The following is a 72,089-nucleotide window of genomic DNA, read 5'->3' as shown; positions in this document are numbered from 1 at the left end:
AGTCCTCAAAACAGTATGGTACTGACACACAGATAGCAATATAGATTAATGGAACAAAGCTACAGTCCTCAAAACAGTATGGTACTGGCACACAGATAGAAATATAGATTAATGGAACAAAATAGAAACCCCAGAGATAAATCCACAAACCTATGGACATTTTATCTTTGACAAAGGAGGCAAGAACATACAATGGAGAAAAGACAATCTCTTTAACAAGTGGTTCTGGGAAAACTGGTCAACCACCTGTAAAAGAATAAAACTAGAACACTTTCTAACACCATACACAAAAATAAACTCAAAATGGATTAAAGATCTAAACGTAAGACCAGAAACTATAAAACTCCTAGAGGAAAACATAGGCAAAGCACTCTCTGACATAAATCACAGCAGGATCCTCTATGACCCACCTCCCAGAGTAATGGAAATAAAAACAAAAACAAACAAATGGGACCTGCTAAGTCATGTCAGTCATGTCCAACTCTGTACAACCCCATAGATGGTAGCCCACCAGGCTCCCATCCCTAGGACCCTCCAGGCAAGAATACTGGAGTGGGTTGCCATTTCCTTCTCCTAATTAAACTTAAAATATTTTGCACAGCGAAGGAAACTATAAGCAAGGTGAAAAGACAGCCTTCAAAATGGAAAAAAATGATAGCAAATGAAGCAACTGACAAAGAATTAATCTCAAAAATATACAAACAGCTCATGCAGCTCAATTCCAGAAAAATAAATGACCCATTCAAAAAATGGGCCATAGAACTAAACAGACATTTCTCCAAAGAAGACATACAGATGGCTAATAAACACATGAAAAGAGCTCAACATCACTCATTTTCAGAGAAATACAAATCAAAACCACAGTCAGGATGACTGCTATCCAAAAGTCTACAAGCAATAAATGCTGGAGAGGGTGTGGAGAAAAAGGAACCCTCTTGCACTGTTGGTAGAAATGCAAACTAGTACAGCCACTATGGAGAACAGTGTGGAGATTCCTTAAAAAAAAAACTGTAAATAGAACTGCCATATGACCCAGGAATCCCACTCCTGGGCATACACACTGAGGAAACCAGAACTGAAAGAGACGTATACCCCAATGTTCTTCACAGCATTGTTTATAATAGCCAGGACATGGAAGCAACCTTGATGTCCATCAGCAGAGGAATGGATAAGAAAGCAGTGGTATATATACACAATGGAATATCACTCAGCTATTAAAAAGAACACGTTTGAATCAGTTCTAATGAGGTGGATGAAACTGGAGCCTATTACACAGAGTGAAGTAAGTCAGAAAGAAAAACACCAGTACAGTATATTAATGAATATATATGGAATTTAGAAAGATGGTAACAATGACCCTATATACAAGACAGCTAAAGAGACACAGCTATAAAGAACAGACTTTTGGACTCTGTGGGAGAAGGCAAGGGTGGGATGATTTGAGAGAATAGCATTGAAACATGTATATTACCATATGTGAAATAGATAGCCAGTCCAGGTTTGATGCATGAGACAGGGTGCTCAGGGCCAGTACACTGGGATGATCATGAGGGATTGGATGGGGAGGGAGGTGGGAGGGGATTTCAGGATGGGGAACACATGTGCACCCATGGCTGATTCATGCCAATGTATGGCAAAAACCACTACAATACTGTAAAGTAATTAGCCTCCAATTAAAATAAATAAATTAATTTAAAATTTTATTTATAAGGTAATATATTGTAATAATGTCTCCTAGTCTTATGCTTGTGTCATCACCAAAGAATTAATAAGAGTTATTACTATTATCTTTCTTAGGGGCTCTGCAATGAAAAATAATTTTCTTTCAGTTTGACTGGGACAGGGAATGGCCAAAAAAACCATTATTCTGTACACTTGTGAGAGCGTTTCTGGAAGATTAACATCTGAATAGGCAAGACTCAGAAAGCAACTTTCCCTTCCTTTGTGTGTGTGTAGGGAGAGGGGTAAGTGGGTGGCGGGAGGGTTCTCATCTAATGTTTTGAGAGGTCTGAATAGAACAAAAGGTGCTCTCTCTATACAAGTGTTTTCATAATAAGACTTTGATGTTCCCTTGAACTCAGACTGGAACTTACACATTCAGCTCTCCTGGTTCCCTGGCCTTTGAACATGAACAGGAATTATACCATAGGCTCTTCTGGTTCTCCAGCTGGTATATAGCAGATTGTGGGACTTCACAGCCTCTATAATCACATAAGATAAATTATTACAATAAATCTATATCTATATCTATCTATCTATAGGCATTTGTGGTTCAGTTGGTAAGATTTATCCAACTCTTTGTGATCCCATGGACTGCAGAACATCAGGCTTCCCTGTCCTTCACTCTCTCCAGAAGTTTGCTCAAACTCATGCCCATTGAGTCGATGATGCCATCAAACCATCTCATCTTCTGTCACCTCCTTCTCCTCTTGCCCTATCTTTCCTAGCATGAGGGTCTTTTCCAATGAGTCGGCTCTTTACATCAAGTGACTATAAGTATTGGAGCTTCAGCTTCAGCATCAGTCCTTCCAATGATTATTCAAGGCTGCTTTTCTTTAGGATTGATTGGTTTGAATTCCTTGCCATCCAAGGGACTCTCAAAAGACTTCAGCACCATTGGTCAAAAGCATCAATTCTTTAGCATTCAGCCTTCTTTATGGTCCAACTCTCATTTCTGTACATGACTACTGGAAAAACCATAGCTTTGACTATATGGACCTTTGTTGGCAAAGTGATGTCTCTTTTTGTCGGAATTTTTCTTCCAAGGAGCAAACGTCTTTTGATTTCTTGGCTGCAGTCACCATCTGCCATGATTCTGGAGCCCTGTGCTGTGTACTTAGTTGCTCAGTCATGTCTGCCTCTTTGCGACTCCATGGACTGCAGCCCACCAGGCTCCTCTGTCCATGGGGATTCTCCAGGCAAGAACAGTGGAGTGGGTTGCCATGCCCTCCTCCAAGGGATCTTCCCAACCCAGGGATCAAACTTTGGTCTCCCAAATTGCAGGTGGAATCTTTACCAACTGAGCCACTGGGGAAGCCCAAGAATACTGGAGTGGGTAGCTGATCCCTTCTCCAGAGGATCTTTCTGACCAGGAATCAAACTGGGGTCTCCTGAACTGCAGGCAGGCTCTTAACCAGCTGAGCTATCAGGGAAGCCCTTTTGGAGCCCCCAAAATATAAAATTTATCACTGTTTCCATTTTCCTCCATCTATTTCCCATGAAGTGATGGGACCAAATTGACATGGTATTCGTTTTTTGAATGTTGAGTTTAAGCCAACTTATTCATTCTCCTCTTTTACCTTCAGCAAGAGGCTTTTTAATTCCTCTTCACTTTTTGCCATTAAAGTGGTGTCACCTGAATCTGAGGTTGTTGATATTTCTCCTGGCAATCTTGATTATATATATCAAGAAATATATATGTAGGTATATATATATATATATGTGTGTGTGTGTGTGTGTGTGTGTGTGTATGTGTGTGTATCCATATTGACATGATGTATGTGCTAAGTTGCTTCTGTCATGTCAAACTCTTTGTGACCCCATGGACTGTGGCCTTTCCAGTCTTCTCTGTCCATGGGATTCTTCAGGCAAGAATTCTGGAGAGGGTTGCCATGCTCTCCTCCAGGGAATCTTCCCGACCTAGGGATTAAGCCCGAATCTTTTATGCCTCCTGTATTGGCAGGAGGGTTCTTTACCACTAGTGCCACCTGGGGAGCCCATACATTGACATAGACATTATGACATAAGTAAATTAGTAAGATGGGAGGAGGGTAGGGCAACCCACTCCAGTGTTCTTGCCTGGAGAGTCCCCATGGACAGAGTAGCCTAGGGGGCTATAGTCCATGGGGTGGAAAAGAGTCAGACACAACTGAGTGACAAAGCACAGCACAGCATAAACATAACTGTATCTTCTATTCTTTTCCTTGGAGAAACTTGGCAATTCAGTTTCCATCTTGTCCTTTTGTCAAGCAAGATTTATAGCACCCCCATACATTCTACATTGTCTTTGAGAAACCAGGTAATTGAGTTTTATGTCCTAGAAATACTTTCAAGACATGAAGAAGTGAAAAGTTGTTGCTGAACAATAAGACGCTGGGATTCTTGGCCACCGGAGGAGACGAATTCAATCCGGGGCCAGAGACGAGGCTGGATAGCTCAGAGCTTTTGTGTAATAAAGTTTTATTAAAGTATCAAGGAGATAGAGAAAGCTTCTGACATAGGCATCAGAAGGAGGCTGAAAGAGTACCCACCTCCTAGTCTTTGGCTGTAAGTTATATAGTCACTCACAGTCTGTTAATGAAAAGAAAGGAATGTCTTAGAATTTAGAATGGCACCAGATAATTCATCATTGGCCATAAAACGATTGACTTGAATCTTGTAGAAGGGTAGATTACCAACAAATAGTTTCATTTACATAGATTAGGGGAACAATATATGAGTAAGTAGGTTGGGCCATTTGGCGGAACCTGGGGTAAATTAACATAGCTTAAGACAAACATTTCCATAAGAAAAAGAAATGTATTGGTTAACTCAAGGTTTGAGAATAGTTAGCTTCAGGTGAAACCAGGTGTCAAGGCAACACAGCATTTTAAGAGAAACCTCCTTTTAAATTTGTATAGAGAAGAAAAAAAGAAAAAAAAAATATATATATATATATATCACTGGTTTGTTTCCTCCTGCCACTTAAGAGAGATAAAAATGTCTGGCACTTGCAGCCTATGTCCTCCATTTGGAGACCCCTGGCCTTCCTGCCTGTTACCCTCTCAGAAGATAGTGCTTTTCTAAAGGAAAAATTGGAGCAAATGAAGTAAAATATGAAGGCTATAATGCAGTTATGTGGCCATTCATGCCTGATATGTTCTGAGTTGTGAAAAAGAATGAGAGAAACTAATAGAATAAAATGTTCCTGAAATCTTGGCTTGTTTATACCTCTTATGAGCTATTATTTTACCCTACTTCAACATACTCTGAGAAAGCATGATCAAGCATTTCTCTATAACAGAGAAAGTGTATAGATTCAAAATTAGTTATAAAATTATAATTCATAGTGCATTTTTAAAGGTTGAACTATAACACTTGGCATATTAATGCCAATGATTAATGTGATTTTCTATTTCCACTAATAATTTTTATTATTAACTAATAATAAACTAATGATTTTTAATTTAATATAAATAAAATTTTATATCATTGTAGTTTTGACTTACATTTCTCTGATAATTAATGATGTTGAGCATCTTTCATATGTTTTTTGGACATCTGTATCTCTCCTTTGCAGAAATGGCTATCTAGATCTTTTATTCATTTTTTGATTAGATTTTGTTTGTACTGAGCTGCATGAGATGTTTTTATGTTTTGGAGATTAATCTCTTGATTAATCTCTTCTCAGTGGTTTTGTTTGGGAATATTTTCTGAGGGTTGTATTTTTTGTCTTGTTTATGGTTTCCATTGATATGCAAAAGCTTTTAGTTTTAATTAGATCCAATTAGTTTATTTTTATTTTAATTACTCTAAGAAGTGGATCAAAAAAGATCTTGCTGCAATTTATGTCAAAGGCTGTTCTGCCTATGTTTTTGTATAAGAATTTTATAGTATGGAGACTTACATTTACCATTTTGAGGTTGTATGTGTGTGTATGGTATTAGGGATCTAAAAAAATGTATACAAATAAACTTAGTTAAAAAACAGAAATGGAGTCACAAGTGCAACCAGCAAACTTATGGTTATCAGGGGATAAGGGGATGGAGGGACAAACTTGGAGATTGAGATTGACATGTATACACTACTATAAATTAAAATAGATAGTTAATAAGAGCCTACTGTATTACACAGGGAACTCAGTACTCTGTAATGGCCTATATGGGAAAAGAATCATAGAAAAGAGTGGATATATGTATATATACATATAACCCATTTAACTTGCTGCACATTGGAAACTAACATAACAACTATACTATAATAAAATTATACATAAGCATATATATATATATATATATATATATATATATATCCATATATATACTGTGAAGATGTGTATCATAATTCCTTGAAGACAAATCAATAAGAACTTTACAAATGAAGGCACAGAATTTAAAAAAGAAAAAGAATGAAACATTAATGAAAACATGGGACAATATTAGGTTTAATAACAATTAAAAAAATGTTGAAACAGTAAATCTTCAGATGCAAATAGCTCAGGGTACACTAAAGGAAAATAAGATAATCAAGGCAACTTACAAATTTCTAGAAACCAGGGAAAACTAGAAATAGAAATTAAGAGGAGAGGGAAATATTACATACTATGTGCACAGCAACAAAGAGACAACAATACAATTTTCATCACAAACTATATAATAAAGGAAAGGAACAACATCTTTGAAGTTCTAAAAGAGAGAAAAAAAAAAATCTCACAATCTAGAATTTTACTACCAGAAAAGATATCCTTCAAAAATTAATGTAAAATTTAAAAAAAAAAAAAAATTCAGGGATAAAAAAATGAGAAAATCATTTCCAGTGTCCTATACTATAAGAAATGATAAAACACTTTCTTTAGGAAGAATATCAGATAGAAATTTAACACAAAAGAAATTTATACAAAGGAATCAGGAACATTAAAAAAGATAAATATAAATAACATAAAATATATTTTCTCTTCTTTGAAATTTTCTCAACATATATTGACCTTTAAGGAAAATATTATTATAATACTATTTTAATGAAAAGTGAGTTTATTATATATAATATACCTATATATACATATATTTAAATATCAGAGAAATAGCATAAAGGAAGGAAAGAATTTTGAAATGTACCATTCTAATAGCCTAAGATTATATGTGACATTGCAAACTTTATTTTAATTGTAAATAAGCATGCATATTTGAAGCAGTAAAATGAAAAATAAATTTTAAAAATTAAAATATATCTCATAAACTTATAAAGAACTAAAATGAAATCTTTAAAATACTTAACTCATTCAAAGGGAAGAAAAAATTAGAAAAATAAAGTGGAAAAATTTTCAAAAGTACAAAGAGATGATGATAGATTTAAGCCAAATTGCATAAAAACTTACATTATACTTACTGTTCTAAATCCCCCAATTATGAAGCAGAGATGACTTTACTTTATCCTGTTTACAAACTTCTGCTTGATACATTATAAAATTTTTTTAATTAAAAATTGTATTATGCAAACATTAGTCATTAAAGCTGTCACAACTATATTCTTATCCAGCAAAATTGTCTCCAGTGTAATTAAAATCACCAAAAATAGTTATTTCAAATTAATAATGTATTTTTCTTTGTCTTAGAGATAAGGCAGTATTAAATGTCTATGTACATGTGTCTAATGCCATAAAATAGGCTGAAAATATAATAGACAAATTCACCTCTATAGATGGAGAAGTAAAAAACTCTTCTCTCAGTAATGAAATCAAGGGTAGGCAGAAAGTAAGATGGGCTATAGAGTATTTTAAGAAACAAATACTCTACATAGTAACAGTAGAAAGAACTTTTTGAATTGTGCAGAGTACTTTTACTAAAGTAAAAGTACTTGAAGATCTGAACTAATTTAAAAATATTAAATAATACAGTGAATGTTATTTTTATCATAAAAGAAGTAAATCTGAAATAAGTTAGAGCTGAATGGGGAGATATTTTGAAATCAATAACAAAACTAAAAGAAAAAGCTCACTAGAAACTTTATTATTTCTTTTAAACTGAAGAGACATAGAAAAATGAAACATATCCAAAGGCATTAGGATGTGATTATAGAAATATTTATAGGGAAATGCATAATATTCATGCCTGTATTAGAAAGAAGAAAGTTCTTATAAATGATGTGCATTTCTACATTTATTATCTAGGACAGTCCATGGAATTCTACAGGCCAGAATACTGGAATGGGTAGCCTTTCCCTTCTCCAGGGGCTCTTGGGAACCCAGGGATGGGACCCATGTCTCCCGTGTTGCAGGCAGATCCTTCACCAGCTGAGCCGCAAGAGAAGCCCAAGAGTACTGGAGTGGGTAGCCTATCCCTTCTTCAGTGGATCTTTCCAACCCAGGAATCGAACTAGGATTTCCTGCATTGCAGGCAGATTCTTTACCAACTGAGTTATGAAGGAAGCCCATTATCTAGGACAGAGGAGTAAATTAAATCCAAACTAAGTAGATAAAAAAGAATTTTAAAAAGATGAAAATCAGACTCAAATAAAAAGGGAAGCAAACAAAAATTAGAGAAAGTCTATTTTTCTTCAAATACATCATTAACATTTTTAGTATAAATAAATATTACTAGATAACACCTCACTAAATATGACAAGGGGATATTAAGAACAACATTTTCCAATAAATTTGACAACATTAGATGAAATAGATATATTTAAAGTCACCGAATTACCAAAACTAAGTAAAAGATAATGTCAAAACCTATATATTCACCACTTAATGGAACTATTCAATCCCCTATTTAGAATCTTTCCACAAAGGAAACTTCAATTCTATATAGCTCCAGTGATAAATTGTATCAAACATTTAAGAAAATGCTAACATCAATTTATCAAAACTCATAGATAATAGAAGAGGAAAGAATATGTACAAACCAGCTTTATTGTACATTGCCTAACTTTTTAAAAAAACAACAAGGACATGACAAAACAAAACCTCTAAACCTATATCTTTAATAAGTACAAAAATAATTAACAAATGCTTTTCAGGTTGAATTCAGGCCATGATAAAAAAGAAAAAAATTTGTAATAAATCAGTATCTTACTTTATCTCTGTATTCAGAGAAAACTTTTTCTTTTAGTTATCTTTATGCTTAACTTGAAAACCATTCTCTCTGATTAACTTTAGAAGGGGTTACCTAAACACTTGGCTTCTAGGAGGTAATCCTGCTTCCTGCTATACTGGGTGCATCTACCAAGACCAAAACTGTAGTTTGCTGAATTGTGATGCAAGGACTGCAAATGATCAAACAAGGACTACAAATGATCAAAAATGAACTGCAAGGATATCAAACCAGTCAATCCTAAAGGAAATCAATCCTGAATATTCATTAGAAGGACTGATGCTGAAGCTGAAGCTCCAATACTTTTGCCACATGATGTGAAGAACTAACACATTGGAAAAGACCCTGATGCTGGGAAAGATTGAAGGCAGGAGGAAGTGGGGATGACAGAGGATGAGATGGTTGGATGGCATCACCCACTCAATGAACAAGAGTTTGAGCAAGCTCTGAGAGTTGGTGATGGATAGGGAAGCCTGGCATGCTGCAGCCCATAGAATCACAAAGAGTCAGACATGACTGAGTGAATGAACTGAAATGAATTGAAAATCAGGATCAGGTAGAATTTATCTCAGTAAGATAACATTACTTAGTATTTAAAGATCAATATATTTTACCATATTGAAAACACAATAAAAACAAAATCATATAGTCATCTCAATAACTGAAGATAAGCATTTGACAAAGTTGACACTTTTCTCAGGATGGACATTTCTAGCAAGGGATAGAATGATATGCCCTTAAGCTGATAAAGTTCATCTACAAAATATATATTATATATACAGTATATATATATACTGTATACATACACACACATATACACACACACACATATATATACACATATATACACACAACATATATATACAGTTAACATCATATTTAATGTAAAAGACTGAATTTTTTCCCCAAAATAAAAACAAGACAGTGATGCTTACTCTTACAACTTCTATTCAACACCAAACTGGAGGTCTTATCTAGTGCAATGAGACAAAACAAATAATTAAGACAAATAAACATTATGCAGTTTAGAAAGAAAGAGATAAAACTCTCTTTACTCTCGGTTGACAAGAAAGGATAGGATAACTCTACTCTTGGACAAGTGGAGTCCGGATTATGATCAGGACTGCCTTTATCTACAAAGCTTCTAACATCTCAGCCTTGAAAGAAAAAGGTAAACACCAGTTGCCAGTCTATTAGTTGTACAAGAAGTTCTGGACACTTTGAGCACTTTTACTGGGATGGTTTCATTGATATTTGTCCCTGAAGTCAGGAAGTTCAATACCTTGCCAGTAAAGGACTGCTTTTCAAAGTTCTTTTAATATTGGACAATACCCTTGGCCATCCAGAAACCCATATGTTCAAACCAATGGCATGGAAGCTGTCAATTCACACCCCAAACTTTTCAGATTCTAGATCAGGGGGTCATAAGGATATTTGAGGCTCATTGCACATGGTGTTTAATGAAAAGGATTGCCAACACTATGGAAGAGAACCCTGATAAAGAACATCACAAACAGACTGGAATGATTATATCATTGAAGATGCCACTGTTGTTACAGAAAAAGATGTGAAAACCATCAAGCCTGAAACAATACATTCCTGCTGAAGAAAACTGTGCCCAGATGTTGTGCATGATTTCACAGTTTGTGACAGAGCCAATCAAGGAAACAGTGAAAGAGCTGTTTGGAAAGTGGACATGGCAAAAGCGGGATGCGGGGAGGTGGGCGACTGAAGGATTTCAAGATAGGCATTTGAGAAATTCAAGAACCAATGGACACTATACCAGAGGAATTAAGAGAAGACAGCTTGATGGAAATGGGTGTTTTTAAACCAGTGCCAGATGATGAAGAAAAGTAACATCAGGAAACAAATTAACATTAGACAATCTGGCCCAAGACTTTTAATTATTCAAGACTGCTTTTTGACTTCTGTTATAACATGAACCTTTCTATGATATGAGCGCTGAAACTTGAACAAACAATGGAAAAAGGACTGGTGCTGTATAGAAACATTTGTACAGAAATGACAAGGCAAAAATGTCAGAAGGCAATTACAGACTATTTCTTAAAGTTACACTAAGTATGCCTGCCTCCCCTTCCACTTCCTCCACCTTGTATTCCTCTGCCACCCCTGAAGTATTAAGACCCAACCCTTCTCTTCCTTTTCCTCAGTTTACTCATTGTGAAGATGATGAGAATGAAGAGTTTTATGATGATCCTCTTCTATTTAATGATTGGTAAATAATCATCATGCTGTATACTTAATAAACTTATCTATTATGTATGTGTGTGAGCATCTTCAAGTGAAAATCTAATAGTTCTATCACAAGAACTGTATGAGATTTTTTTGTGTCATTATCATCGTCATTGCCAAAGATTTCATCTTGTAGAACATTCTTTGCAAAGCATGTATTGAAGTGGACAGCTTGTCCTTACATAGGCATAATGTGAATAATATTTAATATAAAATTAACAATATGTTAGTTTTTACTGCTTTATGCTTTACTTTCAAAGAATTACATTGCCATACTGTATGCCTCTCTCTCTTGCAATTGGAGAAATTGCATATTAGCCTATGATCACAAGTAAGTGGTTTAAAAAATGTTGCAATGTTTCCCATGCTGTATTATGAAAATGACTGTAATGCTGTATGATATAAAAATTTTATAAAGATTCCTTCATTAGTGTATAGGCTAGGCTACCTTAAAGCTATCTAATAAATTACACTAGACTACCATAAACAATCATATTGCTGTTTCCTCATTATCAATGCATGAATTCTTGTACCTGTAAATAAATATGAATTTGTTTTTCACAGTAGATTTTCATTTCTGATGTTTAGTGCTAGCAATGCTTGAAACATCTATAGTGTTTTGTATCATATAACACAATAACAATACAGGTGCTGACAGACCATGTAAACGTATGGTATTGTTTATAAGCAGACCATGTAAACTTAATGGTATAGATAAGTGCAATGCTGTGCTGTGTTTAGTTGCTCAGTCGTGTCTGACTCTTTGAGACCTCATGAACTACAGCTCTCCTGGCTCCTCTGTTTGTGGGGATTCTCCAGGCAAGAATACTGGAAAGGGTTGCCAAGCCTTCCTCCAGGGAATCTTTCCAGCCCAGGGATTGAACCAGGGTTTCTTGAATTGCAGGTGAATTCTTCACCATCTGAGCCACCAGAGAAGTGTGTTAAGAGCATTACACTACTGTAAATATATTTTCTCTTCCTTATGGTATTCTTAACACCGTTTTCTCTAGCTTACTTTAAGAGTACAGAATATAATACATATAACATACAAAACATGATTTTTTTTTTTTGGCTGCACTACTTGAAGGATCTTAATTCCCTGACCAGGGATCAAACTCAGGCCCCCTGCAGTGGCAGTGCAGAGCCGTTAACCACTGGACCACAGGGACTTTCCAAAACACATATTATTCAACTGCTTATTTATTGGTTAGGTTTACAGTCAAAATAGGCTACTAGTAGTTAAGAATTTGGGGAGTTACAAGCTATACATGTATTTTCAACTGCATGGAGGGTCAGTGCCCCTAACTCCTGTATTGGTCAAGGATGCAAAACTCTGTAGCAAACCAATAGCAAGATAAATTAAATAAAATTATATAGTATGACCAAGTGGAATTTATCTACAGGATCAAGCGTGGATCAATATACAAAAAATCAATAAATGTGATATATCACATTAATAAAATGAAGGACAAAAATAATATGATCATCTTAATAGAAGTAGTAAAATTTGACAAATTCAACGCCCTTTCATGATAAAAACTGTCAACAGGTGGTGGCTCAGTCAGTAAAGAATCCGCCTGCAGTGCAAGAGACCCAAATTCAATCCCTGGGTTGGGAAGATCCTCTGGAGAAGGTCATGGAAACCCACTGCAGTATTCTTGCATGGAGAATCCTCACAGACAGAGGAGCCTGGCAGGCTACAGTCCATAGGGTGGCAAAGAGTTGGACACGACTGAAGCAACTGAGCACTCATGTACCTCAACATAATAAAGGTCATATGTGAAAAGACCACAGCTAATATAATACTCGATAATTTTTCCTAGAAAATAGGAACAAGGCAAGTATTTCCATTCTTCTCACTTTTAATCAGCATAGTCCTGGAAGTCTTAGAGCAATTAAAGCATAAAAAAAACCTTCTAAATTTCCGGTAGTCATGTATGGATGTGAGAGTTGGACTATAAAGAAAGCTGAGTGCAAAAGAATTGATGCTTTTGAACTGTGGTGTTGGAGAAGACTCTTGAGAGTCCCTTGGACTGCAAGGAGATCCAACCAGTCCATCCTAAAGGAGATCAGTACTGGGTGTTCATTGGAAGGATAGATGTTGAAGCTGAAGCTCCAATATTTTGGCCATCTGATGCAAAGAGCTGACTCATTTGAAAAGACCCTGATGTTGGGAAAGATTGAAGGGAGGAGGAGAAGGGGATGACAGAGGATGAGATGGTTAGATGGCAGCACCGACTCAATGGGCTTGAGTTTGGGTAAACTCTGGGAGTTGGTGATGGACAAGGCTGCCTGGAGTGCTGCAGTTCATGGGGTCGCAAAGAGTTGGACACGACTGAGCAACTGAACTGAATCAGAAAAAATGTATAATTATTTCTGTTTACACAGTATATAGTCTGATATGTAAAAATCCTTAGGTTTTCACAAAAAAGTGTTATATACAATAAATGAATTCAACAAAGTTTCAGCATACAAAATCACATACAAAATTCAGTTGTGCCTTTATGTACTAACAATGAGCTACACAGAAAGAAAATCAAGAAAATAATCACATTTACTATAGCGTCAAATATAAATAATAGTTAATCACAGCAGTATGTATATGTCAAGCCCACAAGGACCTATGGTATAGCACAGGAAATGCAGTTTAATATTCTGTAACAACCTAAATGGGAAAAGAATTTGAAAAAAGAATATATATATAAAACTGAAACATTTTGCTGTACACCTGAAACTACATAACATTGTTACAACTATGCTCCAATATAAAATAAAAATTTTTAAAAAAATTAAAAAACTAAGTGAAGGGACACTTATGTTCACTCAGGAAAGGAGCTGTCAAGTTTATGCTTTATTTCTTTGTTTTTAACAGGCTTCCCAGGTGGTAAAGAACTTCTCTGCCAATGCAGGTGACATAAGAGACTTCTGTTTGATCCCTGCATCAGGAAGATCCCCTGAAGGAGGGCATGATAAACCACCATAGTATTCCTACTTGGAGAATCCCATGGACAGAGAAGCCTGGCAGGCTCCAGCCCATGGGGTGGCATGGACACAACTGAAGTGCCTTAGCATGTGCACATATATCACATTCCCTGGTGGCTCAGACAGTAAAGAATATTCCTGCAGTGTGGGAGACCTGAGTTTGATCCCTGGTCAGAAAGATGCCTGGGGAAAGGAATGGCAACCCACTCCAGTATTCTTCCCTGAAGAATCCCATTAACAGGGGAGCCTGGCAGGTTGGAGTCCATGAGATCACAGAGTTGAACCTGACTGAGTGACTAAATACATACATCTTAATCAGACCAGCTTCTTTGAATGGAAAATTGTATGTTAATAGATCTTATATCTATCTATCTAGTTACCTACCAATTCAGATCTATTAATTTTAGAACATTGATTAGGTATCAAAGTGTTATTCCTTTGTCTAAAACCCTTTTATGACTTCTCCACTAAGGTCCTGAGTACAGTATAAAGGTCCTTCTTTCCTCTGGCTTTGGCCTTCTATTCCTGCACCATTTCCTCCTATTCCCCTATGGAATCTCCATGCTGCCTCTGGTTCTAGTCTTTACATACACCAGATGGTCTCCTGACTTACTTTCCTTTGTCAACTAGGCACATGAACTGTTTGGGTTCCAAGTCTTTGCTCAAGCCTTTCTTCCCCCATAAGACCTGTCCCTACCCTCTTTTAGTCCCTCAAGCACAGAGCTGACCAGTTTCTTCTCTGTTCCCCATTTTGTACATTGCACTTTGCTTGTCATTATACCTGTTGCAGCCTAAAGTTAATCCATGTTTGCTTGTATCTGTCTGCCTCATAACATTCACAGTTCCTAGCCAATACTTTGAAATATAGCAAATATTAAATAAATGCTTATGAAATAAACAAATGAAACATTAAAAAAAGACATAACACTTAAAATAAATTTAACTGAGGTAGTGAAATATATGTACACTGAAAACTGTAAATATTGCAAATATGGATGACAAAACTAAAACTGACAAGAAATTACATGTTGAGGAATTGAAAGAATTGATATTGTTAAAATGTTCATATCATCCAAGCTGATCTACAGATTCAATGGAATATATATAGAAATCTCATTGGCATTTTTTTTACAAAAATAGACAAATATCCTATTTCTCATATGGGACCACAAAGAACCATAAATAGCCAAAGTAATCTTGAGAAAGAACAAAACTGGAGTCCTCATTTTTCTGGACTTCAAAACATATTATGAAAGCCCATTATGTAGCCTACATATTACATAATTTTAGATCTTACATAAACATATTATGTACATAATAAAAACAGTGGGATCCTGGCATAAAGTCAGATATACAGACCAATGAAATAGTATAGAGAACTTAGAAACAAACCCACATGTATGGTCTGATGATATTCAATAAGGATGCCAAGAATACATAATGTGAAAAGGATATTTTCATTAACAAATGGTAGTGGGAAACTGGATAGGCACATACAAAATAATGATGTGGGACCCTTGCCTTACACTGTTCACAAAAATAAACTTAAAGTGGGTTTAAAACTTAAATGTGAGACCTTAAACTATAAAACTTATAGAAGAAAAAATAAAGGAAAAGCTTCTAGACATTTGTCATGGCAATGGCTTCTAGGATTTCATACCAAAAAAAAAAAAAAAAAAAAGCAAAAATAAATAAATTGAACTATATCAAACTTAAAAGCTTCTGGGCAGAAAGAAAAAAAAAAAAAAAACAGGCAGAAAAGAGAACCTACAGAATCAGAGAAAATATTTTCAAACCATCTATCTGACACAAGGTTAATATCTAAAATAAACAACAAACTCCTACAGCTCAATAACAGTTGATAACCCCAGAATCAATAACTCAATAAAAAAATGTACAAAGACCTTGACTAGACATTTCTTTAAAGAAGACATACAAATGAACATCAGCTATCAGAGAAACTCTTGACTATTAATGATCAAGGAAATTAAAATCAAAGTCACAATGAGATATCACTTCATACCTGTAGGATGGTCATCATTAAAAAAAGTAACAAATGCTGGTGAAGATGTGAAAAAAAATGGAATCATTGTTCTTGGGACTCTAAAATGCTGTAGCTGTTAAAGAAAATAAAATGGTGTTCCCCAGAAAATTAGAAATAAAACTGCCATATATAATCCAGTGATCCCACTTCTAGGTATTTATCCAAAATAATTGAAAGTAGGATCTTGAAATGATGTTTACAGTACCATGCTCACTACAGTGCTATCCACAATAGCAAAAGGTAGAAGCAATCTAAATGTTCCCCAGTGGGTACATTGATATAGAAAATGTGGTATATACATGTAGTGTTATAAAAGTCAGTCTTGAGAAGAAGGGAATCCCACAATGCACAACATAGGTAAACCTTGAAGACTTATTGCTAAGTGAAGTAAGCCAGTTACAGGAGAAATAGTGCATAAGTCCACTTATATGAAGTAGCTAAAATAGTTAAGTCCATAGAAGCAGAAAGTAAATAACAGTTGTCAGGAATTGGAGGGAAATGGAAAGTTGCTGTTCAATGAGCATAGAGTTTGAGTTAAGCAAGATGAAAAAATTCTGTATACCTTTATACAAAGATGTGCACATATGATTAACAAAACTGTACTGAATACTTAAAAGTTTGAGAAGGTATATTTCTGTCAGTTGCTTTTAATAATAATAGTACTAAAATTCAGCAAGATAAAAATAAACAATAGAGGAGAATGAGGTGCCAGAAGAATAAGGAAGAAGAGAGAATGTGGTGTACAAGAAGTAGATAGATGTTAATAGTCAAATAATAATCCATTAACTAAGACAAGGACTCATTGGTTTAGCAACATGGAAGCCATTGGGAGAATTCAAAACAGTGTTTCTACAGAGAACGAGGGCAAGCCAATAATTCAAAAAGAATAGAAAACTGTCTAAGAGAAGTTTAGAAATTGGTTATAATCAGGATCAAAACAAAAATAACTCTTAGGAGGAAAGGAATGCTTTGTGATTGAGAGGCCACCCTAGAGGGTTTCTGAGTTTCTGGTTAATTTCTATTCCCTGATGTGTAGTCATAAGCTAGTTTGTGCTAAAAGTTTCTCTTCTTTTTTTTTTAACCACACCACACAGTTTGTGGGAACTTAGTTCCCCAACCAAGATCAAATCCTTATCTCCTGTAGTGGAAGCATAAAGTCTTAACCACTGGACTTCCAGGGAAGCCTCTAAAATAATTTTTAAACCATACATTTATTTTATATTTTGTGTAAATAATATCTAAATTTTAAAACTTTATAAAAGAAAAGTAGAAAAGAAAGAGGAGAACATTTTGCTCTATAGGGATGCTAAGAAATGAGATAGCAACTAGAGAAAATTGTAGGGTTAAGAAAGGTTTTATATTGTTTTTAATGGAGAGAAGACAAGCTTTTGTTATCTGATAGGAATAATCCAAGTGAAAGTTAATGACGCAAAAGAAGTGGTCGACTTGCTGGAGGTATATTCCTTAAAATGTGTTAAAAAATAGAATCTAATACACATAAAGACAACTGAGCACTGAAGAATTGATGCTTTCAAACTGTGGTGCTGGAGGAAACTCTTGAGAGTCCCTTGGATAGCAAGAAAATCAAACCAGTCAATCCTAAAGGTAATCCATCCTGAATATTCAATGGAAGGATGGATGCTAAAGCTGAAGCTCCAAAACTTTGGCCACCTGATGCAAAAAGCCAACTCATTGGACAGTACTGATGCTGGGAAGGATTGAAGAAATGAGAAGAGGGCGACAGAGGGTGAGATGGTTGGATGGCATTACTGACTCAATGGACATGAGTTTGAGCAAACCCTGGGAGATAGTGAAGGCCAAGAAAGCCCAGTGTGCTGCAGTCTATGGGGTTGCAAAGAGTCAGACACAACTGAGCAACTGAACAGCAAGTAACACATGCAGAAGGCTTGGCTTTACTTAGGATCAAGGGCAATTTTTCTCCAATAAGAGGAATAAACTGGAGAGTGACCATAGAGTTAAGTGGATGAGTAAATGTAAATGTGAACTTCTGCAAGATCTACTCTAATTTCCACTTTCCAACTTTAATTGACACAATGCCATCAAATAATTTTGACATTTTAAAAGAGGAGCTCCAGGCTTGATCAAACTGAAGAACTTACAAAATTGAAGTCTAAGCGAGTGAGAGAGAGATTGAAAGGGAAATGCAATATGATTGCTCACATCATTAAAGAGCCACTTGAGGTTTGTGGTTATGATTTCAAAATGAGAACAGTCAGCATAATTATTTTTTTAGGGTTATAGTTTTGACAGGTGAATAAGAAGTAGCAAAAAAGGGCCAAGGGAACTGAGGTTGTCTGAAAGGAAATAATTATAATAATTAATCTTACTTCAAGCTAGAAAGGAGGGAAGTAAAAAGATAAGAGGGTTGAAAAGCAATTAATAAGGATGGTTGGTATGAAAGAAATGTTAAAGTACTTGGACTATCAGGAATCTGTGGTTAGAATTTAGAGGACTTGAAATTGAGATTAAAGTAATGTGAGATTGAGAAAGTTCTGTGAATAAGAATAGCAATGTATTGCTAAGAAAGGGAGGCAAGCAAAATCATTGAAGGGAGCAGAAATCAAGGTAGTTGAAATGTGAAAGTGCTGGAAATATAAACTATCTTGGTACTGGAACTACTAAAACTATTTTAGGAGGGATTACAGAGAAGCCTGGCATGCTGCAGTCCATGGGGTCACAAAGAGTTGGACACGACTGAGCAATTGAACTGAACTGAACAGTGAGCTAGAATTTACAAAGATCAAGGGATCAAAAGTGATGGTTAAAGGGTCCTTTGAGGTTTGAAAAATAGAATAGGGTGATCTTATTTGATGAAACATTTCAGATTTTTAGGGAAGAATGAGAAAGAAAGGTCTGGAAGTGATAGTGAGTAACAAGAAATGTCACTTCTGTCTTGGTGGTCAGGGTGCAAAAAAAGCCATCAAGATGTTGAAGAAGACTTTAGGTTAAAACCTAGAGGGATGGGATGGGGTAAAAGAGGGGAGTAGGTTCAAGAGGAAGGGCACGTATGTATACATATGGCTGATTCATGTTGATACATACATGGCAGAAACCAACACAGTATTATAAACAATTATCCCCCAATTAAAAATAAATTAATTTTAAAGCAAAAAAGTTTTAAGATTTTACTGCTGATATTAAGAGTTCCAGAAATTACATTGAAGTGATGTCAGGAGTTGAAGGATGACTATGGATGGAGTCAGCACCCTTGGAGAATAGGCAATAGAGAGTATGTAGAACAAGTTAGTAATCCTGGGTATCTTGATGGGATTTACATTAAAGGGCGATCAAAGGACTTAATATTATTCTTATAGATAGTTCTAGAGTGGGTTCGTTGAGATTATTTCAGGAAGGGGTTGGTTAAGACCTCATTGGAAGCATGCAGAACTCTAGGACTCCTTTTTCACTTGTTACAACAGTGACACAGAATCTAGAAAACCAGAAATCTTACTTAATGCACTGGCATACCTGAAATTTCTTCCTTGCTCAGGGAACACACTAGAGCTTCAATGGTCGAGTGTGTGTGTAGTTGTTCAGTCATGTCTGACTGTTTACAGCCCCATGGACTGTAGCCCACCAGGCTCCTATGTCCATAGGATTCTCCAGCCAAGAATACTGGAAGTGGGTTTCCATTTCCTTCTTCCAGGGGATCTTCCTGACACAGGGATCAAAACCCGGTCTCCTGCACTGCAGGCAGATTCTTTACCATCTGAGTAACCACAGAAAGTGGAGTCCTGGATGCCAAATAGGAAATGGTTCTATCTAGAGTACCTGGAATTTGGTTTTTTTCCTTGATTTCTTTTGATGGTAGCACTGTAATTCTGCTGAATATTGAGAATATCAACCACATTTCAGGAGGTTTCTACCCAATAAACTTACTCTATCCTGTGGAATCCCTCACTAAGATATTGTCACATTCTTGTTCACTTACATTTCTAACATACACATCTATTAGCTCTTTTGGAAAATATAATTTTCTACTTAAACTATTCCTTAACAGATAAAGTTTGCAGATATTAGTAAAAAAATGGATTTTTTCTTTCTCCCCATTGACCTTGTAAAAATTCCAATTGAAGCAATAAATCCCTTTTGTGCACTAGTGCTTCTGAGCTCCTTTGAAGAATACTTTTCATTTTGTAAGTTTAGTACTTGAATTGAAAGGTCTGAGAAAATGCTGTTTGCCAGAGTAGCAGGTCAGTTGTTGTCTTTTTCAAAATATGTTTGTTTTGTTTTCCCTTCTTATGGCTTAAGTGTTTTACCAGACAGACCTTAATGTTAAAAGTAAAGAAAGAGAATTGTCTTTACAGGCAATGGTATTTATAGAATATCTGTTTTGTGCCAAGAATAGTGCTAAGTTCTGATGACACAGCAACCACAAAGTTTGAACTTAACCCTAAGCCTTACACTTAAAATCAAACAAAGCATAACAAAACATGGACATTCTGTTATGCAGAAATGATAATACCATAGTGAGAGAAATATGCCTAGCTTACTCATTTATTTACAGTTTGGGTAAAATTGACAATTTCAAAAGGTATTACCACAAATGAAAACTGCACTGAAAATGTTAGAGGTAAAGTTAGTCTATTTTAAGTTATTTATTAGCATTCAAATCATGTGAGATATTTTACAGACATGATCCTCAGAATGATTCTACAAAATAATTGCTCCTAATGCTATTGTGCCAATTGAATAATACAAGTTCAGAAACATTGTGTTGCTTACTAAAACTAGCAAGTAGCACAAATGCATTATTAGCAAAGTCTTGTCAGATGGATGGGTCAATGTGATTTCAGCTATGCCATAATTTATCTAGCAGTATTTGTGGAAACATGAGCTGATACAGTTCTTTCTTTTTTTGGTGTGGATCCTTGTTACTTCTCTTGGATGTTTTAAGAAATGGAAAATACATGAGTCATTTGTAATTATAGATCTGCTTCCTGGAAAAGAAGCTAATGATTTAACTTATGCAAACAAGCTCATAAGTTATTTAATACAGCACTTTTTCAACATTAGCAAAGTCAATATGGATTTAAAGCATAACATTCTATTAGGATGTAAGTGAGAGAAACTTTGCACTGCAAACATCTTCTTATCCAAATGAGTTTGCCAATAAAGCAATTTTGTGCTCTTACTGAAAAGTGTACAAGCCAGGTGTCATCTGCATCCTGAAATTAAACATCATCATGCAAAAATTCATTTTACCAAATGTGCTGACATGTAATACAATGACAGCACACATTTATATACGTGTATTGCCAAAAAGGCCAGACAGCACATTATTTTTATAGTGTTTTGCATAGTGTATATTTTACCATAATATGAATTGCCAGCTTTTCAAGGCAAAATCTTTTCTATCAAAGATGCAAAATGCACAGCAAAGCTTTAATATATGATGTGGTTTGGGCCATTCAAAAACTATTTTTTTTGAGATGCTGCTCTGGCTAAATGCTCATATTTGAGTTTGATGAGCTCCAAACCTTAATCTTTTACATGTGTTTAAATTAAATTATTATTCATAAATGCAAAAACAAACTGTACATAATTCCTTGTTACTGGCAAAAAGATTTATTACAATGAAAACTAGGTAAACCATACTGTAAAATGTTGGGATTTTTTTATAAATGCAAATAAAAGTGGTAATATAGTAAAAACTCCATTTAGAGTCCCATGGTACTGAACACTGGGTTTTACTGTTAGTCAAATCATGTTTCTCTTGTACATAATAAGGTATAATATGCTTGCCTCATAATACATAAGGCCATTAATATGTATGTAACTTTCCTTATGAAAGAAGCACTCAGTGTGATTCATCACTATTATAATACAACAAATACAGTCTTGCAATCTTTGAAAGGCATTACTGAATCATTTATCACACTGACTTTATCCAAGTCAGACACGACTGAGCAACTGAGCTCTCACACATTACAACTCTTTTAAGGGAAAACAAAAAACTGTTTTTCATATGAACTACATTGAACTTTCTCAGAATAAGGAACTCAACAACTCGAGCTGAGAAACAAAATTCACATAGATAGTAAATCAATTTGTACATATCATACCTGTTTGATAATAGCGGATGCAAGATTTTTAAAGTTTTAGATACTAGGGACCATGAAAAATTCATACCATGAATCAGCAACATTGATTGAACACTCTCTAGATTCCTAAAAATTCTGGGCTCAGGTATTAAACAATAAGCAAGCAAGATTTCTAACTTCCAAACTTTAATGTCTACATAACAGCGAGACACATGTGTGAATAATAATAATGCTTTATGAAATAGAGGCCCAGTAGAGGTTATTTGGTGGAGGTATAATGCAGTATTTGAATTTTTCCATATAGCGTTCAAGCTTAAAGAGTCTGGATTTACTTTCCTTAAAGTGGAGTTAGGAATTTATGAATATCCATTTACTTAAATTCCAAATTTCAAACTTATGGTTCACATCAGTTCAGTCATTTCAGTCACTTAGTCGTGTCTGACTCTTTGCCACCACATGGATTGCAGCACACCAGGTTTCCCTGTTCATCACCAACTCCCAGAGCTTGCTCAAACTCATGCCCATTGAGTCAGTGATGCCATACAACCATCTCATCTTCTGTCATCCCCTTTTCCTCCTGCCTTCAATCTTTCCCAGCATCAGGGTCTTTTCCAAGGAGTCAGTTCTTCACATCAGGTGGCCAAAGTATTGGAGTTTCAGCTTCAGCATCAGTCCTTCAGTGAATATTCAGGACTGATTTCCTTTAGGATTGATTGGTTTGTTCTCCTTGCAATCCAAGGGACTAACAAGTGTCTTTTCCAACACCACAGTTCAAAATCATCAGTTCTTCAGCACTCAGCTTTCTTTATAGTTCAACTCTTATATCCATACATGACTACTGGAAAAACCAAGCTTTGACTAGACAGACCTTTGTCCCATCAGGAGCTGCTCACAAAAATTCACATTCTATTTTTGGAGCCATTTTATTACAGCACCAATGTTATCATAATAGTGTGATTTGAGTACCCCCCAACAGGTCTTTGATCTTTGAAATTTGTTGATAATCAATCTAAAATATCACAAATGCTCACAGAGCATGCTTTCTCACTTTTTATTTAGTGCCTGGTCTACCTGTTAATAGTAAGAGTTCATGGTTTTAAGCAATTGAAAACTACTCTGGCTAATGAATACAAGCAAAAAAATGAATTGAAAAAAGATTACAGGAGATTTCAGAGAATTAATAGGAAGACCAGAGAATCATTCTGGAAAATGTGGCCAGGAGCTAAGGATTGCTAAGCTGTTGATAACATAAAAGAGAATATGCCATAGACATATTCTGAGATTTCATTGCTGGATGTACAGTCACTGCTATCAATGGCTACTACCACTGCTGAGCACAGCCTGTTTGTCATGTCCTATTGAGGACATATACCTGCCCAATATTTACCTCAATAGAAAGACCCTATTATTCAAAACTAGGACATATGCATTGCTCCTTGAAGCCAGAGTATGGGGAGAGTCAATATTTGCCTGGCTGTTCTATGAATTATAATCAAGGGGCCTTTGGGTAATTGTGAGCAAAATTAAATAAATTAGTGCCTTCTACAACTACCTTTTATTTCAGCTCTCATTTACCCTCAATGAATCTTGTCATTTCTTTGCTTGAAAGCTTTCAGATCATTCCCACTATTCAAATATTTTTCAACTTTTAGGATGGAATTGTATGCTGATCACATCTGTCTTTTGTCAACATTTCCGGTCCAAATGTTCTGCCTATCTTGCAAACAAACCACACTAAGAAAAAAATAATTTTCTATTTGTGTTAGATAATGTATAATGTCTAATTCAAGGTTTGTTTTTTTTTTAATTTTTTCTTTTTCTTTTTTTTTTATTCTTTTTATTTATTTATTTATTTTTTCAGTGGGTTTTGTCATACATTGACATGAATCAGCAATAGATATGTCACTTCTCTGAATTCTCTCTGTGCCATTCTCCTCAACACAGAATGACTTATTCTATTCTCTCTGCTTCTATGGATATCTATATATATATCATTTATACAACTGTATATTTACCTTAGTGTCTTTTTCTATACTATGAACTACTTGAGGGGCTGAGCTGTGTCATATTTTGTTTCCTAGTCATTAAAAATATTTGTTAATTACTTGTTCATGTCTTTACATAGTACTAGGGATGCAGTAGAAATCTTGATATCTCTCTTTTAAAACAATAATTGACATAAAATGGGAGTTAGTATACAAGGCATGAATGACAAGCACTCAAAGAATTACTGTCATATTCAGAAGTGCTGGGGAATGAGGAATTACTTTTCAGTTGCTTCTGATTAGTTCCTAATTCTGAATTTATATTTGATAGTTTAGATTGACAGAGGTTGGAACACTTTTATACACTTCAGTGGATTTCATTACAAGCTTAGTTCATTTTATCATGTTCAGCATAATAATTGAAATAAATACATTTATGTAAAATGATGCCTTTTCCCACCAGTGGTAATTAGATTGGTGCTGGTGGCCAGTAGTAATTTTTTGTTTAATGGTTTGCTGTTTTCTCAGAAATTTCTAACTTCTGCTTTAAATTCAAAACTAAATATACCAGGTTGACACCTCTTGCATTCATTCCACACTGTTAAAGATAAGTACTATAACATCTTTTACAAATTCACTGTGAATAATTATTTTTAGTAAAACCATCTATTTAGATCTCAGTAGAAGTCATGTAGTCTTCCCATCAAATCCCTACACTTTTCTTAAGTGTTCCTACTAAACTATTATTAAATTTTTCTGTCACAGTTTAGGTAACAATACTGATTGTGAATGCTTTATGATGACTTGCTGTCAAGATTGGAAACCAAGTCAAGTTCAAAGAAATGAATGGTGTCAGTGATATAATGCTATTTAATAAGTGTGAAAGTATTTAAATCCTTCTGCTTATAATAGGCAAGGATTTATTTCAAGGGAGAAGACATGAGAGTAAGAGCTGTGTGACTGGAAGTAAGTGTGTTTCTTTCAAAGGCTGCTTCTTTTAATAATGAATTGAAGGGAAATCTAGCTGTGGGTCTCTAATTTGTCAAACCTGTAGTTCAAGGAACACAAAGAAACTCTCTCTTTATATTTACTTTAATTTATCAGATTTTTCTTTTATTTTCCAAATATGGCCCTGGGTTCCTGGGATTCTCGAACTGCTTCTTAAAGGTCAGTGAGATAAAATGTTTTCTACAGCAAGATTAAGTTTCTATTTGTATTTTTTACTCTCATTCTTTTATAAGTGCATAGTATAATTTTTAAAATCTACTTGATGTGATGTTGCAGCAGATTAACTACAGAAGTAGACATGCAAATCCAGCTGTCTCCTACTGAACCAGACATTGAAGAGATTTGAAGAAAGTCATAAAGTGCCACTCCTATCACTGTTTTGTAAAATATAGTTATTTTTCCACGAAAATATATTAAGCATAATGGCATTAGCATTGTTATTTTAAACAAGTTAATTAAAATATGTGAAAGATTCTCTTAGTTCTAATGTCTAGCATGCAAATAAATATCAATAGATATAACTCACCATAGCAAGGCTGAGGATGCCTTTGTGAGCCTCTATCATTTGTATAAATACAAAGAAGTCCTGAGATTATAAGGTTTGACAACCACTGACCAAAAGAATTTGACTTACTTCGAGTCTTTTCTGGGATTGTGTAGCTTAGCTCATTGGTTAGCTAATTCTATGACTTATGTTGTATTATAGAAACATGATTTACAGGTTCATAAAGTGTTTTCCCATCTTACCTTACTTCCCTTTTCATAATACCAATTACACACCACTGTAATTGCTTGTTTATCTTCTGCCCTCACAGCTCAGGTGAGACTGCATAGGTAATTAATGAAAATTTGATTATAGCATGATAGCTTAATGAGGCATTAATGTTGTTTTAATAGCTATATGCTCATCTGTAAGTGGGAAGGGTTAATTTTGACTCCATGCTCTGACTATAACCCTTGTTTTTGCCATTTTTGCTGTTATAATCTCATACATAATAGCCTGCATCAGAGAATGCTGTCCCCTCTCAGTTCAGTTCAGTTCAGTCACTCAGTCGTGTCTGACTCTTTACAACCCCATGGACTGCAACACACCAGGCTTCCCTGTCCATCACCAACTCCTGGAGCTTGCTCAAACTCACGTCCATTGAGTCAGTGATGCCATCCACCCATCTCATCCTCTGCTGCCCCCTTCTCCTCATGTTCTCAATCTTCCCCAGCATCAGAGTCTTTTACAAGGAGTCAGTTCTTTTCATCAGGTGGCCAAAGTATTGTAGTTTCAGCTTCAGCACCAATCCTTCCAAAGAATATCCAGGACTGATTTCCTTTAGGATTGACTGGTTTGATCTCCTTGCAGTCCAAGGGACTGACAAGAGTCTTTTCCAACACCATATTCAAAATCATCAATTCTCTGGTGCTCAGCTTCTTTATAGTCCAACTCTCACATCCATACATGACTACGGGAAAAACCAAGCTTTAACTAGACAGACATTTGTTGGCAAAGTAATGTCTCTGCTTTTTAATATGCTGTCTGGGTTTGTCATAAATTTTCTTCCAAGGAAAAAGAATCTTTTAATTCCATGGCTGCAGTCACCATCTCCAGTGATTTTGGAGCCCAAAAGAATAAATTCTCTCACTGTTTCCATTGCTTACCAATCTATTCGCTATTAATTGATGGGCCCGGATGCCATAATCTTAGTTTTTTGAATGTTGAGTTTTAAGCCAACTTTTCAGTCTTCTCTTTCACTTTCATCAAGAGGCTCTTTAGTTCCTCTTCACTTTCTTCCATAAAGGTGGTGTCATCTACATATCTGAGGTTATTGATATTTCCCCCAGCAATCTTGATTCCAACTAGTGTTTGTTTAAGCCTGGCATGTCACATGATGTAGGCTGCATATAAGTTAAATAAGCAGGATGACAATATACAGGCTTGACTGACTCCTTTCCCAATTTGGAACCAGTCTGTTGTTCTATGTCTGGTTCTAATTCTTGCTTCTTGACCTGCATGCATATTTCTCAGGAAGCAGGTAAGGTGGGCTAGTACTCCCACCTCTTGAAGAACTTTCCACAGTTTGTTGTGATCCTCATAGTCAAAGACTTTGGCATAGTCAATATAGCAGAAGTAGATATTTTCCTGGAACTCCCTGACCCTTAAACTAAAGAACCTTTATTCAGCTCACAGGGAGACATTCTGACCCTGCCCACCTGTGAATGAGTCTAAGGAAAAGAAACTAACACATTCCTTTGCCTGTGGCTTGCCATTCTAGGAGCTATTTTCTAGTAGGAATTAAATGATCTTTTAACTTTGTTTCCTCACCTCTCCCCATCTTGGATCCATTAAAGAACCTGACATCCAGTCCCCAACAAAACAGTTATTTTGAGGCATTAGTCTGCCATCTTCTAGGTCGGCTGGCTTTCTGAATAGTCACATTCTTTACTTTAACATCTCCTCCCTTGGATTTATTAGCCTCTCTTGCAGCAAGCAGAGCAAGCTTGGACTCAATAGCAAATTCACTCACCTATATACTTTTGCATTCAAACATACCATCCACAAATGTTTCTAGGTCATTTTTTACTCCTTTGCTTTAGGAGAAATTTAATGTCTTAGTGTGTTTGGGCTGCTATAACAAAATAACACAGACTAGGTAATTTATAAACAGCAGAATTTTAATGTTCACAATTCTGGTGGCTGGAAATCTAAGATAAGGGTGACAGTATTGTAGGGCTAGGGTCCTCTTTTGAGTCAGACATAAGATTTTATCCTTACATGATGGAAGGGAGTAGTGAGCACTGTGCAATCTCTTTTATAAGAGCACTAATTCCATTCTTGAGACCTCCACTTTCATGACCTAATTACTTCTCAGGCTCAAACTTAATACCTCCCAAGGGCTCTACCTACTAATAACATCACTTTGAGAAGATTTCAATATTTGAATTTGGAAGAAACTAAAACATGCAGACCATGACATATAGTTGGAGATCAAAAGTAAAAGCTGCTTATAAGCTATTTCTTTTTCTGCCATATATTTTTCAAAGGTTCAGCTCATAAAAGAAATTATGCTAAGGCACAGGGTGCAAAGAAGTATTTCTAAAGATAGAAAGTGAAGGTGAAGTTGCTCAGTCGTGTCCAGCTCTTTGCAACCCCATGGACTGTAGCCCACCAGGCTCCTAAGTCCATGGGACTTTCCAGGCAAGAGTACTAGAGTGGGTTGCCATTTCCTTCTCCAGGGGATCTTCCTGACCCAGGGACTGAACCCGGGTCTCCCGAATTGTGGACAGACGCTTTACATCTGAGCCACCAGGGAAGCCCACAAAGGATTAAGATAGAAATAGAAAGAGTTTCAAATAATGCTAATAAGTTGAGAGTCAGGGAAAGAGAAAAACTTAGTATTTCCTGAAGTCTTGGACCAATAAAATGGCAAGACTCTAAACAGGATAGTTATGCTTCTCAGGTGGCTCAATTGGTAAAGAAACTGCCAGCCAATCTCAGGAGACATGAGTTCCATCCCTGGGTTGGGAAGATGGAGAAGGAAATGTCAACCCAGTCGTTTTTCTGCCTGGAAATTTCCATAGAAAGAGGAACCAGGCAGATTACTGTCCACAGGGTAGCACAGAGTCAGACATAGCTTGGTAACTGAGCATGCATGCATATACAGAGAATAGTTCTATAGTAAGCACAAAGTAGGTAGACTCTAGTCATTGGAAGGACTCAGACCTAATAAAATTTTCCACGTATTATGTGAGACAAAGAAAAGCACTGTCATCAGATTCCAAAGAATCATTCATGATTCGGTCAGTGAGAAGTTCAGTGCCATTCACCTTAGAGATTTGCAAATCTGTTCCAGTTTTCAATAAACATCAAGACTGACTCAATTTCTAGAAGCCTCTCTCAAAAAAAAACTAATAAAAGTTCAAGGCCATATTACATTTGTGCTAAAAAATATAAGTTAACATTTATTGCTCAGTTGAATTTGTAGACTAGGGTTCATGATGCTTACACATGAAACTTAGGTTAAATCTCCATTTCTATAATACACAATTCCTTCTGCTTGATTTGCAAATAATTTAGAAATAAATTGTATATTTAGTCATGTCACCTTAATTCACCTTAATGAATTACAAAAATTCAACAAAAACAGAATAGGAACTCCTTTAGCGGGCAGCATGAACATTGTACACTCATGTCGACCACGAGGGACAGGCATGCAGCAATATCATTTGCCCAGAGTAACATACCAACCTTGGCTTCTTGAGCAATCTCTCACATATCTTGGAAGGGTTAAGTATTTGTTATTAGAGAACAAAAGGCCTGTTTCATGTTTTGCTCCAATGTGCCACTTTTCACAAAAAAAGAAAGAGATATAGAGTATTGTAAATACAAGTTTGCAAAGAGCCAGAGGAAGAATCAGAATCCCTATGCCAAGATACAAAATCCAAGTACAAAGTCAAACTCCTGCTATCACTCCTCCTGCAGACACCCTCAAGCTCGACGTTGGAGACATGTCTTCTGTTTTAGAGACTGTATATTTAAATTAAGAAGTTGAACCTTCAAAGCTAACATAAGGAAACATTGCAGAAGCTACCCATGGCATATTCCTAGAAGTCTCTATTAGCAACAGAGAAACCTGATTGGATAATGATATTTATAGTTCAGAACTTTATGTGTTTCATGTTCTCTCTATTTGTTTAAGTCATGAGGCAGAAACTCTGATTGTACAACATAAGCAGTGTTTTTTTCTTGTATTAAGGGTCTCATCCTCTTATATTTACTTTTTCTGTTCTTACCCATGAAAAATGAAATTTAAGGAAAAAGTTGGAATTTTACCTCTGCCTGGAAGGTGCACCTCACTCAGCCACGTAAACTCACAAGACCCAGTTCAAATGTCATCTCCTTGGTGCAGCTGTCCCTGGACCCCACATTTCTACAATGAAATCATTATTCCCTGGTTAAAAAAAAAAAAAAAAAATCAAGCCTTCTGAACTGTTGGTCCTGATGATTTAACTGAATTATTAATTTTAAGGATAGTATCCAAATCCCATACTCAACCTGAGCTGACTTTTGATGATACTCTTGGAATAGGAAGTTCTTGATTTCTTTCCATGAGAGAATATATATATTTTTTACTTTATAACTAATCCTCAAGGTAATCTACATTATCAAATCATCAGTAATTAAGCTATAAAATGCTTATATGAGTAAATGAAAACAGGGTATCCATAAGGAATAAATTGAGGGTGGGTTCAACAAAATAAGTATGAACTATAAGTATAAATTGTTAAGACATCCCCATATGATATAAAAAATAGAAGCCAGCTTTTACTACCTGGTGATAGACAATTGTTAAATGTTCAGGTCTTTTGTGAACTAGCCAACATTACATTTGTAGCTTGAAATCAGCTGTGGTGGAAGTATTGAGCCCAGGAAATGTTATCCATCACTGCTTCCCTGGTTTGGAAAGTAGGTTATTAAATATTTATGAGTACACTTCTGTATATAAGGCCAGAGTTAGCATCCCCACTTTGTCGGACAGTCAAAAAAATATAATTTTTGTGAGAAGCAAACATCTCTTCAAATAAAAATATTAAGATTATGTCACAATGAATAAATTAAGCACTTTTTTTAGTCAAACCTTATAATTAATCCTTTCTTTGTTATCCCCCCTCCCCCCCTTTTTTTTTGGTTTCATTTATTTTGGCTAAACTAACTAAAATAAAAAGGAGATACTTTAATTTTCTTTAAAAAAATCAGTCTACAACTCTTTTGTGTTACACTTTAGCTTATTTTGAAAAATAACATCTAAGGAGATATTATGACTCTGTACACATGAACTGTCTCATTCAAATTCTCCTACATAATTCTAATTTCTCAGTTTGGGTACTTATTAACATTTATTACTTTTGGATTATTTCTTTACTTCGTAGTTTTTCCTTGTACATATGCTGTGCGCCAAGCATAGGATTAGACATATTATTAATATTGAATTTAATTCTCACAATCATTGGCATTTTTTCCATCTTAAAGTTAGAGAAAATTGAGAAACTATAAGGTTAGGATTTATTGTATAGCTAATAAATGGCAGAGAGAATTTTATCTCAGATTCTCAAGTTACTGCCTCTAATTAAGAAGCTTCCTATAGTCATCAGAATTATTTGCTTACTGGATATTTAATACTGCTTACTGGATATCTTACTGGATATCTATAACTGCTTAATGAATTTTCTCAGTCGTGTCCAACTCTTTGCAACCCCATGGACTGTAGCCTACTAGGCTTCTCTGTCTGTGGAATTTTCCAGGCAAGCATATTGGAGTGGGTTGCCATTTTCTTCTCCACTATAACTGCTTACTTCTTTGCTGGAGGAAGTAAAGTCTGTTTACAAGTTCTGTTTTTGTTTTTCCTTTTCTTCAAAAATAAAATTACATATCTATTTATTCAATGTGAAAACATAATTTATAGATTAGCTTATATGAGATGAAGCTATTAGATTTTATTCAACTGTTCTTCTCAGTTTACATATTTAGGTGCTTATGATGATACCAGTCAAATTTTGAACTCTAACTTTTGTAAGTCTTTTAAGACATTTTATTGGATTCAGAAACAGAAAAAAATAAATACAGGATTTTTTTCTCTCAATAATATCATATAGTCTTCTTAAGATACTCATATTAAAATAACCTTCAGTTCAGTTCAGTCCCTCAGTCTGTCCGACTCTTTGCGACCCCATGAACCGCAGCACGCCAGGCCTCCCTGTCCACCACCAACTCCCGGAGTCCACCCAAACCCGTGTCCCTTGAGTCGGTGAGGCCATCCAACCATCTCATCCTCTGTCGTCCAAAAATAACCTTAACATGCCATAAAATCTATGTGGTTACTCCAGGTATGCAATTCTTTGACTTTCTTTTTAAGATTCCAAGATAATTTCCTAATATTTCAAAATACCTACAAGCTCCTTTTTATTCTTTCCTGCCAACTTTATGATTTTCCACTATATGCAGCCTGTGTCGTACTGTCTAAAACCTGCCTGATTCTTTGACAATTACCTCTTTATATTTTCTGTGGTTCTTGATTTTATCTGTATGGTCAGTAGTAGCCTCAAATTTTTACATCATTCCTGGCACACACATAATCATTAGACTCCTGGTATGTGAACTGGCAAGTGGCAACTAGATAAGGTTTGTTTAAAAGGTAAACATAAACTTTGTTAAGACATATTATGCTAAAGACATTGATAGCTTACACTGTCAGATTCTTGATCTCCAAAGAAGAAGTTTTAGCTGCGGAACCAGGGACCAAGCTTGACCACTCAAGAGCTTTTGTGTCACAGAATTTTATTAAAGTATAAAAAAAGGACAGAAAAATCTTCTTGACATAGACATCAGAAAGGGGGACGGAGAGTGCCCCCCTCGCTGGTGTTAGCAAGGGAGTTATATACTTTTTAATTATTACAATAAATCAAAAGAATGTCTTAAGGTTGTAAAGATCTTACTAGACCCACTCCCATAATTTACATTTTAAGATGACAGGATTAGCCAGAAGGTTTTCAGGGAGGAGAAACTGTCCTCAAGTAGGATATATTGTTGTTATATAATCCTTAGTACAGAGTTTAAACTGAGTTGTTTGTTGTGTAATCATCAGTTCTGGGTTTAAGGGAAAAAAAGATTTTATATGACTAAGACTAAGGAATGTAGAGAAGAAAAAGATGTTTGTCCTTTCCTCCTTGAGAATTCCAGACCCCTACCTCTGCTTCAAGAGCCCCAGATACCTTTCTCCTCCTCGGGGACCCTGGACTTATCAACCTGCCTGAGAATTGATTCTTCATTCCACCCTTTTCTTTTAGGAGAATTATGTTGCCAAGGGAAGGGGGGCATCATTTTCATTCCATAACTACTTCCTGCTGTTGAATGGCATGGTCCCTAAATTGTTGAGGCAACATATTCTCTTAACCCTCATATTGAGGGTCTCTGATCCAGGGGCCACACGTAATAGTTGGAGGAAGTTATGGCACTCGTAGGCGCCTGGACAACCATTTGTAACTTAAAAGCTTTCAGATGGTTATAAACAAATTCCATTTTACAATTACAGATGTAAGGCAAAATAGTCATTAAACCAAGTTAAAACATAATCAGAATTAAAAGTTACATTATGTCCATAGTTACATCAGTCCATTTTAGGATTATTAGATGTCATCAGATCAAGAAGAGGTGTCACATATGATTGTTGCTGGTGAAATTATTCTTCGAGTTGAAGAAAGTCCTTTCCTTGAAGTGGAGAAACCCACCGTGGTAAGTCTTCAATCGATGAGGAGGGGAGTGCTCTGCAGACCCAGCAATTGTGGAATGCAGCATAGTAATAAGTCCAGGACATAAAGGCACTGTCTTGAGGGTCAAATGGCAGACTCAGCAAAAGTAACCAGAAGCAAGCCTTTTGGAGTCAGCAGAAGCAAGCCCACCTAGATTCTCAGGCCCATCTCAATTCCTGGCTCAAACAGTGGCTTGTTTGACTCAAAGGCTGGACTATGAGTTAACCTCCCAGTTAATGTCTGTTGAAAAGCTAAAAGCTGAGTCACATAGCTAATTTTAAGGCTTCAGGATCTATGACAATATCTGTGCACAAAAACAGTCTGTCATAGAGACAGTCCCTCCTTGTTAGGGGCAGTTTGAGCCCTCATTAAAGCTATGGGTAAAATTTTAATCAACTGTCTTATGTTTCCTGAGTTAGCTTACATGGGTGTCTTTTAATAATGGTATTAGCCTTTTCAACCCTTCCTGAAGATTGGGGTCTCCAAGAACAGTATAAGTGATATTCTGTTCCTATAACTTTGACCCCCTTGAGTTACAGCAGCTTTAAAAGTGGAGCATTGTTGCTCTGAGCTTTAGAGTTTAAGATCCCACTTATATCATGAGAAGTCAGTACAGTAAAATTTTGCCCATTCATTAACCTCCAACTTTAGTGGATACTGCTTTTGATGGGAAAATAGGTGAGGGTCATTGAGCTTGATAAAGACAGGAATAGCATTTTGTGCTTGACACACACTTTTTCCATCAGCCCACATTCTAGGATTTAAAGTTTGTTCCATTAAAAAGAGCTGGTTCCATAATCATGAAAGCAGAGGCCTGGATCTTGTTCAGCATATTCCTCCCCAGAAGGGGTGAGGGAGACTCTGGCATGATTAGAAACTCTTGAACATAGCACAGAGTCCCAGTTGTAGCTTAAAGGATGACTGACATAAAAATGCTTGGCTCGTCCCAGTACGGTAGTGGATAGGGAGGAAATCAGATCACAGGCTTTAGTGAGCAGAAAGCTGCCCCAGTGTCTGAAAGAAAATTGACTGATTGGCCCTTCACAGTTATTAATACCCAGGGTTCCTCAAGAGTTATTTAGGATGGGGGCTTGTGTGGGGACCCCTGGGCACCTTCAGTCCCATTTGCCTTGAGAGTCTGACTCCTGGGGCCTATGCCTCAGAGGGCTGTCTCCTCTCCAGTGTGGTCCTTTACAGACCAGTCATGGAGCCAGGGGCAGCTTGGATGCCTGAGGAAAATCCCACTTAAGATGCCCTTCCTTTCCACAGTAATAGCAAGCCCATCCCCAGAGGTCCCTCTGGGCATTGTACTCAGGCTGTTTCAGAGTAGGTCTAACAGCTATTCTTGGGGCTTCAGTCTTTTGCCTGGTTCTTTTTTTTTCCCCTCTTCTTATTCTCTACATTAATATACCGTCTGAGCCAGCTGTAACAGTTTATCTAAAGACTGAGTTGGGTCCAAACACCTGTTTTCATAACTTACAGCAGATATCAGGAGCCAACTGAGTAAGAAATCTATCTTTTAAGATCATTCTTCCTTCTGCACTTTCAAAATCAATGTCAGTAAACTTGTGGAGAGCCCCCTGTAGTCTGTACTTGGAGTTTATCAGGAGTTTCCTTTTCTCTCTACTCTATGTCAAACAACTTAGCATAGTTTAAAGTCTCAGCATGCGCCTGCTTAAGTCCTTCAAGAATACACCCGACAAAGTGACTCTGTTATTGGAACTGCTTGGCTTCTAGTAGGAAGGAGGTCTATTTCATGTTCCCTCTTTCCCCTTGTCTCACGTTCAAGCCATTTCTCTCCAAAAGTAGTAGCTTCCCCCAAAACTCGAGTTCTTGAGTCAGGAGTCAGTGTCTGTCCCAAGACATACATTACATTTCTCCAAGTAAGCTCATAAAGTAAAGTTAGTCGTGTAAAGGCTTCTACATACTTTTCTGGATTCTCTAAATAGTCTCGACGACAACTGGTACTGTTTGAATTTTTATCAAGACTGAGGCAACCCCTCCTGGAACCCCTAATTCTCAGCCTGTTCATTTGGAAGTCCCAGATATAGGGGCAAAGTAGAGGAAAGGAGGAAGCTGAAGGTTTCACACCCAAATCTGCACCCTTAGGACATAAACCTGGCATGTCTTTCAGAGAGATAAAGAGCAACACATATGGCACTTCTACCCATTTCACTTATTTTCTACAGAATCAGTCTATCTGTAAAATAGTAATAATTGAGATCCTTCAACATGTCAGCATTCCCCATCTTCCAAAGGATACCGTGGCCATTCAGTATCACAGAAGAAGATCAGGCATGCCTTTTTAAATTCTGGGGATCAAATTTGTCCCAGTATTTTTTTTTTAATACATTTTAAAGGAATTGTTTTGGAACAGCTAGCTCCCATCTGTAAGAGATAAAAAAGCAGCATCCACAGCCGTGGCTTTTTTCCACCGGAAGCATTCTTCCCTGCTGTAGATGGAGGTGCAGACAGACTCTCCACTGAAGCTTTCTTTCCCTGATTGGACTTAGTCTGTCCCTTACCAACGCTGGCATCTCACTCGTCCCTCCCAGTTTTACTACCGAGGCGGGGTGGAGATGCACCAAGGGTAGACCTGATGGTATCCTGTACTGATTTCTAGTTTGTTGCCACAAGGACCTTTGTTTGATTTGCTAGAGTTGTTTCCCAGAATGTTTCCCAAGCTAGGACTACTAGGGAAAGCATCCGTATTACATGTGCCCATGTAATTTCCTGAGTACAGTCCTGACTGCAGTAGAAATGGTGAGTCATAAAGGGACCAACAACAACCAAGATGTCCCTCCTGAGTGTCACCACACCGCTATATGTGATAGCAAAAGAAGTGGTGGAGGGCTGGCCAGCGAGGAAAAAGTGATTTTTGTCCTCGAACTACTAGGACCAATCCTTCCAGTTCATTTCCATGGATTACACAGAAAGAAATATCTAAGGAGTTGAGACAAAAGCCATCAGAGAGCCTGCTCTGGTCCATTAAGAGCTAGCGCTACCAAAGGAGGAGCCCATTACATTTCCAATCTGACCAGATCCTGCAATTCCCAATCTGTGTCCTCAAAAACCTCATGGTTATCAGCAGAGCTTCTGTTCACATAGACAGGAGACAGAGCTGTGACAAAGATTCACTTTCAGGTCGCTGGCCCCTGAGGCAGGCAGCCAAGAGGGTAACCTCTAGCTTAGGACTCCTTTCTGGAACTAGAGCTCCACCTCACTTCCCAACATGTTCTTGTAATTTTCACCTCCTAGAAAGGCTAGGCTCTTCCATTCATATAGTTTGAGGTCTAAATAAGAAAAGAAATGCAAAAAGACAAAATCGTTGTCTGAGGAGGCCTTACAAATAGCTGTGAAAAGAAGAGAAGTGAAAAGCAAAGGAGAAAAGAAAAGATATTCCCATTTGAATGCAGAGTTCCAAAGAGTAACCAGGAGAGATAAGAAAGCCTTCCTCAGTGATCAATGTAAAGAAATAGAGGAAAACAACAGAATGGGAAAGACTAGAGATCTCTTCAAGAAAATTAGAGATCACAAGGGAACATTTCATGCAAAGATGGGTTCCATAAAGGACAGAAATGGTATGGACCTAACAGAAGCAGAAGATATTAAGAAGAGGTGGAAAGAATACACAGAAGAACTGTACAAAAAAGATCTTCACGACTCAGATAATCACAATGGTGTGATCACGCACCTAGAGCCAGACATCCTGGAATCTGAAGTCAAGTGGGCCTTAGAAAGCATCACTATGAACAAAACTAGTGGATGTGATGGAATTACAGTTGAGCTATTTCAAATCATGAAAGATGATGCTGTGAAAGTGCTGCACTCAATTCAATATGCCAGCAAATTTGGAAAACTCAGCAGTGGCCACAGGACTGGAAAAGGTCAGTTTTCATTCCAATCCCTAAGACAGCCAGTCCCAAAGAATGCTCAAACTACCGCACAAGTGCACTCATCTCACACGCTAGTATAGTAATGCTCAAAATTCTCCAAGCCAGGCTTCAGCAATACGTGAACCAAGAACTTCCAGATGTTCAAGCTGGTTTTAGAAAAAGCAGAGGAACCAGAGATCAAACTGCCAATATCCACTGTATCATCGAAAAAGCAAGAAAGTTCCAGAAAAGCATCTATTTCTGCCTTATTGACTACACCAAAGCCTTCGACTGTGTGGATCACAATAAACTGTGGAAAATTCTGAAAGAGATGGGAATACCAGAACACCTAACATTTCTCTTGAGAAACCTGTATGCAGGTCAGGAAGCAACAGTTAGAAATGGACATGGAACAACAGACTGGTTCCAAATAGGGAGAGGAGTATGTCAAGGCTGTATATTGTCACCCTGCTTATTTAACTTATATATAGAGTACTTCATGAAAAATGCTGGGCTGGATGAAGCACGAGCTGAAATCAAGATTGCCAAGAGAAATATCAATAACCTCAGATATACAGATGACACCACCCTTATGGCAGAGAGTGAAGAGAAACTAAAAAGCCTCTTGATGAAAGTGAAAGAGGAGAGTGAAAAAGTTGGCTTAAAGCTTAACATTCAGAAAACTAAGATCATGGCATCTGGTCCCATCACCTCATGGGAAATAGATGGGGAGACACTGGAAACAGTGTCAGACTTTATTTTTTTGGGCTCCAAAATCACTGCAGATGGTGATTGCAGCCATGAAATTAAAAGACACTTACTCCTTGGAAGGAAAGTTATGACCAACCTAGATAGCATATTAAAAAGCAGAGACATTACTTTGCCAACAAAGGTCCATCTGGTCAAGGCTATGGCTTTTCCAGTGGTCATGTATGGATGTAAGAGTTGGACTGTGAAGAAAGCTGAGCACCGAAAAATTGATGCTTTTGAACTGTGGTGTTGGAGAAGACTCTTGAGAGTCCCTTGGACTGCAAGGAGATCCAACCAGTCCATCCTAAAGGAGATAAATCCTGGGTGTTCACTGGAAGGACTGATGCTGAAGCTGAAACTCAAGTACTTTGGCCACCTCATGCAAAGAGTTGACTCACTGGAAAAGACCCTGATGCTGGGAGGGATTGGGGGCAGGAGGAGAAGGGGACGACAGAGGATGAGATGGCTGGATGGCATCACCGACTTGATAGGCATGAGGCTGAGGAAACTCCGGGAGCTGGTGATGGACCAGGAGGCCTGGCGTGCTGCAATTCACGGTGTTGCAAAGAGTTGGACACAACTGAGTGACTGAACTGAACTAAAGGGCTACTTCGGGAGATGGTGAGGGTCAGGGAGGCCTGGTGTGCTGCAGTCCATGGGGTCACAAAGAGTCGGATACATTTGGGCAACTGACCAACAACAACAGAAGAGCTACTTCCTTGGAGAAAGTATAAACTGGAAATATACCATCTCTCAAAATAGAACTCAGGTTCAAATCAGGTCAATCCTATATTGAATCAGGGTGAATTTATATTTATTTTGACAATTTGTCAGAAGCAAAAATAAATCTCTCCTGGAAGTTAAGATCATTGAGAGCCTTTCCAATTTTTAATATAAAATGCTTAACACTCAATGAAAATTGATCAAATATACCAGCAAAATACAATAAGAATAAAAAATGTCAAGTAATACTATTGATTTCCATATGTTCATAAACTTCAATAGGTTATGGTAGCTGAATGTTCCAACTGCAACATATCAAAATACAGTGCAAATACTATATATGAGAACCTTTTTTAAAAAATGGAGACACAATAAAGACTAGGTAAACCAAAAGTTCAGGGAGAAAAAGGCCGTTTTAGTGAGGGAAGTGGTAAAAAGAGCTAGCCGTCATCTTCGTGGGTTTATGCTAAGCTCAACCATGGAGACTCCCCTGTGGGAATGAGAAACTGGCAGAGAATCACTCTGGCAAGACTGAGAGTTAGAATAGCTCCAAATGTAACACTACTTTTACTCCTGAGATCTCTGGAATATTGCATGGTGGTCAAAAGCTAGAAGAGTAAATTGTTTGACTTAGTGAACTTGGAGACGAAGTTTTTTTAGAGAGGGACTACACAAAAAAAGCACAGCTGTCCTCAGGACTCTAACCACTATGACAAACAGATAACCTCCAGCCCTCCAAAGAACAGTATTTCAAAAGTGAGGACTTAAGTTGATCAAAAGATATACAAATGAGAAAAGCACATGAAAAGATGCTCAACATCAGTAGTTATTGTTGTTTGTTCAGTCACATAGTTGTACCTGACTCTTTGAGACCCCACAGGCTGCAGCACACTAGCCTTCTCTGTCTTCCACTATCTCCCGGAATTTCCTCAAATTCATGTCCACTAAGTCGGTGATGCTATCTAACTAACATCCTCCGCCATCCCCTTTTCCTTTTGCCTTCAATCTTCACCAGCTTCGGGTTTCCTTGTGGCTGGCTCCGACCGTAAAGAATCTGCCTGCAATGTGGGAGGCATGGGTTCAATGCCTAGGTTGGAGAGGCTACCTGAAGAAGGAAATGGAAACCCACTCCAGTATTCTTGCTTGAAGAATCCGATGGACAGGAGGAGATGGGGGTGCTACAGTCTATTTGCAAAGGGCTGGGCATGACTGAGTGACTAACAATTTCACTTTCACTTTTGCCAGCATCAGGGTCTTTTCCAATGAGTCAGATCTTTGCATCAGGTAGCCAAAATCTTGGGGCTTCAGCTTCAAGATCTGTCCTTGCAATGAATATTCAGGGTTGATTTCATTTAAAATTGACTGATTTGATTCCCTTGCAGTCCAAGGTACTCTCAGGAGTCTTCACCAGCACCAAAATTTGAAAGCATTCACACTCAAGCTTTCCTTATGGTCCAACTCTCATATCCATACATGACTACTGGAAAAACTGTACCTTTGACTATATGGATCTTTGTTGGCAAAGTGATATCTCTGCTTTTTAATACTCTGTCTAGGTTTGTCACAGCTTTTATTTCAAGAGCAAGCATCTGTTAATTTTATGGCTGCAGTGATTCTGGAGCCCAAGAAAATAACATACTGTCACTGTTTCCACTTTTTCCCTTTCTGTTAGCCATGAAGTGATGGGACCATATGCCATACTCTTCATTTTTTGAATGTTGAGTTTTAAGACAACTTTTTCACTCTCTTCTTTCACCTTCTTCAAGAGGCTTTTTAGTTTCTCTTCACTTTCTTCCATAAGGGTGGTGTCATCTGCATATTTGAGGTTGTTGATATTTCTCCTGGCAATCTTGATTCCAGCTTGAGTTTCATCCAGCCTGGCATTTTGCATGATGTTCTCTGCATAAAGTTAAATAAACAGGGTGACAATATACAGCCTTGAGATACTCCATTCCCAACCTTGAACCAGTCTGTTACTCCATGTCCAGGTCTAACTGTTGCTTTTTGACCTGCATGCAGGTTTCTTAGGAGCCAGGTAAGGTGGTTTGGTATTCCCATCTCTAAGAATTTTCCACAATTTGTTGTGATTCACACAGTCACAGGCTTTTGTGTATTCAATGATGGAGTAGATGTTTTTTGTGGAAACCCCTTGCTTTCTCTATGATGCAATGAATGTTGGCAATTTGATCTCTGGTTCCTCTGCCTTTTCTAAAACCGTCTTGTACATCTGGAAGTTCTCAGTTCAGGTACTGCTGAAGCCTAGCCTGAGGATTTTGAGTATAACCTTTGTAACATGTGAAGTGAGTGCAATTATATGTTAGTTTGAACACTGTCATTGCCCTTCTTTGGGATTGGAATGAAAATGTAAAATTCTATATTATAATATTTTACATATCACTGACATTGTATACTTTTCTTAAAAAAATCAGTATCATTAAAAATATTTTATCAACAGGAGTCTTCTTTATTTTGATGAAATAGAAACCTATTTATGTAGAAGTGTGATTTTGTCACTTTTTTTCAATACTCTAGAATTATAAGATATATTGCTGCAAATAAAATCTAGAGATTTTTTTGAACTTCTAACCTCCTAAAATAAAACACTAACCAGTCTAAATTAGTAATTCTATCATAATATACTCTTAGGTCATAGTATTTACTTTTGTTCATACTTTTGTGTAATAAATTGTAAGTAATGAAAAAAGATATGTATAGTTATAAGAGTTAACTATTTTAGCCAGTATGTGCTGTGGGCTTAGGTCCTCAGTTGTGTCTGACTCTGTGACCCCATGTACTGTAGCCCACCAGGCACTTCTATCCATGGGAATTCTCCAGGCAAGAATACTGGAGTTGATTGCCATGCCCTCCTCCAAGGGATCGTCCCAACCCAGGGATTGAACCCAGTCGTTTACATTTCAGGCAGATTCTTTACCATCTGAGCCACCAGGGAAACCAGTATGAATGACCACATTTATAATGGATGTTAGTGCATTATAGTGAGAACATGATAATCACAATTATTGTCCTTGAATATTGGCTCCAACTCTAATTTACAGTAATACTTATGTTATATTAATGTGACATCACTGTCTTGTTCTGAAACATAGTTACTAAGCATGAGTAATAAACAATAATATTAAATAGAAAAATAGAGTATTTCACAAATTACAAACTATAAAATATATGTGAATTGCCCTTCACTTCCCAGAACTTTTCATCTGATAATACAATCACCTATATCTTCAACATTATTAACCTTAATGTGTGAATCCAATTTGACAATCTGATCCTTAGTGTAGGTTCAGCTATAGGATGGGTCAAGGGGAAAAAAGAAGATCAACTAAAGTTAGCAGCCTCTTTGTTTATAAAGCATTCCAATCTCTGTGTGTATGTGTGTGTGTGTATGTATGTATATGCTCATACTTTTTCTTGTGTCTTTTTGCCCCACTAATTTATATTTTCAAGAGTGCACTTAGGCACAACAGACAACACAGAAATACAAGGATCATAAGTTACTACTATTAGCAACTATTTGCCAATAAAATGGACACCTTTGAAGAAATGAACAAATTCTTAGAAACGTGTAACCTTTAAAAACTGAACCAGTAAGAAACAGAATATCTTAACAGACCTATCACAAGCACAGAAATAGAAACTGTAATAAAAAAGTCTTCCAACAAACAAAAGCCTAGGACCAGATGGCTTCACAGGTGAATCCTACCAAAATTTTAGAGAAGAGCTAACATGTATCCTACTCGAACTCTTCCAGAAAATTGCAGAGGAAGGTAAATTGCCAAACACATTCTATGAGGCCACCATCACCCTAATACCAAAACCAGACAAAGATGCCACAAAAAAAGAAAACTACAGGCCAATATCACTGATGAACATAGATGCAAAAATCCTAACAAAATTCTAGTAAACAGAATCCAATAACATATTAAAAAGGTCATACATCATGACCAAGTGGGCTTCATCCCGGGGATGCAAGGAGTCTTCAATATTCACAAATCAATCAATGTGATATGCCACATTAAAAAATTGAAAGATAAAAACCATATGACTATCTCAATAGATGCAGAAGAAGCCTTTGACAAAATTCAACATCCATTTATGACAAAAACTCTCCAGAAAGCAGGCATAAAAGGAACATAGCTCAACTTAGTAAAAGCCATATATGATAAATCCACAGCAAACATCCTCAATGGTGAAAAATTGAAAACATTTCCCCTAAAGTAAGGAACAAGACAATGGTGCCCACTTTCATCACTACTATTCAACATAGTTTGGAAGTTTTAGCCACAGTAATCAGAGAAGAAAAAGAGAAAAAAGGAATCCAGATTGGAAAAGAAGAAGTAAAACTCTCACTGTTTGCAGATGACATGATCCTCTACATAGAAAACCCTAAAACACCACCAGAAAATTACTAGAGCTAATCAATGAATATAGTAAAGTTGCAGGATATAAAATTAATATACAGGAATCCCTTGCATTCCTACACTAACAATGAGAAAACTGAAAGAGAAATTAAGGAAATAATTCCAGTCATCATTTCAATGAAAAGAATAAAATACTTAGGAATAAATCTACCCAAAGAAACAAAATACCTATACATAGAAAACTATAAAATACTGATGAAAGATATCAAAGATGACTCAAACCAATGGAGAAATATACCATGTTCATGGATTGGAAGAATCAATATAGTGAAAATGAGTATACTACTCAAAGCAACCTATAGATTCAATGCAATCCCTATCAAGCTACCAATTGTACTTTTCACAGAACTAGAAAAAATAATTTCACAATTTGTATGGAAATACAAAAAATCTTGAATAGTCAAAGCAATCTTGAGAAAGAAGAATGGAACTGGAGGAAGCAACCTGTCTGGCTTCAGTCTATACTACAAAGCTACAGTCACCAAAACAGTATGGTACTGGCACATAAACAGAAATATAGATCAATGGAACAAAATAGAAAGCCCAGAGATAAATCCATGCACCCATGGACACCTTATCTTTAACAAAGAAGACAAAATATACAATGGAGAAAAGACAATTTCTTTAACAATTGGTGCTGGGAAAACTGGCCAATCACCTGCAAAAGAATGAAACTAGAACACTAACATGATACACAAAAATAAACTCAAAATGGATTAAAGATCTAAATGTAAGACCAGAAACTATAAAACTCCTAGAGGAAAACATTGGCAGAACACTCTCTGACATAAATCACAGCAAGATTGTCTATGACCCACCTCCCAGAATATTGGAAATAAAAGCAAAAATAAACAAATGAGACCTAATTAAACTTAAAAGCTTTTGCACAGCAAAGGAAACTATAAGCAAGGTGAAAAGCCTTCAGAGTGTGATCAAAGCAAATGAAGCAACTGACAAAGAATTAATCTCAAAAATATACAAACAGCTCATGCAGCTCAATACCATAAAAATAAATGACCCAATCAAAAAATGCGCCAAAGAACTAAACAGACGTTTCTCCAAAGAAGACATACAGATGGCTAACAAACACATGAAAAGATGTTCAACATCACTCATTATTCAGTTCAGTTCAGTCTCTCAGTGGTGTCTGATTCTTTGTGACCCCAGGAATCGCAGCATCCCAGGCCTCCCTGTCCATTACCAACTCCTGGAGTTTACTCAAACTCATGTCCATCGAGTCGGTGATGACATCCAGCCATCTCATCCTGTCGTCCCCTTCTTCTCCTGCCCCCAATCCCTCCCATTATCAGGGTCTTTTCCAATAAGTCAACTCTTAGTATGTGGCGGACAAAGTATTGGAGTTTCAGCTTCAACATCAGTCCTTCCAATGAACACCCAGGACTGATCTCCTTTAGGATGGACAGGTTGGATCTCCTTGCAGTCCAAGGAACTCCCAATTTCTCCAACACCACAGTTCAAAAGCATCAATTCTTCAGCATTCAGCTTTCTTCATAGTCCAACACTCACATCCATACATGATCACTGGAAAAGCCATAGCCTTGACTAGACGGACCTTTGTTGGTAAAGTAATGTCTCTGCTTTAGGTTGGTCATAACTTTCCTTCCAAGGAGTAAGTGTCTTTTAATTTCATGGCTGCAATCACCATCTGCGGTGATTTTGGAGCCCCCAAAAATAAAGTCAGCCACTGTTTCCCCATCTATTTCCCATGAAGTGATGGGACCAGATTCCATGATCTTAGATTTCTGAATGTTGAGCTTTAAGCCAACTTTTCACTCTCCTCTTTCACTTTCATCAAGAGGTTTTTTAGTTCCTCTTCACTTTATAGTAACTCCATAATGATTTCCACATTTGTCATTTATCTCTCTTTTATAACCTAGATGCTGGCAACAATCCTTACTCTGCTGAGGATAATGTGGTAGTACATTCTGAAATATTGTCCATTTGTACCACAACAAAGATCTCACATACTAAAATGGTAAAGATATAGACCACCTAGAGCAAATTTCTCTTGATAACTCAAAATATTGTGAGTCCTGTCTATTCCCTTTAACTTATGAAGTTGGATGATCCTAAATGTATGGTTTCAATTCCTGGATATACATTAATCATGAAATATTTTCTTTATTTTTAAATTTTTATATACACTCTTAAAAATATTTGCATTATGCATAATTTTCCTTACTAGAAAACCTAGTTTCTAAAAATATTTTTGTGGTATTTTCTGGAGTTCTTCTGCTTTTATTTCATAACTGGTACTATCTAAGAACTGGTATATCTAAGACATTGGCATAAGTATATATGTGTATTATACATATATGTAATATTTGTATAATCATTATATATAAAATATATATGACATTTTATATAATTTCCTATTGAAGTTATTGTTAAACCTATGTAAAGATGGTAATTTGTTTTTATTATTAATACCCATTATTTTTAATCAATATTTGTAATACTTGAGAAATACCAGGCAAGATACCTATTGAAACATATATAAAGGAATATTTTCTAGGGAAAAAGTTATCTCATTCTTTATGATATAATTTACCTGTTCTTATTAGTTAGAGTGAATTAAAGCAATTAATCTTTCCTAAAACAATCTTTTTCAATCACTTCAAACTATTTCTCAAATAAAATTAAGTATTTCCTTCTTTCTGAATTCTCAGCTTCTTTTGCCTTTTGTATACTGTATATGGCCATCAATTTAAGAACTGTCTAATATTACGGCAGCTGTTTAAATCCAAAAGAAGCATTTTAAAATGTGAATAGCTTTAGTAAAAGTGATATTAAATACAGTCATTATATAATACATGTCTTGTTTCTCAGCATGAATGGTTTTTGGTACATGAGTAGAATGAATTCAAGTTTTATTCATTGAATTTTTGGTTTCCAGTTTTGCCTTACTTGCCCCATACCTCTCCACATTTTCCATTAGAGAGGATCTCATATAAATTCGGGGTTCTGAACAAAATTGTCATTTTATTTATATAGGAAAGGAAATATAATTTTGCTTTAATTATCTTAAAAAGAAAAAAAGGTCTATTGATATGTCAGGTGGTTAATTCATATCCAAAATAATATTAAATTTTTAGTTAATGGCTAAAGAATACAGCATTTCTAGCCTAATTAAAAGAGATATGTACACATAAAAATTAAGATGAGTTCAAAATTGGTAAGAATTATAACAGATATTCTATCACACAGGAAGATACCTGAAGTTTCATGTATTGGCATAATTGGACTCTGGCATATATGTTATCTTTCCTTTTTATTCAGAATTACTAAACTTTATCCAAAAGTTTTATTACTTGTAATAAAATAGCAACTTGTAAAAAAATAAACAACAGTTTTGTTACTTGTAATATTTTTAAATTAAAAAAAATCACAAAGTATGCACACTACTATGAAAAAAATTAATCATAGTTTCTGATATTGTATCAATAGTTTAACAAAAATGGTATTCAAATAATCAAATAGGCCATTTTACCATGTGTCACCTATATCCCCTTTTCACTCTTGACTACTAGTTGCTTATATATGCAAGTAATATTATAATTAAATTGTTACATTAGCTTATAATTTACAACTAATGAAGATGTATTCTCATATAAACTTGAAATGTATGTATCTATATCTATATATCTATATCTATGTCATCATCTATATATATTCCCAGTTGGTTCAGTGGTAAAGAATCTGTCTGGAATTCAAGAGATGAGAGTTCAATCCCTGGGCTGAGAAGATCCCCTGGAGAAGGAAATGACAACCCACTCCAATATCCTTGCCTGGGAAATCCCATGAACAGAGGAGCCTGGCATGCTACAGTCCATGGGGTCACAAAGAGGCAGACACAACTTAGCAACTAAATAGCAATAACATATGTTTGTGTGTTTTTGTTGTTGTTGAGTCTGTCAGTCATGTCTGGCTTTTTGTGACACCTTGGATATGTGCCAGGCTTCCCAGTCCTTCACTATCTCCTGGAATTTGCTCAAACTCATGTTCATTGAGTTGGTGATGCCATCCAACCATCTCATCTTCTATTACCCCTTCTCCTCTTGCTCTCAATCTTTCTCAGCATCAGGGTCTTTTCTAGTGAGTTGGCTCTTTGCATCAGGGGGCCAAAACATTGGAGCTTCAGCTTCAGCATCAGTCCTGCCAATGAATATTCAGGACTTATTTCCTTTGGGATTGACTGGTTTGATCTCATTGCTGTCCAAGGGACTCTCAAGAATCTTCTCCAGCACCACAGTTTGAAACCATCAATTCTTTGGTGCTCAGCCTTCTTTATGGTCCAACTCTCACATCTGTACATGACTACTAGAAAACCCATAGCTTTGACTATACAGACTTTTGTCAGCAAAGCAATGTCTCTGATTTTGAATATACTATCTAGGTTTGTTATACCTTTTCTGGCAGTTCAGCAGCTAAAGAATCTGCCTGAAATATAGGAGACCCCCACTTGATTCCTGGGTCTGGAAGATCCGCTGGAGAAGGGATAGGCTACCCACTCCAGTATTCTGGCCTGGAGAATTTCCTGGACATGGAAGCCTTGTGCATTACAGTCCAAGGGGGTCTCAAATAGTCAGGCATGACTGAGCAACTAGCAATATAGTAGCAGTGTCTGTGTGCAATGGGGCTTCAGGTGGGTTTTTAATTAATTAATTTAAATTCGATCAAACTATTAATTAATTCATTACATATAAAATGCATGGATGAAATACAAAGCTTAGCCAACCTAATATTCTTTCACACATTTCTAATAGTTAAAATGAGATTATAAGAACATAAGCATATTAGCCAATCTTTAAAATTGTCTCATCCGTAAAATGCTATGCTCTCTCTCATCTGATACTGTAGACATAACCTTGTAGAAATTAAACATCAAAGCTGTATACCATTTTTTGATAATAAAATTGAATGTCACAAAGAAGAATTCATAAGTCTCCAACTTAATACATATGAATATTTTAAAAGATATTACATACAACATCACCAATCTATTTTAGTGTATTAAATAGCTCAATATTTTTTATAAAATTAATGTCTGTCCTGCCAGTGAAAGTGCATTTAATATGTACTTGAAGCAATGTCTGTATTGTCAATTTTATTTTCTTTTTCTCAGAACAGAACAGGTTTTTAAGCAATTCTTTTTTCTCAGCTTGCTTGGAATGGGGTGATGAAAGATGTTATCATTTTCATATTTTTTTCATATACAAAGCCAGGAGTAATTGACTCTGTTTTGTGGAAGATGATGTATTCACCATCTTTATTTTGTTATCACCATTGTCTGATAGTTTGTTTTGTAAAAAGGCAAAGTGCATCTGTCTCAAATATGAATTACAGTATAGAGGGTCATGGAGACTTCATCTTGGGTAAAAAATGCATTTAATAAAATTGAATAAGATTTCTTTAGCTTTCCATTTGTGTGCTGATGTCCATGTAGACACCATATTTATAATTCTGGATGGTTATTCAATATTTTTTTTCAGATGGTAACTATGATTCTAACAGTGCAAAGGTGTGTATTGCTTACACTGAGAAGTGCATCGATTCTTTCAGAATGTCAAAGTTGATTTAACATGATTTTTCTCCCACTTTCTCTCTTTACCCTTCTGTTTCCTTAGGGAGGATTAAATAGTCTCAAATTTGCCTATTCTGTTCACGCTTGCCAGAAAAATCAATTAAAATTCATTGGAAAAACATAAAATAACTGAAATAAGAGTGGAAATAGTGTTATTAATTATCTTCTTGGTTGAGTAACCTTGTAAAAGTTAACTGGTCACACTGAACAGTCATCTAAGCAACTGAAGCATGATAATTTGTGTTAGATGCATCCTAATCTTTTTATTTATAGATCTATATCCATCTGTAGATAAAGCTATGTATGTAAAGATAACATGTAATATAACCTAGCATCCATGATACATGCTGTGCTGTGCTTAGTCTCTCAATTGTGTCTGACTCTTTTAGACTCCATGGATCATAGCCTGCCAGACTCCTCTGTCCATAGAATTCTCCAGGCAAGAATACCGGAGTAGGTAGCCATTCCCTTCTCCAGGGGATCTTCCCGACCCAAGGATTGAACCTGCATCTCCTGCATTTCAGGTGGATTCTTTACCATCTGAACTACCAGGGAAGCCCTAAATCTTTTCCTGCACTCTGGAAATTCTATTTTTGTGCATTGTGTTTACTAGCTTTTCTCTAAGAATATGCTTGAAACTTAGGAAAACGTTTACTTATATTTTTATTTGCATATTATGTGGCACAGATTCATCTTCAAATTGCATGGAAACTTTATGAATACATGGAAACTATATAAATACAATTAGATATATTTAACTAAATATTTTTATACATGGTAACATCAAATTTCAGGATATATTTGAACCTATTTCTAGAATGAAGTAAGAAAAGTTAAGTAATTGTGGACTGACTAGGAAGGTGTATGAGGAAAAGAAATGTGAGTAAATGCAAATTTAGAATTCCAAGTAAAGGCCTAGGAGCTCAGAATGTTTATTAAAACAATTTTCATGATTTTTATAGAGCCTAAAGTCATTAAATGGGAAGAGAAAGAAAGATGTTCTTTTGCTGTGATGTCAAGCCCAGTAAATGACAGATTAATCACAATTTGCATCTTTAAAATGCCATAAATTATCAGGAATATTTTCTATAAGAAATCAATAAAATGTAAATTTTTGCTTTAAGACAGCATCAATAAAAAAGAAATGCTGTTTTCCAGAAAGGATCTGTGAAACTAGGAGAATGAACTTGAAACAGTTCAAGATATCTTTACAACTTCAGAAGGCTAACATTTTGAAATACAGTCAGTAATTATAAAGGACAAAGCACATCGACTATATTTAAAGCTAGAAAACATAGAACACACTAAACAGGTGTTTTCTTACTGGAACCTGAGTAGTGTATACACATAGCTAATGTAATTGCAGCCAAGAAAATGTGAGTTTAATGAAACACATGCAGAAATCTATATTGTACAATATGTTTTTTTAGACCATTTCATAACATTCTTTTGGTCACTCACCAAGAATTTTCAGAATTGGAGTATTGCCTTTGCATTTTCATAAAGAACAAGAATTTGCCTTAAATGTGCATAATTCATTTTTCTGGCTATAAATTTAAGTTGCTTCCACAGAGATAAAGTCCTAGAAGTAACTTTTGGTTTACTAACAACAGTCTGAATTTGAGATACCATTATTGATACTAGTCTATGGTACATGTAAACCTACAACGAAGATTAATCTCAAGTGTTTTGAAATAAATATGAATCACCTATTTCCAATAAGTCATGTATTCTGATTGATAATTTCATTCAGCAAATTAATTTTGTCATTAGAATTCAGTGATACTTAGGTAAAAGGAGCAAACCAAGCCACTTTCAGATTTTTTTAAAGAAAGTAACAAAACTTTACTAAATTGAAGTTTTCTTTCTTATTGTGTTAATAGAATATGAATTTTTTCCAAAAGTTTTCTCTTATTAAAACATAAATTACAAAATGTTGTAATTCAATGGTGCCGACATTGAAACAATTTACTATTGTTTATATTGGTCCACAAAAATAAATATATAGGATTATTGCACTTGATATGTAATAATACAAATTCTTTCCATAAACATCCTCCTAAATTTAAGAGGAATAAACTAAGGTTAATCCCCACCCCACCCCTCCAAATAGAGAAAATGTTAAACCTATGACACCCTAATCATTTTAGGAAAGAATGGAGACTCACTGTTCTAATGTAATCATAAATATTAAATCACAATTTTTTAAGACAAAATCTAAAGTCTATCCAAACACCAAAATCGGGCCTGTAGTTACACACAAATTTCCTTCACTGAGCCGGAATTTATAAGCACTTGTCATGCATCAACCTGCATAAGTGGTTCATGGCCTGCGAGAGCTCTTGTAAGAATTTATGAAGCTAACTGCTGCTTTGGAGCACTGCAGAGTCGGATTCTTTTGACTAGAAAATATAAAAGCATTTAGTCACTGATTCATTACTTTAGCCCAAGAGTTATGAGAAAGTATTTCTAGATTTTCTTCACTTAATTATCTCCTCAATTGAGATTTCATATTTAGGAAAGAAGAGTTCCTAAAAATGGCAGTGAATCAGGGGAGTAATTCATTCTAAACATATGCTTTAGTCATAAAGCATGATTTCTTTTCTTCCTTTTTCCTTTGCTTTCCTTTTTTCTCTCCCCTTTCTTCTTCACTCTCTCCTTCCTTTCCTCCATTTGTGGTTCTTTCTCTATGTATATCTTTTAATTATTCATTTTTACATTTATATTTTGACTATTATTATCAAGGTGAATGAATAATCCTTTTCAGGAGGATCTACCTTGTTCCAAATCTCAATCTTGTGATGCTCAAGATAGGCCTAAAAATCTATTTCTCTTTGAGTTGTTTCTGATCTTATATTTAAGTTTTAATTTTCTTTCAAGCAAAATGTGTGTGCCGTAATGTGTGTTAGGAAACATAATATTATCTATGTTTTTAAATATTCACAAAAATTCTATTTGATAATCTATACACATCTTTATTTCTATAAGGGATGTAAGGCTGAGAGATTTTTGATATCTTCCATAGAGTTTAAAGAATATAATGTCAGTCAATTCTGGCTTCTTTGCTTTGCCAAACCATATAGACTTCACTATAATTAGTATACCACACATATTTAAAAAATAAATATCTTTTATTTTGTAACATCTATAAACATTGTGAGCTTGGTAAGTGAATAGGGTCTACTAAATTCTTTTACATATTAGTACTTGGAGAACAATCTACACAGACTAGTCTTCTATCTTTATTCTTATGTGTTCTTATATACTTCTTAAATATCAATACTTATATATTTATATATCATAATAACATAAAATTATTATATATTATATATATGTATATATTTATATATGCTTATAAAATTTATAACACTGCTTTGAGGTGTCAGTTTTTAACAACTATTTAAAAGTTAGCAGCCTCAGGCATAAAAGAGGATAAATTATTTGTTAAATTCCTAAGAAGCAGAAAGGAACTAAGGACTATATTAAGCTGGTATATATTTAACCTCCATTCAGTTTTACTCGTTTCCAACCACCTTGTTTAGTGCTTGACATATCGAAGGTACTCACATTAGACCTATTATTCTTCACAGAGTCAAATAAGTTGCCTAAAATATATATAGTAGGGGCCCCAAAGTGGTTTAAGTTGAATGCCTGCTTCATTCTCAGATCTCATTCTAAAATATTCTGCAGAAAGTACATTGAAATAATTTCTAGGTTATGATGGGGCAAAATTCTTTATAAAGCAGGAATATTTTAATTTTATTTCTAAAAGAAGAAGGGATAATATTCATTTTATCAGAACTTGGATAATTACCTGAAAAAAATGACAGTGATTTTTCACTCCCATAAAATTTTGTTTGTTTGTTTTAAAGGATCTGAAGGAGGTAATAGTTGTGCTAAAAAAGAAAAAAAAAATCCACCAATTGCAGTACCCATATTGTTATTTTATCTGCCAAAACACAATTGGAAACTTACCTCATTCCTTTTATTCAATTGCCTTTGAGTACTTTTTTTTCTTTGTATATGTATTTCTTAAGCATTCAAATGTTATTAAATATAATTTTATATCATTTTAATAATGGAGCAATTACATACATGGTCTCTTTTGTTCTGACATGACTTAGAAACTATTCCTCCTGATCATTTACCTGGAAAAGGCGGGGCCTGGTAATTTGGATGGAAACTGCTCCTCTTTTCTCCATTTTTTTTCCCTTCTTTATCCTCTCTCACAAATATTCTGATTTCATATTAGTGTCTCTCAACCTCCTACAGGGAAATTAAAAAGAAGCTTATGTTATTACCTAAAATTTTGTAATGGTAGTTGTCATTCATAAGGTTCAATCATCTTTATTAGAATAAGCTAAAAGTTATAAGATTTTTTAGATAATAATGGTAATAAACCATTATGTCAAAAAGTTAACATTGCTAGATTCAAAAAAGAATGAGCTAGGTTAAATCAGTCTAAAATTAGGCTTTTCCCCCCAATCCTATCATCCAATATTTTACTTCATTGTCTCCTTCTCTGAATACCTTGTGCCTTCACCTATGAGGGAATGCAGTGATTGTATGGGGATCCCTACTGCGGGCAGTATTGGAGATAACAGGAAATACAGTCTGTTCCAGGTACCCTGCATAACCAGTTTCTTCTCCCTGAATTTCCCTGTGGCAGTTGTCATTTTTCTGATAATTTGTGATTCTCTAGGATTCAAAAAGAAGATTAATCCTTCCAGGTTAATATATACTAAGGCAAATAGTTAGAAATTAAATTAATGTTTTGTATAGAAATAATGTGATAACCTGTGGTGACAGTGTAGTACTGCATTTAAGAGTTCTTACCTGTTAGCTTCATGTTGTTATCCTCTAACATGAACAGGGCCTCTCTATCCTGGAAATTCAAGAAATAAAAAAGCTCAGATTTTATTCCCAATATCCTACAGGCTCTAAGACTTTAGGAGAGCAAGTTAACCTCTCTTATATTCAAGTTCTTTGTAATATTAAGGAGTTGAGCTATACATGATTTCAAAATGCCATTCATAGGAGAGTTTATTAAAACAAACAAACAAAAAACACTAAAGATTATTACTCTAAGCCTACTGAGTTGTACTCCTAGAAATAAAGTCCATGCATGATTACCCACCAGGCTCCTCCATCCATGTGATTATCCTGGCAAGATTTCTGGAGTGGGTTACCATTTCCTCCTCCAGGGGATCTTCCTGACACAAATATCAAACTTGCATCTCCTGCATTAGCAAGTGAATTCTTTACCTCTTGAGCCACTTGGGAAATACAGAATTAAAGTCCAAGAACACATATCATAACAATTAATATGTCAAATTCTAATGAGCAGCCAGATTTATCTATTTATATGGTGACTTCCTATTTCCCTTTCATATTTGCTATTTAGAGATTCTCCTCTAATGCTATTGATTGTAAATATCAAATAGGTTGATTAAGTCATAGCTTGAGACAGATTAACAATTGGGAATCCTTACATCCTCCCACATAGATAGCACATACATCACCCTCTGGGTAGAATGGGCTCTGTTCTCCAGAAATTTGTGCCCTAGGGACTATTTCCATGCCAGAAAATTGATATATGGAGTAATAAAATGAATATAAACTTTGGGCCAGTACAGTAATGGATCTGAATTCTAGTTTTGAGAATATCTTAAGAAAGATCAGATAACAGTAATCTTCTCTTGACTGGTCCTCAGATAGACAAGATCTAGCCTTTTGAATTCAGCATCTGATTCTTCCTACAGTACAAACAATCAGATACTGATCATTAGATACACACAGTGACATTGAGGGTCTCAACACACATGTTCTATTAGGTTGTATAAATGCAACTGTGGTTCTGGACTATGAATTTTAAATCATTTTAACTAGGTTCGAACCCATCTTTATTAAGTAAAATATGAATCATTACAATAAACACATTTTTGCCAATAAGAATGCTTGTTTATTACTGTAGTACAAAAATCCATGCTTCAGGATTTGATGAACTCTTGGAAGGCATTTTCTGCCTCCTGTTGGTTGTGTGTGTGTGTGTGTTAGTTGCTCAACCATGTCCTGCTCTTTGCTACCCCATGGACTGTAGCTGCCAGGTTCCTCTGGTTATGGGATTTTTCAGGCAAGAATATTGGAGTGGGTTGCCATTCCCTCCTCCAGGGGATCTTTCTGACCCAGGGATTGAACTCAAGTCTCTTGCTTTTCAGGCATATTCTTTACTGTCTGAAACACCAGGGAAGCCCTCTCCTGCTGGTTATGGAAGCATTTTCCCTGCAAAAAGTTGTCAGTTGGTAAGAGGTCAGGTGAATAAAGTGAATGAGGCAAAATTTGTAGCCCAATTTGTTCAACTTTTGAAGCATTGGTTGTGTGATGTGTGGTCGTGCGTTGTCATGGAGAAGACTCAGGCTCTTTCTGTTGACCAATGCCAGCTGCAGACATTGCAGTTTTCAGTGAATCTCATTGATTTACTAAGCATACTTTTCAGATGTAATGGTTTTGTCAGGATTCAAAAAGCTGTAGTGGGTCAGACAGGTGGCAGACACCAAACAGTGACCATGACCTGTTTTTGGTTTAACTTTGGCTTTGGGAATGCTTTGGAGCTTCTTCTCGGTCCAACAACTGAGTTGGTGGTCACATAAAATCCACTTTTTGTTGCACATCACAATCCAATTGAGAAATGATTTGTTGATGTGTAGAATAAGAGAAAATGGCACTTCAAAAAATATTTTTTGGGGGGTCAGCTCATAAGGCATCCACTTACTGAGCTTTTTTACCTTTCCAATTTGCTTCAAAACTGCTAAATGACCATCATTCAGCACTGAGGACTGATTGACCAAATGGTCAATGTTGAGTTCTTCAGCAACTTCTTGTGTCGTTGTACGAGTATCAGCTTCTACGATGGCTCTCAATTGGTCATTGTCAACTTCCAATGGCTGGTCACTATGCTCCTCAACTTCAAGGCTCTTGTCTCCTTTGCAAAGTTTTTTAAACCACTTTTAAAACTCCACTGTATATTCCTTAGCAGTTCCTAGGCCGATGTTGTGAGTTGTCTCTGATGCTTTATGGCCCATTTTATACTCAAATAAGAAAATTTGCTTTTTGTCTAACATCATTTCCATAGTTTAAAATAAATATAAAATAAACAGCAAGTAATGTCATTAGCAATAAATAAATAAATAAAGTGATAAATGAGCATTAAAATGTTGCATAACATAACTACATTTATTTAAGATTGTATTTCAATATCAAATGGCAGAGTTTAACAGTGCAAAACCGCAATTACTTTTGCACCAACCTAAATTATATTAGCCGAATGTCAGGTCAAATATAGAGATTCCAGTTAAATTTGAATTTCATATCAACAACTTATAGTTTTTAGCCTAAATATGTTACAAAACTGCATTTATCTGGGTAGCCAATGCAGTGTTGGATACATACTTAAAGTAAAAAATGATCAATTATTGAAAATTCAAATTTATCTGGCTGTCTTTATTTTCATTTGTTAAATCTGGCAACCCTGAACACTAACCTCCTTCTCCCTTTTAAAGGAGGCCTACAGAGTTTCCAGATAGAGATAAAAAATTTCAAAGGGATTGTTGTTGTTCAGTCTCTAAGTCATGTCCAACTCTTTGCAACCCATGAACTGCATCAAGCCAGGCCTCCCTGTCCCTCACAGTCTCCTGGAGTTAGCCTAAGTTCATGTCCATTGAGTTGTCACTCTCTAACTATCTCACCCTCTGCCATCCTCTTCTTCTTTTGCCTTCAATCTTTCCCAGCATCACCCGGGGAGCCCTTCAAAGGGATTGTGTGTGTTAGTCACTCAGTCATGTCAGACTCTTCGTGGCCCCATGGACTGTAGCCCATCCATGGAATTATCCAGGCAAGAATACTGAAGTGGGTTGTCATTTGCTCCTTCAGGGGATGTTCCTGACCCATGAATTGAAACCTGGTTTTCTGCATTGCAGGCAGATTCTTTACCATCTGAGTCACCAGGGAAGTTTCAAAGGGGTTAGGAGGTCTAATATTATTTTTTCAATGTGTTTAAAATATTAGACTTCAAAGGGGTTAAGGAGGTCTAATATTTTAAACACTTTTTTAAAGTGGTATTATCTTGCATGTAAACCCACAAGAAAAAAGACAGAACCATTACATAGATAATTTATTTAAATGGTCAAAACTTTAAACAAATGCTGCTTTCCTTGAGAATTTGTGAATGTGGGTACATGTATGTTTGTATACATATAATCGTAATGTACTCACTTTAACTTTCTGAAAACAGCAATGTCCTCATGGGCTAAGAACATATTAATTGTTCAGACTTAAAAACATTTTCAAATTACAGCTACATCAAATCAGAGAAGATATTAAAAACATCTATTTTTTGAGATTTTAAAATAATAATTCGCAGTTTGCAATATGGAGAACTATATATAAATTCTATTTCAACAACTGCTTGCAACTTCGACTTTTAAAGCTTTTTTTAAATCTTTTTCCATGGAAAAGAATTGTCTATTGATAGTATAATTGCCTTTAGACTGGATAGGAAGAAACTTAGAATGAAACAGATGGTTGTCTGCAAAGTAATGCCTACAAAGTACAATTGAAAATCAGTATTCAGAAATGAAAACTTGGAACTTTTTCTTGACGTAATTATCAAAAGAAATCTGGCATACAAATTTAGAAAATAAAATTTTCAGTACTTACTTTTTATAAATATTAAATAAACAAATCTAAATTTGTTGATACATAATAACATTTTTTATGTAAACTGTTACAAATTATAGTTTCTTTAATGATATATGTGCTGTGTCAAACCCAGATTTTAACTTCACCTTTCAATTGTATTCCTCCAAGATCTTCACCAGCGTAATGGAAACAACAAAATAATCTTTCTGCCACGTGAATTATGTTCTATAATTAATCAGATGATAAAAATTACTCAAATTGCCTATTATGTTATTTATATATTTTATCCATTATATTGTTTGTGAATAACTCAAAAAAGGTAATTAGAATGTATATTACAGATGAGTTTTACTTTGATCTCAAGATAAAATTTTTTTATTGAAATCTGAGCAAAAATGTATAATGAATGTCTTCATTTCCTTTATTTTTACCAAGTATTTGAAGGATCTGGGTTTTATTACTATGTAGGAAGATAGTTCATATTCTCCAGGGAATCCAGAAATGAAGAAACAACACATTTTTCAAAAAGGTAAAAATTTTCCCTAATCAACTTAAATATCAATGCTTAATCACCTAAAACTAAGTGAGGATTTGAATGAAAACCTTTAACAAGGAATTTTACAAAGGATTTCATTTTAAAGTTAATTTTCTTATTAGGATTTTGGCAATAGATTAGTAAGCTCAGTCAGTTGAGGTGTTAAAATTAGCATTTAATACTGTTTATTTAATGAAAGTTGATTCAATTTGTCTATTGGAAAGTTGTTTTTCCTCAAGATGTTCAAGAAAACTAGCTTATGCAATTTTAATATGTTAAACTGATAAATCAAAATTATCAGCATTTTAATTTACTTTTTTAAAAAAATTACATCCTTAAAAAAATTTGTACTACTTGTTCAGAGTTCTGCCATCATGGCTAATATTTCCTGAGCTGTTTTTTTCCTAAATATCTTTTTATTTTTCTTCCACTCAGTCTCATAGCATGTCAGCATGGGTGTAACATAATGATGGCAACAACCAGTATTTATAACTGAATTTAATTCACAGTTCTTCAGTTCATCATTGGTTTAATTTTCATCGGTTCTTAAAACTAAATCTGGCACCATTGCACTTTTACCTGAATAATCAAAAAATAAAATTGTGATAATTCAAAACATATTTTTAAGTGGATATGAAAATAAAAGTTAAAAAAGTAGCATCAAAATGTGTGGGATACAATTAGAGCAGTGTTTAGAGAGAAATTTATACCATTGAATGCATAAATTAGAAAATTTAAAAGATGCAAAAAACAATAATATAATTTTCCAGCACAGAAAACTAGTAAAGGAAATAAAATTAAATCTAAGTAAGCAGAAGAAAAGAAATTATAAGATTTAGAGCAGATCAAGGAAATTGAAAACAAGATATAAGTAAGAAAAACAATGAAACTTAATGCTGATTCTTTGAAAAAAATCTTTAAAATCAATAAGTATGTAACCAAGCTAACTAAGAAAAAAAGAAAGAAAAACGAATTACTAATGTTATAAATGGAAGATGGACATGACTTTGGAATGGACATCCCATGGAAATCACAAGGTTGTGAAAGAATTACAAATGACCCTTGAACAATGTGGGAAATGAAGCTCTGAACTCCAAGCAATTAAAAACCAGAAAATTGTTACAGCTGGCCTTTCATACATGCAGTTCTACAAGTATAGATTGTGTAGTACTGCAATACATGTTTATTTATTAAAAAAAAGAAAAACACTTGTGTAATTGAACCTGCACAATTTAAACTAATGCTGCTCAAGGGTCAACTGTATATGAACAACTGTATGCCTACAATTTGAAAACCTATTTAGATGAAATAGACCAGTTCCTTGAAATAAAAGTTTGTCAAAATTCATTGAGAGGTAGACCATTAAATTAGGCCTGTATCTATTAAAGAAATTGAATCAATAACTAATAACCTTCAAACAGAAAGTACAAGGAGCAAATTCACTGGTGAATTCCATGAAACATTAAGGAAAAAGAAAAAAATTAGAGTAATTCTCTACTATCTCTTTCATTGGAGAGAAGCAGAAGGAATATTTCCTAACTCATTCAATGAGAACAACATTAACCTAATTCCAATTAAAGAAGAACTAAATAAATGGAGGGAAATTTATCTTTGTTGAATTCAGTTCAGTCACTCAGTCATGTCTGACTCTTTGAGACCCCATGGACTGCAGCACATCAGGCTTCCCTGTCCATCACTTCCCTATCCATCACCAGCTCCCAAAGCTTGCTCAAACTCATGTCCATCGAGTCGGTGATGCCATCCAACCATCTTATCCTCCGTCATCCCTTTCTCCTCCTGCCTTCAATCTTTCCCAGCATCAGGATCTTTTCCGATGAGTCATTTCTTTACATCACATGGCCAAAGTATTGAAGTTTCAGCATCAGTCCTTCCAATGAATATTCAGGACTGATTTCCTTTAGGATTGACTGCATGGATCTTCTTGCAGTCCAAGGGACCCTCAAGAGTCTTCTTGAATGCCACAGTTCAAAAGCATCAATTCTTCTGCTCTCAGCTTTCTTTATAGTCCAAGTCTCACATCCATAATGACTACTGGAAAAACCATAGCTTTGACTAGATGGACCTTTGTCGACAAAGTAATATCTTTGTTTTTTAATATGCTGTCTAGGTTGGTCATCGCTTTTTTTTCTAAGGAGCAAGTGTCTTTTAATCTCATGGCTGCAGTCACCATCTGCAGTGATTTTGGAGCCCCCCCCCCCAAAAAAAAATAATAAAGTCTCTCAGTGTCAAGTCTCAAACCAGTCAATCCTAAAAGAAATCAGTCCTGAATATTCATTGGAAGGACTGATACTGAAGTTGAAACTCCAATATTTTGGCCACCTGATGCGAATAACTCACTTATTGGAAAAGACCCTGATGCTTGGGAAGATTGCAGGCAGGAGAAGGGGAGGACGGAGGATAAGAAGGTTGGATGGCATCACCGACTCGACGGACATGAGTTTGAGCAAGCTCCGGGAGTTGGTGATGGACAGGGAAGCCTGGTGTGCTGCAGTCTATGGGATCACAAAGAGTCGGCCATGACTGAACGACTGAAATGACTGAATTCCATTATATGAATATAACCTAATTTGTCTATCTGTTCACCTGGTAATAAATACCTGGATTATTTATAGTTTGGGGCTATTACGAATAAAATGTCAGTGAATTTTGGCGTACACAGTTTTATAGATGCATGTTGTTATTTCTCTTGGGGTGCAATTGCTGGGCCAGAACGATTGTTCAGTTCAGTCATTCAGTCCTGTTTGACTCTTTGCGACCCCATGGACTGCAGCACGCCAGGCTTCCCTATCCATCACCAACTCCTGGAACTTACTCAAACTCATGTCCATTGAGTCGGGGATGCCATCCAACCATCTTATCCTCTGTCATCCCCTTCTCCTCCTGCCTTCAATCTTTCCCAGAATCAGGGTCTTTTCCAATGTTTACATAAAAAAAGTACGAAACATTTTCTCAAATTTCTTGTAAAGTGTTTATGAGGTATGAGGTCTCCAGTTACTATACACCCTTACTAAAACTTAGTATTACTGTCAGATTTTTTTTTTTTTTTCACTTTCACTTTTCTATTCGTGAGCACTCCAAACTCATGACCTAATCACCTCCCTAATCCTCTACCTCCAAATACTATCATATTCTGTATTAAGTTTTAACACATGGATTAGGGAGGTACAAAATTCAGTGTATACACATGTAAACATTTATATAGTTATCAATGATAACTAAAAAATCATGATAAAGTGCATTTTGTTCACCCTAAAATATTTCCTGAGCCTCTTTGAAGTTAATTTGCTTTCCCCACTTCTAGCACATGAAAACCACACTGCTCATTGTCAGCATAGTTTTGTATCCCCCAGAGAGTAAATGGGACATTAAATTACATAGTCTATAAGAGTCTTCTGAGAATTATCCATGTTGTTGTATATATCTGTAGTTTTTTATTTTTATTACTAAGCAGTATTTCACTGTGTGAATATATCAGAGTGTCTGTTCATTAGTTAGCTGACGTACACTAGTTTTTAACTATTGTGAATAGAGTCGATTTGAGCATTTACGTTTTTGTGAGAACATATGCTCTCATTATTCTGGGGGAAATATATAGGAATAGCATTGTTGGGGTTTATAGCAAGTATTTGCTTAACTTTATGTTTTTGAAAAGGGACACAGTGTTATCTCAATTGGTTAATTTCCCAAATTGTTGATTGTATCATTGTTGATGTTAATTTCATCCATAACTCATGAACTTCCCAGAGGTATCATACTGTGATTTTACTTATAATATAGTTGAGTATCTTTAAATGAATCAGTAACTCAAGTATAATTTTTTGCCAACTTTATATTTTGGTGCTTCTCTACATCATGTTTTGTTTTTTTGTTTTTTTTAATTGGATAATTGCTTTACAATATTGTTCTGGTTTCTGCCATGCATCAACATGAATCAGCCACAGATATACATATGCCCCCTCACTCTTGAAACTCCCTCCCATGTCCCACCCCATCCCACCTCTGTAGATTGTTATAGAAGTTTGAGTTGAGTTTCCTATGTCACACAGCAAATTCTCACTGGCTATCTATTTTACATATGGTAATGTATATGTTTCCATGCTACTCTCAATTCGTCCCACTCTCCACTTCCTCCACTGTGTCCACAAATCTGTTCTCTATCTCTGTGGTCTCCATTGCTGCCCTGCAAATAAATTCATCAATAACATCTTTCTAGATTTCATACACATGTTATATGCAATATTTGTCTTTCTCTTTCTGACTTACTTCACTCTGTACAATAGGTTCTAGGTTCATCCACCTCATTAGGACTGACTCAAAAGCATTCTTTTTTATAACTAAGCAACATTCCATTGTACATAAGTACCTCAATTTGTGAAGCCATTCATCCATCCATGGACATCTAGGCTGCTTCCATATCCTAGCTATTGTAAAAAGTGCTACAGTGAATTTTAATGTTTTATTTTATTTTGGTAAGAATACCTAACGTGAGCTCTAACCTCTTAAAGAATTTTTTAAATTAATTTATCTTAATTGGAGGTTTTTACAATATTGTAGTGGTTTTCGCCATACATTGACATGAATCAGCCATGAGTGTACATGTGTTCCCCATCCTGTATCCCCCACTCTCTTCCCTCCCCATCCCATCCCTCAAGGTCGCCCCAGTGCACCAGCCCTGAGCACCCTGTCTCATGCATTGAATCTGGACTGGTGATCCTTTTTATATATGATAATATATATGCTTCAGTGCTATTCTCTCAAATCACCCCACCCTTGCCTTCTCCCACAGAACCCAAAAGTCTGTTCTTTACATCTGTGTCTCTTTTTCTGTCTCACATATAGGGTCATCATTACCATCTTTCTAAATTCCATATATATGTGTTAGTATACTGTATTGATGTTTTTCTTTCTGACTTACTTCACTCTGTATAATAGGCTCCAGTTTCATCCACCTCATTAGAACTGATTCAAATGCATTCTTTTTAATAACTGACTAATATTCCATTGTGTATATGTACCACAGCTTTCTTATCCATTTGTCTGCCAATGGACATCTAGGTTGCTTCCATGTCCTGGTTATTGCAAATAGTGCTGTGATGAACACTGCGGTACACGTGTCTCTTTCAAATATGGTTTCCTCGGTGTGTATGCCCAGCAGTGGGATTGCTGGGTTGTATGGCAGTTCTATTTCCAGTTTTTTTAAGAAATCTCCACACTGTTCTCCATAGTGGCTGTACTAGTTTGCATTCCCACCAAGAGTGTAAAGAATTTTATAAAAAAACAAAAACACATGTTTATAGCATACTTTTCCATTTTTAAAATGATTGGATTTGTGGTAGAAATGATCAATATAAAAATAAATCTGACAGAAGCACTAAGATGTTTGATTATACTTCTAGGCAATACAAATGAAACTACAATTAAATACTATTTTAAGAGATCACATACCCATTTACATATCTATGGGAAACTTTTGTAAACTGAGGAACTCAGCCTCCAGAAATACTATTTGTGTAGGAAGATATTTGTATGGGGATACTGGACTTAGCATGGCCTGTTACAGAAGACTGGAAAAAACCTGTTTCCACCAACAAGGAATGGGATGAATAAAGTTCAGTTTTAATAAAATATTGTGTGGACACTAGAAGAACTGAATCCAGTCTAAGAAGGGAACACTAAACACTCCGCAAGCCACTCAGAGTAAGGGAATCACCTTCGTGCATAAACTCCTTAGCTACACATTGTTTTCTCTCTGCCCCCAGGGAGGGGAATACTGGAGGTCAGCTTGGGAAGAACACAGAGTTTTCATTCAACACTCTTACACTCTGAAGTTTTTACTGTGTGTCTGAAAACATTTTTGTTCAATCTTAAGCTGTGGACTTCGAAGCCCCAGTCCTCCCCTCAGGGAACTTACATTCTGATGGGGTGAAAAGACGGACTCTGTGACAAGGGCTGGCTGGGGGGGCCCAGGGAAGAATGGGGAGGCTGAGGAATCAAATCAGGCTTGCTGAGAGGGAGCGAGGTAATGAGGGCACGTAGGTCACGAGGACCAGCCCGTGAGGGACAAGGAAGGCACCGTCCTGGGTCAGGGATTGTGAGAAAGAGCTCCTGGCGGGCCATCCCTGAGTGCCTGGGGAGACTCCAGGCTCTTCCAGCTTCACAGAAAGCAAGTGACAGACACCCGCTGGTGTCCTGTAGTGAACATAGGAATAGTAATATCTTTTAAGTGCCTGATGTCAGTTCTTGTGGATAGATCATTGCGTTAGACAGAGATTTCTTAAATAGAACACCAAAAAAGCATGATTTATAAGAAAAAAAAATCAGATTTATGAATAGTAAAAGTTTATGATCTCTGAAAAACACTGTTAAGAATATTAAGCAAATTTGGGTAAAATATTCGGGAAACATATAGTAAAGACCTCTTATCAGATTAAATACAGATGTTTTACAACTTGATATTAAAAAGTTGTAAGAAATGGCAACCCACTCCAGTATTCTTGCCTGAAAAATTCCATGTACAGAGGAGCTTGGCAGGCTACAGTTTATAGGGTTGCAAAGAGTCAGACATGACTAAAGCAACTAAGCATGCATGTATGACAGAACTGCCCATAAAAGAATTTCTTAGGTATTTGAAAATCAATCCCTTATCAGATATTTGGTTTGCAAATCTTTTCCGCAGTTCATAGGTTGCTCTCATTTTTCTATCTCCTTTTATATACAGAAGTGTTTTAATTTGATTTTACCTCACTGTTGTGTGTCTTCAGTACTCTTATTGATAAATTTTGTCTATGTTTTCTGTCAATTAGAGAGAAAACTATTGGTATCTGCAAATGTACCCATGGATGAGTATATTTCCCCTTTTAATTCAATGCATTTGTATCATGGATTTTGATGACTTATTATTAAGTACATACACATTTCAAACTGTAATGTATTCTTGATGAATTTATCCTTAATCACTATGTAACATCCCTTTTTGTCATTGCTGATTTTCCTTGTTGTGAAGTCTGATTTGCCAACATATAAAGTGCCAGTGAGTCTTTCTTTTGATTACTTTTTTTATGAATTATTTTTCCATTTTAAAATTTTAATTTATTGATGATTTGTAAGTTTCCTGTAGATAGAAGACTTTAAGGTCTCATCTTTATATCAAATTAGACAGACTGCCTAGTAATAAAAATGTCTAGACCACTTTTATACTAATTTACATGGTGAAGTTTAAGACTGCATCTTGTAAGTTGTTTATATTTGATTCATCTATTTTTGCAGCTTTATTTTTTTTTTCCTTTTCTCTCTCTTTATGGCTTAATCATCATACACTGTATTTAAAGGAACAGTAGAGACTGAGATAAATATTATCTAACCCCCAAATTGGGTATTCTTTCTCTGTTGCTATTCCTTGAGTATCAATGGATATATCAACTCAGTAATTGGGCTGAATTTGATTTCAGTTGTTGCTTTAGTTAAAGTCAATATGCCTTTGATTGATCCATTCTACTTAATGTTGAGTCTAGAGTGTTTTTTGTTTGTTTGTTTTTCTTCTTCTTAGTGTTCCTTTTGGAGAAGGCAATGGCACCCCACTCCAGTACTCTTGCCTGGAAACTCCCGTCGACAGAGGAGCCTGGTAGGCTGCAGTCCATGGGGTCGCGAAAAGTCGGGCACGACTGAGCAACTTCACTTTCACTTTTCACTTTCACACATTGGAAAAGGAAATGGCAACCCACTCCAGTGTTCTTGCCTGGAGAGTTCCAGGGATGGAGGAGCCTAGTGGGCTGCCGTCTACGGGGTCATACAGAGTCGGACACGACTGAAGTGACTTAGCAGCAGCAGCAGTGTTCCTTTACATCCTCACCTTTCTGCAAGTCCTTTTTCTCCTACATCACAGGAGAAGTCAAAACACCTTTTCTTGTCTTTCCTTCTACAAAGGATTTTGAATGGGAGCAGATTTTCTTCTCCTATCCTTGTTGCAGCAGAGAACTGCTTTGTTTACAGGAGGATCTGGGCATGAAATGTTTTCCTGTCTCTCCACCAACAGCAGATATGTTTTCCTAGTTTCAGTGCTGGGAATGGGACAGGTTACTTGGGTTCCTCCAGCAGCCATTGAGTGTTACCCCAAAGGTGTGGCAGGAGGAGCCTTGCTTTCTCAACAGCAGACAACTTTTACTTTAACTTGTCTTTCAGTGGCAGTTGACCTGATCTTTTCTTGGGATGTAGAGCAACAAGTGATCTTTTCCTGGGACACAGAGCAGCAAGTGATTTGTTGTGTGTGTGTGTGTGTGTGTGTGTGTGTTCCTCCTCCCCAAAAGGGCATTAGCTTGTACTTCATAGGAAAGAAAGATTGAGAACCAAGTCATGTTTATCTAGTCCCAGGAAATCATCACTTACACAGCTATTCCATTGAAGTCACGCTTTCACGTCAACCTTTGGGCCATAAATTTCTCATTTGAGAAATCAGTGTAGGAAGTCAGAATGAATTACTATTTTGTTTGAAATGTTGTGCTAGCTGACACTAAGACTTTCGACATTCTTTATAACTTCTGATATTTTCATTTTACCCATTCTTATGGTTGACTCCTATACTCTCCTATACGTAAAACAAACGTGATTCTCATTTTTCATCAAAGGGGCTTACCATCCTTGGAGTATCGTTCATTTGATTAACTTGTGATCTAAATTTTCTGATGTGTTCAACAAAGCTTAGGATTTTGTATATTAGTATTTTATTCTTGTTAAAATTGGGAACAACATCTTCTTATGTCTTTCTACATCCTAACCAGAAGTAAACACAGTAAATATAGTTTAATTCTATTTTCAGTTTTTATATTATGTAAGATACAAGTCATTTGTAATTAAATTTGTATCTAGTTGCCTCACTAAATTTATCTTATTGCTGATCTTCTAGGAACTGATGGTTAATATTTTAGCAAAATACAGAACATATTCAGATTAATTATTTTTAATATTTCTTGCCCCCTCTTCTTTTTTAGCTGTGATTATCATTGCAGTTGGTATTACCCCACATGTCACTGACACGCTGTTCATTTTTTCCAATCTTTCATATCTTAGTGCTTCAGTGTAATTATTTCTATAAACCTTATTTTTAAGTGAAACAATCAGATTATTTCTTCAATGTAAATATTGTATTTCTCAATTCTACATTTTCTAATTGATACATAATTTGCCTTTCTATATTCCTTTTAAAATGTTTATAATAACTTTTTAAAGTCTTCATTTAATTCTAACATCTGTGTAATCTTAGGGCTTGCTTCTATTGACTGTGCTTTTCTCTAGATAATGGTTCCTATCTTGCTCTTCTTTACTTGACTACTTAATATTGTGGAGGTTTGACTTTAAAAGTTTTGTCAAGTCTCTTCTTTTTGTTTGTTTTTGCCTTTAGTCCTAAGATATACGACACCGTCTTATAGGTGGTTTATTCCTAAAATCTGTTCCACTAAGGAGCTTCAGTGAAGACTCAAGGTGTTTATTATTCTCTCTAACTTGGGGAGACTTGGACTCTACTTTCTATTTTCACAACTGGGTAGCACTTATATTCTCTTTGCAGCTCTTTAATCTCACAGCAGTTACTTATTGCAGTATCTCCTGGTGTGTGTGTGATTTAATAGTCAACAAAATATTTGAAGGTGATGTATTTGCATATTTTTAGCTTTGTATTTGTCAAATTTTGTAGTCTACTTTCAAATGTTCTAATCTTAAATTGGGCTTCCCAGGTGTGCTAGTGATAAAGAAACTGCCTCCCAATGCAGGAAGCATAAGAGGCATTGGTTCTATCCCTGGGTTGGGAAGATCTTCTAGAGTAGGGCATGGCAATCTACTCCAGTGCTCTTGCCTGGAGAATCCAATGGACAGAAGAAGCTGGCAGGCTACAGTTCATAGGGTTACAAAGAGTCGGATGTGATTGTAGCGACTTAGCACGCATGCACACAATCTTAAATTACAAGCTTGACTTCTCCATTCTGTGATAATGCTCCTGTTTTTATCTTGTGTTTATTCCCAATGTACAGAGAAAACAGGGATGTAGAGATGATGTCCTATTTTAACTTGCCTTTTCCTTATCCTATTGGTGATAGAGGGATTCTTGAATTAGAATTAAGGTGATGGCTGAGTTCATGCCACCCAACACTGGACTGATGAGATTGACAATAGTTTGCACATATACTCACAACCTAGAGGAGGGGGATATTGCCTATCATCCAAGGCCACAGGGAGGCTGTACTCAAGAACAAGGGAACAACCAGGAACTGTGAGAGGTAAATAATGCAGTATCAAGAGGATGGGGTACCTCCTGATTCCCAGAAAGAATTTGATTGGGTTGGTTGGATAATTTTGTGGGCTGGCAGGGAACTGAAACCCACTACTTAGCAATAAGAAGGAACTATGCCTATTTCCTTTAATGATAAATTTGCCAGGCTAGGGGACCTTATCTGTGGAAGCAGAGTTGGGAAAGGAACTAGCGGTTAGACTATTCAGGGTACTCCCAATTCACCAGATATTGAAGTATATAGACTTTAATTTTAGGCCTTACACCACAAGCTCTAAGTAAAAGAGTCACTTAAATGTGAATTGCTTACCGTGAGATTTATAGTGTGATTCATTGTTTTCAGAAAAGCCATATATCTTCCAGTTTCTATGTACTTTTGATCAGTCTTTGGTATGTTGAAATAGTTTTTACATTTGGTCAAGGATTTGTAATTGTTATTAGAGGTTAGCTTAGTCCTCCACAACTTTCAAAAGAGGAAAATGTGTGATTGATTTATTATTCTTCAGCATTTTATTATAAAAATGTTCAGGCATATAAAATAAGTCTATAGGGGATACATGTATACTCTCCATCCAGGTTTTATAATTAACATTTTGCTGCATTTGTTTTGATACACATCTGTTTAATCTATTCATCACTATATCTACCAATCTTTCTTCTCTTTTATTATCTTCAGTACAAATTGTCACCATCAGTGAACTTCACTCCAGTGGGCATATTCTGAATATAGATTGAACAGCATTAGGATATAACATATGCAAAGAAGCAAAGTTAAGATTGATACTATAGATTTTGATCTTACAATCTGGAATGATTGTGTGGTTATTAACTGAAGAAAGAGTAGTATTTTTCTCAAGAAGTACAGATTTTGAAATATTTAGTTTTAGACTCTTAGTAGATATCCATGACTTCTTTAGATATACATATTAAGAATTCATATTAAATATCAAGCTTAAAAATATATGTCAAAGTTTAACTAATGTCTTCATTTTCCATCCTCAACCTAAGCACAAAGTCTGGAATATAATATGTATCTATTAATGTTTGTTAAGTGAATCACTAGTTTAAGAATAGGAAATTATATGAGGAAAAATTCTTTTGAAAAATGTTAACTATTGCTAATTTCAAAGCAGTGTGAGTTTTCATAGGAGAATGTTTCATCAGTGTGGAGAAAGATATCTCAGTTTTCTGAAGGTCTATTTCAATTACTTTTAGGTATCTGTTGAAACAGAAGAGGTATATTTTTAAAGATCCCTCCTAGAGTTTAGAAAGAATGAATAGTTTTAGCAGTGTAATATAATAGTTGTCTCCATTATGGAATAGGGGTGGCTCAAATTTTTAACTATTTATTTAGTATATGCATAATAACTCCATGTTTGTAAGCCCTTACTTATTGGCATTCTAACATAAATTAGTGTTTATTTACCAATTTTAACATAATGCCATATTTAATTTTGTTTTGATTTCACAATTTGATTTGTTAGTTGCCTTCTTAAAGCAAGTATGTAGACAACAATATAGTCTGTGATAAAGGAAGAATTCTTCTGATGGGGCCAAAGGTTGCCAATTACAAACAAACCATCTTATATTAATTTCCACATGTCGATTTGTATTTTATAAGTATGAAGCTTGCATGAGGTCAGTCTTCCTATTGAGATATTTAGGGCAAGTGACCTAAACTTGAATTCCACTTTTTTAGTTTGCTTTACATTGATTCATTATAAATAATGCCCTAATAATATTATTATTGCCAGACTTTTTAAAAAGTCATAAAAAGGTTTTTTTTTGATATTTAAATTAACATTTTATTATTAATGAAACAACTAAAAAATACTGCAGTAATTGTTGGTTGTATCAGTATTTTTGAAAGTTCTCCTAATTTTGTACTCAAAAGAAAAATAGTACCTCACGTTGTCCCTTTTGTATGATTAATAGACAAAGAGCCATTCATCATCTTTTGACTAGCAGTGTATGATGAGGTCAAGGAAATCAATCAATATTCTTATTCTTTAATAATGTCTAACCTGACAACAAGTCCTTAACAAGATAAAATTTGTCAGTGATGTGAATATTCTACCTAGACTGCACTAAGTCTTTAAACTCTTGGGATAATAATTGCTTTTATAGTATGATGATGTTAAAGATATACTTAGATTTAAAGTGATATCCTGAGTGTGAATCATTCTGTTTCTTGATCTCCAGTCATTCTTCAAATACACTACAATATTAGCAATCATCGGGGCTATTTTTCATAATATCCTTTAGCACATTTCAATGTCAGAATACGTTTCACTGTGACTGACTGTCCCTGAACTATGAAAGCTTTAGGAAGACAGCTTCACCTGTCTCAGTGGAATTATAACATTTAGAGCATCTTCTACCTGTTGCTTTCTGTATATAATTTAGACTTTTAAAAAGTAGGTTGAAATAGCCTTTTTCTGTTTTTACTTCTCAACTTAAACTTTATTCAGAAATCTGCTCTTGACCATAAAATAACATTCTTGAGTGACCTATACTTGATCCATAGTGTCAATATGTATAATAAAAGGATTAACTTGGAGACTATTCATATTCAAGTCTACTGATAACAGCAATGAAGTATTTAATATAAATAAATTCCATTTCATTTTAGGATAATAAAGCCACATATTAAGTTAGTGAAAACTGAAAGTCGCTCAGTCTTGTCTGACTCTTTGCCACCCCATGGACTATGCAGTGCATGGCATTCTCCAGGCCAGAAAACTGGAGTGGTTAGCCTTTCCCTTCTCCAGGGGGTCTTCCCAACTCAGGGATAGAACCCAGGTCTCCCGCATTGCAGGCAGATTCTTTACCAGCTGAGCCACAAGGGAAGTCCAAGAATACTGGAGTGGGTAGCCTATCCCTTCTCTAGCGGATCTTCCTGACCCAGGAATCAAACTGGGGTCTCCTGCATTGCAGGTGGATTCTTCACCAACTAACTAAAAATAAATTTTACTGCTTACTGAATCTTAAATATTAATTTTAACAGTTATATAATTTCTTAAAATTATTCATCATAGTTTCATTAAAAATGTATATCAGTTTCTTATAACAGTCATATATTCTTGGTTAATTTTGTGTTATGACAGCATTTATTTTTTCAAACACCGTATATTTTATACTCCATAATATAAAGGAAAGTATTTCAATTTATAAGATGAACTTAAATATTTACCTTTATATCATAGATTATACAATGTATATATAAACTGGATTTATAGAGATCAAATAAAACATTCCAACTGGAGTAATTCTATACATTGTAGAAGAAGTCATACACTCCTCATGGAAGATGTGTCCATCATGTTGATCTCTAAAGAAACAAATGATTTAGTACTTTGGATATGACGGGTATGATATTTAGTAAAATAAGATCTTAAAATAATTTTTATTGTCTAAATTAACATAGTACAATCACCTTGAACTGAAGAGAAATGGATATTGGTAGCATTTTACCAATTATTTTTTTTGAAAAACCATGCTGCACACTATGTCTGTGTTTATTTTTATATAAAGGTTTCACCTCTTTCAGTAATAATTTTTAAGTAAGTTTGAATTTTAATAGTTCATGATTTTACAAAGTATATGTTTGTTTTTCTTTTTCATTCTTTGAATTCTATTCTATTCTTAAAGAAAAAGAACCAATCCAGAGTCAAAACATGGAAGAGGTACATATGAACTCTGCTTTATGTAAAGGCAGGGAAAATATTCTTTGTACCTGTAAAACTAGAT

This window comes from Cervus canadensis, chromosome 2 (assembly GCF_019320065.1).
Source record: "Cervus canadensis isolate Bull #8, Minnesota chromosome 2, ASM1932006v1, whole genome shotgun sequence".
Taxonomy (NCBI): Eukaryota; Metazoa; Chordata; class Mammalia; order Artiodactyla; family Cervidae; genus Cervus; species Cervus canadensis.
The sequence above is the reverse complement of the archived record's forward strand: the minus strand, read 5'-3'. Positions refer to the sequence as shown.